The 72,089-nt window shown below is 34.0% G+C and overlaps 3 protein-coding genes across 6 annotated transcripts; 1 reads left to right on the forward strand and 2 right to left on the reverse strand.

The window, feature by feature from the left end:
• Positions 1–15,516: 15,516 nt before the first annotated feature.
• On the reverse strand, positions 15,517–25,852 carry LOC132303985 (F-box/LRR-repeat protein 25-like). 2 transcript variants are annotated; one of them, XM_059801450.1, is made up of 6 exons: positions 25,496–25,852; positions 25,252–25,364; positions 24,216–25,088; positions 23,323–23,466; positions 15,979–16,337; positions 15,517–15,858 (listed from the first exon to the last, which is right to left on the reverse strand). In XM_059801450.1, exons 2-4 carry the CDS (start codon positions 25,342–25,344, stop codon positions 23,392–23,394), a joined length of 1,041 nt encoding a protein of 346 aa, XP_059657433.1. In that variant the 5' UTR covers positions 25,345–25,364; positions 25,496–25,852; the 3' UTR covers positions 15,517–15,858; positions 15,979–16,337; positions 23,323–23,391. The 2 variants fall into 2 exon arrangements, 1 of the variants encoding a protein (XP_059657433.1); XR_009481462.1 differs by lacking the exons at positions 23,323–23,466; positions 24,216–25,088; positions 25,252–25,364; positions 25,496–25,852 and adding an exon at positions 21,220–22,725.
• A 1,673-nt stretch (positions 25,853–27,525) lies between these two features.
• On the forward strand, positions 27,526–30,586 carry LOC132303987 (uncharacterized). 3 transcript variants are annotated; one of them, XM_059801453.1, is made up of 3 exons: positions 27,526–27,828; positions 28,412–28,643; positions 30,084–30,586. In XM_059801453.1, the coding sequence occupies exons 1-3, from the start codon at positions 27,646–27,648 to the stop codon at positions 30,125–30,127; spliced, it is 459 nt and encodes a 152-aa protein (XP_059657436.1). In that variant the 5' UTR covers positions 27,526–27,645; the 3' UTR covers positions 30,128–30,586. The 3 variants fall into 3 exon arrangements, 2 of the variants coding, with proteins under 2 accessions (XP_059657436.1, XP_059657437.1); XM_059801454.1 differs by having other exon boundaries at positions 27,527–27,828; positions 28,412–28,517; XR_009481463.1 differs by having other exon boundaries at positions 27,529–27,828; positions 28,412–29,140.
• A 4,752-nt stretch (positions 30,587–35,338) lies between these two features.
• Positions 35,339–50,657, reverse strand: LOC132303986 (uncharacterized). The gene is made up of 8 exons (XM_059801452.1): positions 50,456–50,657; positions 49,264–49,389; positions 48,101–48,199; positions 45,422–45,564; positions 38,547–38,655; positions 37,474–37,581; positions 35,925–36,065; positions 35,339–35,840 (listed from the first exon to the last, which is right to left on the reverse strand). Exons 1-8 carry the CDS (start codon positions 50,525–50,527, stop codon positions 35,409–35,411), a joined length of 1,230 nt encoding a protein of 409 aa, XP_059657435.1. The 5' UTR covers positions 50,528–50,657; the 3' UTR covers positions 35,339–35,408.
• Positions 50,658–72,089: the final 21,432 nt, after the last annotated feature.

Genomic DNA, 72,089 nt, shown 5'->3' on the forward strand with positions numbered 1-72,089 from the left:
AAGGAGCGGTAGTTTGGTGAATAATACCATGTTCTGAGCAAATGTCAGCGAATGGTACTTCGTATTCACCACCTCTATCACTTCTAAACATCTTTATCTTTTTTCCAAGTTGATTCTCAACCTCATTTTTGTAATGTTTAAACATTTCTAAGGTTTCATCTTTACTTCTTAACAAGTATACATAACAATATCTTGTGCAGTCATCAATAAAAAGTAACGAAATACTTTTTCCCACCTCTAGTTGGCACAGATTTAAAGTCACAGATATCACTGTGAATTAATGCTAGAGGTGTACTTCGCTCTATGGAGTGAAATGAGGTTCTAGTCAATTTTGCTTCTATACATGTTTGGCATTTTTGATTTAAATCAATATTAAATTTAGGTATAGATTTCATGTTAATTAATCTACGAATAGTATCATAATTAACATGTCCTAACCTACCATGCCATACATCAGATGAGTCAATAATATAAGCAGAAGAAGCACTAGCTTTATTATTATCATTAATAGCTTTTGGTACAACAGTCATTACATTGAACTTAAATAGTCCATTATTTAGATACCCTTTGCCCACATACACCCCATTCTTAGTCAGCACAAACTTATCAGATACAAAGACCAGCTTGAACCCATTCTTGCTTAGTAGTGACCCAGAGACCAAGTTCCTCCTGATGTCTGGTACATGCAGCACATTATTAAGAGTGAGCTCTTTCCCTGAGGTCATTAGTAGCTTGATCTTTCCTTGTCCTTCAACCTTTGTAGTAGAAGAATTCCCCATGTAAAGTTATTCTTCATTATCTATAGTTTCATAGGTAGTGAACATCCTCTTTTCAGAGCAAACATGACGAGTAGCTCCTGTGTCCACCGACCATTCTCTGTTGTTGCTTACCAGGTTGATTTCAGAAACCACAGCTGAAAGATTTAACTCTGATACATCAGCTGTCAACTTATCTTCTTCAGCTATATGCACCTCAGTGGTCTTCTTCTTGGGGTTATGATGTGTTTTGCGGCTACGACAATCTTTAGCTCGGTGTCCTAGCTTGCCGCATATGAAACACTTCCCAGTGAACTTCTTGTAGTTTCCTTGGCTAGGACCTTCTCCAGAGTGCTTCCTCTTCTTATTTTTCAATCCAGCTTCCACTACATTTGCCTTTGACACCATTGAAGAATTTCCGGCTCTCTTTTCAGATGTACGGTTATCTTCTTCAATTTTCAACCTGACAATTAAGTCTTCGAGCCCCATTTCCTTGCGCTTATGCTTTAAGTAATTTTTGAAATCTTTCCAAGTAGGTGGCAGCTTTTCAATGATTGAAGCTACTTGAAAGGATTCACTCAATGTCATCTTCTCAGCATGTATCTCATGTAGGATCAGCTGGAGCTCCTGCACTTGGCTCACAACTATCTTGGAGTCTATCATTTTGAAGTCCAGAAATCGTCCAACCACGAATTTCTTCAAGCCAGCATCCTCTGTTTTATACTTTTTGTCTAACGACTCGCAAAGCTCTTTAGCAGTATTTATTGGACTGTACACATTATATAAGGTGTTCTCCAATCCATTGAGGATGTAGTTCTTGCATAGGAAGTCTCCATGCTTCCATGTATCAACAGCTCCAAGCTTGGTAATGTCTGTATCACCCTCATCTAACATTGGAGCAGTCTCAGTCAGATACTTGCTTAGATTCAGAGTTGTAAGGTAGAACATCATTTTCTGTTGCCACCTTTTAAACTCCGTCCCGTTGAATTTTTCGGGCTTCTCCCATGACTGACGAGAACATTAGGCACGGTAATACTCGTACTTGCCATTTGTCTGTTATATATTGATATACAGACCACGAGTCAAATTATAATAATTATAACAATAATAATAATTAAATAATTATTACTATAGTATAAAGTTATCTGTCTTAAGATTGTGGAGCAAAAATGTATCATATACTATAGTATAATTTATTTAAATATTATTTGTAAATATAATATTTATTATAATAATTTATATATATTTATATAGTTTAATATCAAGAAAATAAAACTATAAAATAAAAGAACCTGTTAAAGTCGAGGCTAGAATTTAATTCTATAGCCTTAAGACAGATACGGCCCGCTACGGTGCTAACGGACTCTTCGGCGTCTATCTCCTAGGATACAACGACTTTTCTTCCTTTGGTAGTAGCACTTCAAACCAATGGAATAGGCGAACCGGCTCGGTGTAGTACTCTCAGTTGAACTCAGACTCGGAGACCAAGATTGAACCCTAACTCGGAGACCAAGATTGAACCTAAACTTGGAAACGAAGGTTCGAACCCAATCCAAACCAGTTTAGGTTGAACCCAAACCAGTGGCTGAACCGAACAAAGATGAATTAGTAAAAGAGAAGAAGATTTCTGAATTGGTGTGTATTGAAATGAACCCAATGATGGGTATTTATAGGCTTATTGGTGCCTATTCTGAATGGGTGCACCCATAGTCTGAATGGGTGCAACCATTGTTGACCAATCAAAATTAAAAATCTGTTGGTGGTTTTTAATTTGTAAAGGGTGCAACCCTTGGTTCAAAAATAAAACTGATTTATGGTTTAAATAAACCCAAACCGTTTTAATTCTGATCCAGCCCAGCCCTTTAATTTCGTCCAATCCAGCAAGCAAACAATCTAACTCGGCGGCCATTAATTCAGCCCAGTAAACAGGCCCATTTTGATAAGTCCAGTAATAAAATAAAATTCAACCACACAGGCCCATCCCAACTTTGTGTAAAAAGTTAAACCCATTTCACAATCAAGCCCCGCCCCGCCCTAGCCCGGACCGGGCGGGCGGCGCGCGCGTGTGTGGTAGTTGGTTCGGATCCAGGCTAGCCTAGGTCCTCCCCCTCTTAAAAACTTGGGTGCCCTTGGGCCCAAACCCAAATCCCATACTAGACATATATATACTCAAGGTTGCTTTGCTACTTTTTCGATGTGGGACAAACATTTCCCATTTTATTCACACCCATTTAGGCTTTATAAATCACTTACTTTGGAGCCAATTTCTCATTCACCCGGAAAAGGATTTGAGAAAATAAATATACCACGTTCATCTCCTCGCAGAGAGGAACGCGCTCGTCAATAGATTCGCAAAAAATTCTTAGCGGAATCTTTTAAAAATCCTTCCAAAGTTTGCGTTTTCTAATGCCGTTTCCAACAGTATGTGCCAGCGCATGTGAGCAGTGTGTTCCTAGACTGGTGGCTTAAAAAGCATGGTTCTGCATGTCAACAGGAAGCGCATAGTGAAATTTATCCTTGATGATAGGAGATTTAGTTATTTCGTGCCAAATCTCAAGAACCTTTGATTGCTCGAAGGAGATCCTCTATATTGGCAATGACCGCAATCTCAAGCCTCTATTACAATTTATGGATATAGCTTACCCATTTGTGGTATCTAATATCCGTGGGTTTAGTAGAATTGTAGTGTCTTAGGTCTGCCGGAAACTTTATATGCGTTAAAGTTTTTCTATAGAAGATCTATGCTCCTTTTTTTGCAAAGTGACTTGTGTCGGCAAATGATATTGCAATTTTTTTGAGCTTTACTGCACATTTCTAAAAGGATTATTATACAACCCAACAGATGATCATTCTGTGACTGGGTATTAAAATGGGTCACATTAATAATTTCTAATTTTTACACAACATGAATAGATTTCATTCATTAACAAATCGACTGATGTGGTGCATGAGGTTATCCAATCACAAATAGATTTAACCATCAAATTTCACGCATATAAACAGAAGTTCCACCAGATTACCTATAGATTTGAAAATATACTCTGCCCATTGGTGGTCCTTACCCATGAATATCCTAAAATGCAACAAACAAAAAAAAAAATCAAATGAATTAAGAGGCAAGGCTACTCCCAAAATTTTTTATGATACTGCTCAAAGGACAACCTCTGCTTATACAAAGATATCACCACACAATTGTTAAAATGGAAAACATATATACGTATAGATTATATATGATAATATATATATATATATATATATATATATATATATATATATATAAAGTACTGAAATACACACACACACACACACACACACACATATATATATACCCATATGATCTTAACTTTTTAAACTTTAATGGAGTCTTTTTTTCTGCACTTGGAGAGGGGAGTAGTTGCAGTTGGAGGAAGAAGAAAGGAATTTTGGACTCAATTTATAGACAGGGCTACAATAGTCATATTGCAAGGGCAGTTATGGAATTATATCAGAAAATAACCTCACGCGCTCCATCTGTGCCGAAAATGAGCTAGAAAGGACTGTCAGGGGGTGAAACTGATCATTTCTAATAGTTGAGGGACTGAATTGCTCGATTTTGTAATTTAAGGGGGTAAAATGCTGATTTTTGATACTTGAGTGGGGTTTTATGCTTTTTTGCCTTTTATTTATTTGTCAGCTTTCATTTTCATATATGGTTTCGTTTCAAAGATTACTCCCAAGCTTTAGTCATTATTCTCTCTCTCCATAACAACTTGGTTACTCTTTGTCAAATTAACAAAGTAAAATTAATCGAGAAATTAAAATTCATCATTTATAGTTTCTTCTCACACTTTATCAATTCTATTAATAAATTATGCAATAAATTAAAAAAACATATACTTAAATGATTGTAAATAAATAGATAACATAATTTTTCATTAGAATACTGTAAAATAAGGACTTTGGGAAAACTTAGGATTGTTCAATGATATTATACACATTTTGGCATGATTAACACTTTGAACATTTAGATGGATAAATGATAATGTACTAAGGGTTGTTTTGTTGGACCCTTCTAAACATTTTATGAAGCCAATAGTCATCTCCTAATTCTAAATTAGTTGCTCAACAAATTCAAAGTCTTTAATTAAGCAGGGTATAAACACATGGATTAATCTTAAAACTTAAATTTTGATTATAATCAATACTTCTCGAGCAATCTTATTTAATGGCCATTTTATATACCTCTCTTAATTAATTTTATTTGGTTTTGGTTGCTGGTCGTAATTTTTTTTTTTGGCTTCTCATGGTTAAACAGATGGCTGGTAACGATGGGAAGAATTTTTCACAAGATAAAGAAGCCCAGGCAAAGAGTAGTAAAATTGTTTTATTCTTGTTTCCTTTAATAAACAGATGGCTGGTAACGATGGGAAGAGTTTCTTTATAACCATATTTAATGGTATGGAAAGAAAGAATAAGTTTCTTAAAATAAAGATAAAAAAAAAGTTAATTAACTAATTACCATTAGATCCTAAAGATATAATTAAAAGTGAGTATATAATTTCTTGCTTCCAGGGAGCAATTGAATACTGCTGTTTATATATATATATAAGTGTACAAAAAATCTAAAGTTTGAAAATTATTTTTCATAAAAATATGAGTTAAGTGCGGAAAATACTCCTAAAGTATGCTTACAGTGCATATCACATAGGGTTGCATACATAATTTGCAAAATGCATCCATGACTTGAACTTGAAACCTTAAGCATAAATCTCAAGCATACTACCAACTTAGCTACTACACTTTTGTGACTAAAGCATAAATCTCAAAAAATCTAAAGTTTGAAAATTATTTTTCATAAAAATATGAGTTAAGTGCGGAAAACACCCCTAAAATATGCTTACAGTGTATATCACATAGGGTTGCATACATAATTTGCAAAATGCATCCATAACTTGAACTTGAAACCTTAAGCATAAATCTCAAGCATACTACCAACTTAGCTACTACACTCTTGTGACTAAAGTATAATTATAAATATATATAATATTTTCGGGCTTGGGTTGGGCTTCAGGTTTCATCCATATCAACCCAGGCCCAGCCCGAATTGAATTCGGGCTCAAAACATATAGTCCAGGCCCAAACTAAAATTAGAAAAACATTGCCCAAGCCTACAAAATTTCGGGCTGGGCTCTGGTTATTTCGGGTTGGGCCCGCCCAAGTTGCAACCCTAATATCACACTCTTTACGTGCAAAAAACACCCATAAAGTTTTAATTTGGTGCAAATAGGTTTATCTGACAAATTTAAACCATAAGTTGACTAAATTACCCTTACCAAACCATTTTATAAAAAATATAAAATTAAATAATTTGTAAGATAACAAAAAATGACAATATTGGAGAATGCCCCTAAAATTTTGATTTGGTGCAAATAGGTCCCTACAAATTTAAACCCTAAGTTGACCAAATTATCCTTACTGAATCATTTTATAAAATAATAAAAACAAATAATTTGTAAAATGACAAAAAATAGCACTATTGGAGGATGTGAACAATGGACAAGTAAAGATAAAAATAGAAAATAAAAAACAAAAATAAAGTATAAACTAAAGAAAATAAATGTGCTCCAAACTCCGAAAACTAGTGCACATACTGATATTGGAATTTTTTTTTATTTTGTTTAACCGTGTTGGTACGAAAAAAATAAAATAAAGAGAAAAAAATTAGTAGAAAAATAGTAAACTGAAATCTCAAAAAATTCAAATCCTTATTCTACAAATTCTCAAAATAAAAAAAAAAAAGAAAAAAAAAGAAGAAGAGAAGTTTAGAGATATATGTAGAAAAAAAAGTTTCAAAAAAATATATATATATATATAAGGTGTGTGCACTACCAATTAGGTTACTATGGAAGGCCCATGGTAAGAAGTTAAATTGGTCAATGATGATTATTATTATTCTAACTTAACCCGTAAGGAAGGCCCATGGTAAGAAGTTAAATTGGGACAAATCACAAACTTAAATGTTTTGAATTTGATTTTCACATAGCACAAAAATATTTGAACTTAATTCATATGTGATCTGAAGAAATTGATATGTGATTTACGTGCATTGAGTCTGTTGACACATACTCAGATTTAGCACAGTGTCACTATTAGGTGGACATTATCTAGTGGCCTAATTGATAGAGTCTCTAACTTTCCAAGCAAGTGTGTCTGTATTTGAATCCCCCTCCCCTAGTTTGCCAAGAAATAAAACCAAGGAAAAAAGATTATCCATTATAAAAAATAAAAAAAAAATTAAATAAATCAATTTTGTAAATATAAGTGTAAAAAGGCTTTCCTCTTACATTAAGGTATTAAGATGGTCTAAATCCTCTTAAGTTGATAATTCTATGTATTATCATAAGTTGGAGTAAGGTAAAGTGAAATAACTCCCTAAACTCCAAATAGTCCTCCTAAATTACTGATTTATTCCAAATTGTAATTAAAAACAAATTTATCACAAAAGAATATTTTATTCTTTATCATTAAATTTGTCATTTCTTATTAAATTATTGTTTAAATCTTTTCTCTTATAAAAAAAAAAAATTTCCCCTTCTTTCTTATAAAAATATTACTTAAATCATTTACCTTAACTTTATTATTAGTATAAATTTATCATAAAAAAGCAAAAAAAATAAATAGAATTAAAACAATCAATTTTTTTAAAATGATTTAACTTATTGTTAAGACTTTACAATGTATAATTGTTGGGACAAAAAGCTCAAGCCAACCAAAACCGGACACGTATACGCACCATATGTAGCCAGTAAGAAGAAGTCAAATGTCAAAAAAATCAGGTCATTTAAGACACTAACATATGAACCATAACCAAATTCGGTTATGAAATAAAGGGTTAGCAAGATAAAGAGTCAAATTACAGCATGATCCCAGAGCATTCAGTATCACTGTTTCTACCTTTCCCCAGCTAGAAAAAAGAGAGACTATATGTATTAGTAACAGTTACAGACAGAGTCTTGAAACTGTCTTAGAAGTACGACGAACAAATAGCAAAGAAAAGAATAAAATTAACATTGACCAGCCAAAAACAGTTGAGGAGGATTAAATAATTTCCATTTTGACCCTTGCAGGTAGACTTTCTTGGAGCTGCATGGCACGCTGTTTTGCATAAAGTTTCTTCTTGGTTTCCTTGAACACCGGCAGTCCGCTCGAACAATATTCCCAGTGACGATTAATGGTAATCTTTTCCAATTTGATGGCATTCTTAATCAAGTATTTGGCAAGCTCAAGGTCAATAAACCGGCCAACAAACCCAGCCAATTCCACCTCCTTTAGGCATCGATGGGAGCGGTTGCCAAATTTACGCCTTTTTCTTTCATGCATTTTTTTTGTTTTCTTCTCCCAAAGACTCGGATATAGTAACTATGAAACAGAAAAGCGGTGAATCATGCTTGTTTAATGTATGAGTAACACCTATTTATCTAGCCAAGAGTGTAACTGAAGGGGGGTTTTATCCATGATATAGTGGATATGCTAAATGTAGATCCCATTCACTACATCAAAGGGATAATAACCTTTCGGTTATACAAATAGGTTTGAGAAGTCGCCTTAAGAATCATTTTCCTTAAAACATAGGAGTATATATATATATAAAATTGATTGTGTAAAGCTTTTAAACACTACCAAAAGACATAAAATAAAGACCTAGAGAAGCCATATATATATATATATTTTCCCGGTAAGTTCAGAACACAAACTTATAGCAATACATTTAAAGTCTGTTAAAGAAAGGGTATGAACAAAAAATAAGGGATTTCAAACTCAAGAAAATATACCAGCCAAATCAAAAGCAGTCCCAACGCATTTTGGTACTCAACAAATTTAACAGGGGCAGACCCACGATGTATTAATGGAACAGTTATGACATCCAAACAAGCAGTTCATTGCAAATAAGCAAGTTACTATTATATTGTCAAACACGAGAACTTCCGATTAATTACTTTTAATCATAGCAGAGTATTGCTTTACACTAAAGCGGTATGTTAAAAGCTTCCATGTACAAAAATTTTACCCTTTCAACTCACATAACCATCACCACACCCACTTTAATTGGTTGTAATGGTTCATATTGAATAGGTTATGCCTGTTCAATTATACCCTTTCAACTCACATAACCATCCATGCATGTATTTAATCCAATGTATCCTTTCGTTTTTAATCGAAGATTTTTCTCTAACTAATAATCGTCTTGTTCTGGAAATAAAAGTCTGTGGATAAGTCTGTGTATAAGTATGTGGATATTCATGTTGCTGTATAAAATGATGTGCAATGGACACCCAAAGTGACATTCACGTTGCTAGTCTAATGTATAGTTGTATTTCTCGTTTGTATGTAATCTCAGACCACCCATCACAACAGGCATATCAAATGTACATGTTATTATGTTGATGACTTATCTGACAAATTCATTCATAAATTCTAACACCTTTTTTATCAGATTATGTAGAACGATTTTACACGAATTAAACTTGTTTTCTAAGTTGTTTCAAGTCTTTATATAAACATGTTTTCTTAGCTAGAGTTTTATGTGATTTTTTATTATAATTTTTTGCAATTTTTATGATTCAAATTGTGAGATTTTTCTGAGTGTTTATTTTTCATATTTAGAACACACATACTAGCTACACGAAATTTAAGATAGTGTTCTGTGAAGAAGCCATCACACTCATCAATTCAAATTTAAAGAATAGAGGGAAGTGATCACACTTTGAAGGATCAAAGCATTACTATTATGTGGAGTGGTTGGATTTTGAAAATTAGATCAATAAGGTCGGTCCTGAAGCGGGAAGAATAAAAAGGGTGCTGAAAGTACTCATCCTAAAAAGTCGAGTTAATTTCACTGACACCCCCTCAGGTTTGACTAAATATCAATCTCAAATATCTTTCGAAAATAGCTGTCGACATTGAGGTCTGTTTTTTCTTTTTTATCACAGTCTTTGTTAAAAACATGAAAAAAGACAACTTTGCCCTTAATTTTTTAATCAAATTTATTCTAAAATATTAGATAACCTAAATAACTATTATACCCCTAATTAAACACCTACCCATCCACCACGTACACTCCCGCCAATACATACACATTATTTCTCATTCCTCTCTCTCTATCTGAAGGGATGCTTCTATGTCTCTCTCTTTTCTCTACAGATTCTTCTGTCTCTCTCTCTTCTATATAGATACGAGCCACAGATTAACAAAACCATGAAACCCTAGTTCCAGAGTCATAGTTCTAGAGTCCAAACTTCGTACCATCAAGCCCTAGTTCCAAAGTCCATCCACATACATAACCGATCAAACCCATATACCTTCCATCTAACTGCGTACCACCGATATCAAGTCCATTTCAGGCCTTTTTCATGTACAATTGACCCATTTCGGAGTCGTTTGCACACTAATTTCAGCGTTCCAATATTTGATTTTTATTATTGTTTTATACCAATATTTGATTTTTATTATTGTTTGCTTCACCGCGCAAAACTGTTCAATTGTAACCAATTCACAGGAGAGAAGAATTCACAATCTCTGACACGTCCTCGATTCCTGTAAAATCCAACTGCTGAGGAAGGGCCATCATGGCAGTGGTTTGGTCCAGAAGCTTCCGGCTCTCCTCCAAGCTTCGGCCTAGCTAAAGCTAACCACCTTGAGCGGCAGTGAAGCCCATGGTGGTGGAAGTGAAGGCGGAGATTTGTTTGCAAAAGGAGGGCCATTCCAGGATTTTCAAGGTCTCGTTGTGGAGAGTCTCTGAGAGACTGACTCGATGCGTCGACTCAGGAGTGGCGGACAGAGAAATGGGTGTTTTGATGGATCGGTGATTGAGTATAAGGTGGTGATTTGGAAATGTTTTGATGATTGTGAAGTTCTTCCCAAGCTCCATTGAAGTAGATGAAATATTAATTTATAACGTTTTTGGCTTTTATATGCAGTATATTGTTGTGTGAAAAAAGAAAAAAACATTACTATATTTTTATCTTATCCAATTAATTTCCTTGTTTTATATTGCCCCTGTTTACTTGAAAACATACAGGTTAAAAAAATTTTGGCAATTACATATTCAAAAACAAAATTTGTAATTACAAGTTAAAAATATTTTTCAAAATATCACTCTCAAATTTACATACATATTTTTCACATTTATGAGGTTCAAATCAGCAAACAATTACAAAGGAATTACTGGTAAAATTTTTTGTAATTACAGGTTACAAAAAAAATTACAATTTCCCAATAAATTTCTTACAAAATACACACCTTATTCCTTTCCTTGGAGCCTTCAAGCATGTATGAAGTGCAAGCAGAGTGTGTATTTATAGTGCAATGCCATACATTTTTACAACCAACGGCTACTTACTTTTGGAGTCAATACTGTAACGGCTGCTTTTGGAGCCAAGATATATATAGGCTAATGAGGGCGGCTACTTTTGGAGCCAAGATACAACAGCTAAACAGGGTTAGTTGATTTCACTGAAAAAGTAAGGGTAAACATGTCATTTGAATACTGAAAGAAATAATTTAGCTAATCAAAATAAAGTCAAATGAGGATAAACATGTTATTTGAGTCATTAAAGAAATAATTTAGTGGATCAAACCAAAATTAAAGGGTAAAAATGTCTTTTAATATGTAAAAAGTGGTTTGATACACCCGTTAACTAATTTTTGATGGTGTAAGTGAAAAATGGTGTAAATGTTTCTAACGTGAACGATAATTATTTTTCCAAGATGTTTGAGAGTAATATTCTACAAGGGGGTGTTAGTGAAATTATGCTGAAAAGTCCAAACAATATAAACTTTGGGTTCAACTGGTTCTCTTTAAACTTCTCGACTCCTGACGGTGGGTTGGTTTGGATTAGGGCTCATTCACTCAGTTTCAGTGGAAACCCTAGAATACAACCATAAATTTTTCTTTTTTGCCATTCATCGTCTTTATGGAAGTTGTGAAGGATCAATGGGTTCCTTCGACCGCGACTGTGACTGGTTCAAAGCTCAGGCATTGAAAGCCCATGGGTCGACAACGCAGCAGCACTACCGAAAGAGGAGATTCAGAGACTGATACTGTAAAGATTGATTACCGAAAGAGGAGATTCAAAGACTGATACTGAAAAGATTGAGCCACTAGACTCTTCATTTGCTCGTACTTTTCGTAGTGTAAGTCGAAATTCAATTGAATTCTCATTTATTAATTTTGTATCATTGAATTATTATGTATTTTCTGAATTTTGGTGTTCTCAATTATCAATCTCATGAATTTGTGACATGAGCTTTCACTGCTCTAGGATCCCTTCTTTATGGTTTAGTCATCATAATCCATATTTTGTGGGGATTCTTATTTATTAAGACAATTTTGTAACTTGTATTTATTGTTTTTTTAACCAATTATTATAATATTTTGGCCTATTTTTTTAAATTTTTTTTTTTTGTTTTTTAAATTTTTTTTTTTTAAACTTTACCCTAATTTGTTTAGATTAACAAAGACTACCTATTTCGAGGTTGGTCTGAAAACAGAGCATTAGTCGTAAAGTCGTGGTCTGATTATTCATATAAATTGTTGCCCCAATTTGTCTGAACAATTGAGAAATATCCAGTATTTTTAAACTGCTTTGATATATAGAACCAAACAAGTAATTTTATGATGTGGTAAACTTACATGGTTGTATCCACCTAACTCTCTCTTTAATTTGCTTGGGCCAGATTTCTCAGTTTCATTCGAACAAGACTTTTGAACGTAGTGAGCTCACAATTCCTCTTTGTGGAAGTAATCACTAGAGCAGCAATAGTAATGATGTTGAAGAAGACGGCAGCAGTTTGTGGCATTTTGAACATTCACTCCCATTACTAATGCTGAATGAGGTAATAGGCAAAGAAAACATAAATTTCTTCTGCCTCTTGGATGGTCGTGTTCATGGAGTAAAGATGCCTCCTGAGTTATGCGGGGGGGCCTTGTGTTGGATCTTCCCATGGTTGGCTGCTGATGTATGATGTTTTTCCTACTAAGAGCAACACTTTTTTTAAAAATATCCTCATGTTGCCAAAGAAAGTTCAGCTTGAGAATTTCCTCTTTAATCCATTCAATAAACACGCAATCCATCTTCCATCCCAGACAAGTATTCCATTTGATGGTTCTGACCATCAAAGCTTCATTCAAAAAGCCATAATTATCATGTGCGCCCACTTCAGATAACTTAGCAGCCGGGAAGTGCATCGTTGTGATAATATGTTCAAGTGGGATATTGGCTTTCTGTAAACCAGGAGACGCATCGTGGTCCATCTTGGATAGGCCTGATAAAGAATTTTCGTGGTATGTAGATGTTGTGTTCTATGAGGAAAAGTTATATGCCATCAGCAGTGACGAGGACCTTAGCATCTTTAACAACTTAGGAAGTGGTGAAATAACAAGAATCAACATGGTTTCTCCTACAAATCGTGAACCTGCTGTTCCTTTGATCTCTGTGGATCGCCAGAGTGTTTGGCATGATGGTCTTACTATATACTTGGTGCCATCTAATGGGGATTTGATTATGGTTTTGAGGTTTTGGAATTCTGAACCTGAGTATGATGGACAACAATTGTGCCCTGCCCGAACTGTCCTGTTCAAGGTGTTCAAGTTAGATTGTAGCAATCCACAATGGGTTGAGATCAAGAGTTTAGGGGGATGAAATGCTGTTCTTGGGTACAAGCTGCTCAAAATCTTATTCAGCTGCTAAGCTTGGGTTCACACGGAACTCCGTTTATTTCACAGATGACAATTTTGATTCATATGTTCAGGATCTAATTAGACCGAGTGAGTTACGGTGACTTGGGACTTTTTCGATTAGATAAGGGAAGCATTGATACATGCTTTCTGAGCAGGTTCAATTCATTTTCCTCTAGGTTCATATGGATTGAACTTCCCTGTGTTGACTGAATGTTCATGTATTATTCAGACTTAATGCAATGCTTTTGATGTCCATCTTCCTTTCGCATTAACATTCTTTATATGAACCAGCTCATTCCTTGGTCATAAGGTCTTTACAAGCTCCGTGTTGTGTTTTTTTAAGTTTTCATACATATACTTGTTGCTGGTCGTTCTATCCACTGAACAATTGTTTGGGATATAGAATGTGGAAAGCATGTTATGTGCGTGTAGAAGAATTTAGCGTCCATGTTGTATTATGAACTGTTAGAAAACTTGAGTTTCCAATGGGGCTGCAAGTTGGGCTGGTCCAACCCAGCCCAGTCCCAACTAAACCTCAACCCGAATCGGGTTGGATTGGGCCAATCCGAATTGTACCCAACATGGATTATGATCAAAACTCAGCCCGAATTTTTTTTGAATCGGTCGGGTCGGGTTGAGTGTTTTTTTTTTTTTTTTTTTTTTAATTTTTTTTTATTTTTTTCGGAAATATATTTGATTATATTATTATTAAAAAACAAAAAAAATCTAGCGCAAATCGTTTCAGCCTCCCAAATTGCCTCCAGGATTCTAATATTAACATTTTAGGATGTTACTATGTGATTTTGTTACAGGTTCCTCTCATCTTTGGTATTTGGGGAGGCAAAGGTCAGGGGAAATCTTTCCAGTGTGAGCTTGTCTTTGCCCAGATGGGAATCAAGTGAGTTCATGATTTCATAAATCTTGTTCTGTTTTTAAATAAAAGTGTTCCTTACAGAGAGAAACTAAAAACTTGGGATATTCAATGACATTGTCAAATTCTTCTATGGAGATCGTGTTATGAAGTTCAATTTGTCAAATATATTTCAGATCTAGTCACTTGCCACTGGGAAGTTTGTGAAGACCAAATGACAAAAGCTCGATGGAAGAGACGTGTGCCTGAAAAAATACTCGAGCCTAGAAGCAACTTTGGATGTTGTTTCTTGTGTGCCTTAACATACCCACCATGTCTAGCCAGAGCTAGGTCTTTTTTCTTGGGTTTGATTCACAAGAGAAGGAGGTAATGTGGAGTGGACACGTGGAGCCAATGGAGGTGTGAGGTTTAGAGGGAGGTGGTGCGTTCCAAATTTGCCCCTACTTAAAGAGAGATTCTAGATGAGGCATACCACTCGAGGAACACCGTGGATGTACAATGATCTTAAAAGAGAGTTCCTGACAAAGGGTCGGTTTGGGTGAGGGTCTTTAAGAAGGTTGTGAAGGATCCCTTTTTAGGTTTGCTACTTTAATAGATTTAAATCTGAACAAGGTACAAGAAGAAATGACCAAGAAAATTTACATTGTGGGGGTCATGTCAAGTTTTGTCTAATAATTTAATTGAAGGATGGGCATTACTTGGTGGTATTATCCAACTTTCATGTGCTCATGTTTGAGTCCATCACAAAAAAATAAAAATAAAAATAAAAAATTAATAAACTTTGTGACGGAAGTATAAAAAGACTTCTCTTGTATTGGACAATATCTTCCACCTAATTTAAGATGGTCTAAATCCTCTAAGTTAAGAAAAATAAATAAATAAATAAAATTATTGTCCTTGTGCAAATAACCCCTAAACTCCAAACAGCCCTCCTGAATTAAGACAAGAGCCAAGAATGAAACCGAAATAGAGAGGATGGAGGGGTAAAGCTCCAAAAGAGCCATTTCGAATGCAGAAGTTCCTCATTCCATTTATGTGTATTTGTTTAAATTTCCATTTATGCTTTTTGCACATAAAATAATAAAAGTTATTATACTTGGGTCTAAACTTTTTTACCAAAAAAAAAAAAAAACCATATTTTTCATACAATATATTCATGAAATATTAATAAATTATTTTAATAAGAAATACATTATTTTCCTGCAATATAATTCATAAACACTATTTACACTAAAATCCAAATATTAAAATTCAAACCAGTATTAAAAGCTAAACTCAATAACAGCTTATAAAATCTGAGGAGATTATGTTTATTTATTTATTACAATGGCTTCCACACTCACTCTCGGTTCCTTGAATTTTATTTCAAACTTTATCAAACAGCATCTACTTCTCAGGGGACAAGAACCAAGCTCCAATGCCATGCGCCTAGTGCTAATCCGATGAGATGATCAACAACAAATTTGCAGCATGATCCCAGAGCATTCAGTATCACCGCTTCTACCATTCCCCAGCTAGAAAAAACGAGAGATTAGATGTATTAGTAACAGTTACAGACACATTCATGAAACTCTCTTAGAAGTACGACGAATAAATAGCAAAGAAAAGAATTGAATTATCTTAGAAGTACGAACAAACTAAACATTGAGCAGCCAAATGCAGTTGCGGAGGATTAAATAATTTCCATTTTGACACTTGCAGGTAGACTTTCTTGGAGCTGCATGGCACGCTCTTTTGCATAAAGTTTCTTCTTGGTTTCCTTGAACACCGGCGGTCCGCTTGTAAAACATACCCAGTGACGATCAATGGTAATCTTCTCCAAATTGATGGCATTCTTCATCAAGTATTTGGCAAGATCAAGGTCAATAAGACGGCCAACAAACCCAGCCAATTCCACCTCCTTTAGGCATTGATGGGGGCGGTTGCCAACTTTACGCCTTTTTATTTCATGCAATAGTATTATTTCCTTCCCCCAATGCTCCGAATATCGTAACTGTGAAACAGGAAAGTGGTGAATCATGCTTGTTTAATATAATGAGTAATGCCTATTTAGACCTATTTGTCTAGCCAAGAGTGTATCTGAAGGGGTTTTTATCCATAATGTAGTGGATATGCTAATAAATGTGGATCCCATTCACTACATCAAAGGGATAGTAACCCTTTGGTTATACAAATAGGTTTGAGAAGTCGCCTTAAGAATTATTTTCCTTAAAACATATAACTATATATATATATATATATATTCCCGGTAAGTTCAGAACAAAGACTTGTAGCAATACTCTTAAAGTCTGTTAAAGAAATGGTACTGCACAAAAAAAAGGCATTTCAAACTCAAGGAAATATACCAGCCAAACCAAAAGCAGTCCCAACGCATTTTGATAATCAACAACTAAAACAGGGGCAGACCCACGGAGTATTAATGGAACAGTTACGATATCCAAACAAGCACTTCATTACAAATAAGCAACTTACTATTATGTTGTTAAACATGAGAACTTCCGATTAAGTTGCTTTATATTAAAGCGGTATATTAAAAGTTTCCATGTACAAAAATTTTGTGCGCTTCACACTACAAAGAATAGTGGACAAATATTTATAGCATAGCATTCCTTACTAACTCTATACATTTTAACTTTGATCTTCTCCTATGTCACCTTCAATGTGAATCATGTCACTCTTCCGAACTAGCTCACTTAATGATCTTCTTCTTTGCACATGTCGAAACCATCTTAGTACATAACCTCTCATTTTGCCTTCAATTAGTGTTACTTTAACCGTCCCATGGATGTGCTCATTCCTAGTTGTCCTTTCTTGTCTTACTACGCATAGACCATGACATTCGGATTACAGCCGCACTCATATTATATATATGTTGTTTCTTAAATGCCTAACATTCTGTCCTGTAAAGAACAAAGGGTGTATTAGTTGTTCCTTTTTTGATAAGTGAGTGTATTAGTTGTTTTATAAAAGTTCTCTTTCAATCTTTTAGCGAGATATACAGATCAAACAACATGCTAAATGAACTCCCTTACTTAACCCATCTTGCCCTGATTTTATGATCAACATTATCTCCAATTTAAATGATTGAGCTAATATAAAGTAACTATTCACCTTTTTGTATCTCAGGACCCTTAATCTTCACCACATACTTCTTTAAAAACCCTCTTAATTCTACGGTTGTAAATGAGCCAAGTTGTTCACAAAGAGACTAGGCTCGATAAAACTCTGATCGTGTTGGTTCATTAAGTAAATGAACCGAGCTGAAACTGTTTTCTGAAGCTCGTCTAATAAATGAGCCAATCTCAAACTCCCATGAGCTCGGCTATTTTGTTGGTGAACTGAGCTTGTATTTATGTTTGTGAACTAACACCAAATAAATATATATAAACATATATACATGTAATATAGAGAGTATAATATATAAATATATATATATAGGCAGATTACGTTACATGGACACTTCAAAATTAGTGAAGTACTCATGTCGGACACATATTGCTTGGACATGGGTATGGGATATGTGTCCAACACTTGGGGTTGGACATGTATTTAAAAAGCATATCCAATCATTCAATTATATTATATTATTACTTTACAATGAGTTAACTGTATATATTGAACACTATATTGGATAAAAACATTACTTTATTGTAAAAAATTAAATAAAATGAATAATTAGTAGTGTCCATGTGTCGGAGATGAATGGATACATACTCGTGTTCGACACACATATCCAAGTCCGGATAACATAGTATGGAGAGTCAAATAAAAATGAAAAATATCTAACACCAAATGAATTATTAAATCATTTTTAAGTGGCTTCCCATACATGGTCTTCGAGATCTTCCACTTTAGCTAGACTAGAGTCTAGATATTTCTCAATATTTCTCTTCTCCGTTCTCGCATACACTCACCAAATGAACAATTTTGACCTTGTTTTCACATACACTTGTTGATTTCTCAAGATTTCCGCTTGAAGCTCAATGCTTATGGTCTAAGGAATCCACAATGATACTGACGATTCAATAGGCTACACGTTATTGTCCATATTACTCTGAAAGACGGTGAGTTTCTCTTCTCTCTCTATAAATCTCTCATTTTCAATTTATATTCATCTCTCAATAGTTTCTCTGCTCTTTAGGATTTTAATTTTTACTCAAATCAACTTAAGGGGTTTTATTTCGAATGTTGCTGGTCATAGGATTTCAAACTACGGCTTCTCATTTTATGAGAGAGAGTTTTCAAACAAGCTTGACAATGATCTCAAGCTTGATAATAAGCTTAAGCACGGCTTGTTATATAAAATGAGCTAGGTGAGCCAAGCTCGAGATTGCTCACTTATGTTAGACCTGAGCTCGAACAATAATGTAGAAGCTCGATCAAGCTTAAGGCGAGCTCAAACACTCTTGTAAAACGATCGAGCCAAGCTCAAACACCCACTACTCAGCTCGGCTCACTTACATCCCTACTTAATTCTAATTAATTCTAAAGTTTCCTCTAAACCTCCAATCAGGTTCTCTAGAATCTCATTAAGTGAGAGAAGAAGGGGTCGAACCTGCGACCAGGTGAACCATGAATGGAAGATTAACCACTACGTCTCTTACTTCCCCTGTTATTATATGCACAATTATAATATTTATTGCATCTTATGTACATTGCATATCTATCGAACGTATAGCCTTGTAAAGTTGTAATGCTTAATATCAGAATGTAAACCCTTGTAATGCTTCTTCAAACCTTATAATACATTAGATATATAATTATATATAATCAATTTATATTCTCCCACATTCAAAAAAAAAATTATTTTCTATTTTCTATTTTTTTTATTTTCACTTATAAATGATGACTTTTTTGCGATATAAATGTTATATATGTTATGATTCATAATTTTCTCAACACTTTAACTTGTATTTTATTTTTCATTTTTTAAAATTGTCAGAGACTCAGATCTACTTTTTACTTTTTGTTTTTTAATTCCCACGTATTATATATGCCTTGAAATTTCATTTATTTCACACTAAAATTTATTTTTATTCATTCATTTTGTAAAACACTTTATGTGGGCCTAATCTGACCCTTGATGCATGCCTACAGTAATTGAAACGTCAATTGTTTCCCACATGCCATCTATACTATAGTCACACATCTATCATACATATCCTTTCTGGCATCAACATATTACTTCGAGACTTTTTTTCGTTTTTCTTTTTTCTAAAACACTTCATTTTAGATGCCTAGGTACATTATCATAGGCTTTCTCTAAATCGATAAAAACGATATGAAGATCCTTTTTCTGTCTCATTAATAAGTAAATAACCTCCATCAAAGACCTCCCAAGCATGTATCTAATTTGATCCTAAAATGCTAAAATTTCCTCGCCTTAGTTAATGTTTAATCACTCTCTCTTAAAGTTTCATAGTAAGACTCGTCAATTTAATACTATGGTTATCTTATATAATAGATAATCTGAAAAAAGTTTTATATTTACATATTATTGGATCCATGCATAGTTGTTAAAGGTTCAAGGCGCACAAAAGCGCAAATGCCTCCCAGAGTCTGAGGCGCAAGGCGCAAGGCGAGGCGCGCGCCCGACTGAACCAAGGCGCACGTTGAAAAAAAAAAAAAACAAAACCCACCCAATAAAGTATTATAGATGCAATAGTATATATAAAGATGCAAAAGTCAACTAAATAAATTACTTATGTTAAATATTCAAGATGCCAAAACCTTGATATCCATGTTTGCTAGATGTAATTCTACGAACCAATATTAAAATAATATGTATATATATTAGTTAATTTCATTACCCCTGTCCATATATATTCTTGTAAGTTTGTAACTCTGCTTTTCCTGTGGTTTTGTATTTGCACAGACCAGAAAAAACCAAATTTGGTAAGTGTAGACTGATGCACCTTCAACCTTGATCTTATATTGGTGACAAGGTTAATTTAATGATGCAATGAAGACCTGCAGTTGTGTGTGTGAGAGACTGTGCAATTGGGATTTCAAGGAATGGGTGATGTGATGATCCAAGTCTGTTCAACTAAAGAAATTTCATGCACAAAGCAGAAACGCATTGATTGTTCTATATAAAGTATGAAGTAAAGAGATTCGGATTATTTTTTTTTGACAAATTTAGGTGAGTAAGCCAACTGCCAACAAATCATTATCTCACTAATTATCATTATTCACTAATTATCGGCATATTAGAAAGATGAGGCAAAATAAATTGTGACACAATTAAGTTGAATCAACGAACTAGATTACTAGAATCCATTAAATCAACAAATTAAAAATATCAGTTACACTCATATATCATTGGGAATATATCCTATTAAATCCACAAAATTAGAAATAGGAAAGTTAAATTAGAGAGAGCCAAGAGAAGAAGAATAGAGGAAAAATAAAAAATAAAAAAATAAAAAAAATAAAAGAAGAGGAGACTAGAAAGAGCCAAGAGAGAAGAATAGAGAAAATAAATAAATAAATAAATAAATAAAAACGAAGAGCCTAGACTCGGCTCAAAGAAAAAAAAGAAAAAGAAAAATGAGCCTAGACTCAGCGCAAAGAAGAAAAAAATAAAAAAAAATAAAAAAAGAGCCTAGACTCAGCTCAAGGAAGAATAGAGAAAAAAAAATAAAAAAAGAAGAGCCTAGACTCGGCTCAAAGCAGAATAAAATAAAAAAATAAAAAGAAGAGCAAGAGAGTGACTAGAGTCACTAGAGCCGAGAGAAGAAGAAAAACTGAAGAGAAGAAGAAGAAGAAGAGAGAAAAAAAAAAAATTGCCGAGAACTGAGAAGAGAAGAAGAAGCAAGAAGGAGAGAAGAAGAAGAAGAAGAAGGAGAAGAAGAAGAGAGGGAAGGAGAACTTACCAGGCTTCGGCGCAGATGCAGATCTGGCAGATCCAGTCTTCGGCGCTTCGCAGATCACTCGTACTTCTCTCTTCTCTGTCTCTTCAGTCTTGACTCTCTTCTTTCCACTTTCCTTTTGCTCTTTTATTCCTTTCTTTTCTTTTCTTTTTCTTTTTTTTTATTTATGCTTTTTAACTTGCAAGTTGTGTAGATTTGTAATAAACAAATAAAAACAACAAATAAACAAATAAAAAACAGATACAAGTAACACAACCAAGATAATTAAAAAAAAAAACCCATTTTTCACGCAGGCGCGCCTGCATCTCGCCTGTAGCCTTGCCTATCCCAAACCACTCGCCTTAAGTCAATCAAGGCGCCAAGGTGGCGCCTGGAGGCGCCTTGCGCCTCAGGCGCGCGCCTTCGGCGCCTTTAACAACTATGGATCCATGTTGTGTTTGTATGCTACTTTTTACAGAATTCACATGGTGGTGTATTCATATTGTACCGTTTACAAGTCTCATGCCCGTGTTTGTTTTATTTAAAGAATAACTAACCTTGTATTAAAGCAATCATCATGATTGACTCTATAAAAACAATACTGAAAGTATAAGCAGAATAATAAAATAAGAACCAGTCTCCCTTTGGCTTGGTGGCACTGGTTCTCAACTTCCAAGCCACCAATCAAGGCTCACAGACTGATAGACAGAAAAAGGAATAATAAAATAAGAAGCAAAAAAATTCTTTTCCCTGATGATAATATAAAAACAATAGCTATATGTACGTTGCAATACAAGATATATATAACAAATAAACCTGTTCTAATACATACTCAAATATTTACATGTTATTGATGCGACAAAACACGTGTTATAACACAATCAAGTGACACAATAGGGCCATAACTTCACATATCAAGGGTAACTTACAAGTTATAATGCATTGCAATATACTCCCTCCATCCCAAAATTCTTGTCTATTTTCAATTTTGTGATGCCCCAAAATACATGTCCCATTCCAAAAATAGATGAACTATTTTTATAACATTCCCAAACTATCCTTTGACATTGACTTGATGCACTAATTACGGAGTACTCTTTTGTCTTTTAGTAAGGATAAATTTGAAATTTAACCCTTACCCAATTAAGTTGTATTCCCCAAACACCCCAAGAATTTTAGGATGGAGGGAGTACATTATTCTCTACAACAATTGCTTTGGGTGATGTTATATTGGCCCTCCTTTCAAGAATACACTTTAGAAAATTTTCTTACACAGAGAAAAAAATTTATTAGAAAATTATTTCAAAACAACTTCACGGTTCGCAGCGAAAGAAAACATTAAAAGTTGATTCCTTTCTTTTAGAAATCTTTGGACTTGTTGCTGCCTTTACTAAAACATAAACTCAACTACAAGGATACTCAATAATGCACTTAATTATGCCCTCTTCCGTATCTGAGAAAGACTGTACGTAAAGAGTTTATTTGAGATTTAATGCAATTATAGAATTCAAATATTATGAAGTCTAAACACAGTTTCTTGAAACTCTAAAAGAATCTCACAACCGTTATTCTCAACGTGTATGAATCTTCAGCTATACATCAAGTTTTTGGTTGTAGAACATTATCAAAGTGTAAATGGTTTCAATTCATAATTTTGTCTCAACATTAAAGATCCATAAAACTAAATGACATATTTATATAGCTTTGTGTACTTCGAGTAAGCATTGATATTGTGACCCTCTCATGCCTTTCTTTATGGAACTACTATAACAGATTACAAAAATCTAAAATAACATACTCCGTTAGTACAAAACTGAGATTTACGTATTAAGCAATGACCAATATGGAAGTATTTCCATTGTGAAATGATTTTACTTTTCTGTTGTCTTTCAACTACAAGTAGATATGATACAATGTAATTCACAAGATGGGACCCACAGAGATTTTTTTTTAATGATCTACAATTTTATGATATTTGTCTAAAGATTAGAAAACTTTATAAAAAGAAGACAATTATCCAATGCAAGTAACTTCTGTCCATGGCCGTTGCTGTCAGAGGAACACACGAGATATAATTATCATGTGTCATTATACAAAACACCCATATACAAAAATATATATATTTACCTGCAATTTAAATTTGTGCAGCAAAGGTGATGCATTTATCAAGGTCGTCCAACCGAGAAGGCTTGAACATTAGTCTGCCACAACTTGCAATGTCAAGTGTTTGAGCTTGGTAAATTCAGGAAGTTGTTTGAATCCTGGATTACCCTGAAAAGCGAAACTTATCATAAAATAACAAAATTAAAAATGTTACTACCCAGTGTTGGGGTTACGTGGGATGTTGGGAGGATTTACTCAACCCAAACCTAACCTTTGGCATAATTTTGTAAAAAAAAGTATTTGCAGTAATACGTGGGATGTTGGGAGGATTTACTCAATCCAAACCTAACCTTTGGTATAATTTTGTACAAAAAGTATTTGCAGTCATACTCAACCCAGTTTTCTAGAACTTGACAGTTCCAAGTTTTTAACATAGCACCAAGCAATGATCACTATTCTATGGTAATCCTCACCGACAAAAACAAAAAACAAAATAATAATAATGATAAAATAAAAAATGATCACTATGGTAATAACTTTAGAAGATATTAAATCGCGCTCCTGTTAAAAATTGATGCACTATTTTCGAACTTTACAGAGAAATTTATAGAAGGAAGAAATATTGTCATATAATAAGTACTAGTAAAATTGTCTTTCTAGAAAAAATATCGTGTCAAAAATATATGTAGGAGAAAATACTAGATACATGTACTCTAGAATTTTGCCCATGGAAGCTATGCTAGTAAGCCAAGTCTTCCAATATCCAAAGCCTTGTACTTGGAGAGCAAGTGCTCCAATCAGTAAAAAATATTCTCATGTGTTGTACCTCTCATCCTACTGGCTTCGTGTTCACTATTCCCACCTAAATTCATTCCAACAGCCCATGACACAGAATTGCAATAGAAATATCAACTAACCTTTCCCCAACGAGTCATTTGCATGCCCAACGAAAGATTCTCGAGCTGCGAAAAGTAGCTTGAAAACGGGAAAAAAGCATTGTCTATTTGCACAACAAAATCTGAAGTACACACCTCAGCAAGCTGGAATGCATCCTTAATTTGCATATTTATTTTATCGCCCTGACCAAAATATTTAAATGACACAAGACTCGCAGCACAAACCTCAAGTTCCATCAGATGGGGGCAATAGGATATCTCCATAACCTTCAGCCGAAGTGAGGAGCCAACAACTTTTAAATTCACTAAATCTTTCGAGCTTTCTACATGTAAAGATTCGAGAAGAGGACAATTGGAAACGAAGTATTCAAGAATTTCTCCACTTATGTTCACAAGCTTAAAACAGAGGGATCTTAGGGACCTAATGCTGGACAAACCCGCAGGAGTTTTGATGTGAATATAACTCCGGTTTGTAAAGGTATATGCTACAGCATTTCCAAAAAAGAAACATGGTTTCAAGTCCACCTCAAGCCTTTGAACTCTCTTTGCTATTGCAAACTCAATCCATCTATCAATGTCACAACTAGAAAAGTTATTCAAACAAAAGGAAACTCTAAACTCATCTATAGTTGAACCAAGATGTGACTCCATGACTTTGTTCACCCAATTTATGTACCTAGATCTTTCTACTTCCAGTTCCTCTCGATTGGATTCAAGATGCAAAATTGTTTGTAAAGCATCAAAATTTAGAACCCTGCTGTATGACCACACATGTTCCCATCTTTTTGAGAGTACACGAGTGCGTGCGGCTTCTCTAATTCCCAGAAGAGACAGAACAGAAACAAGAATTTCATCAGGCAGCCGACTGATCCAATCTTCCATGTAGTTGTTACTCTGATGAACCAAAATAAATTGCAAAATAAAAAAAAATAAAAATAAAAAGTAAATACGAACGCTTCAGCCAAAAACAATAGCATAATCCAATTACCCAGAAAAAATAATAATAAAAAATAAAAAATAATATGTACTTTAACCAAACAAAACCAGATCGAATTACCTTGTGTTTTTTTGTGCATTTAGAGTTGGGCGTTATCATCCTTTCCCTCATTGAACTTGATGTTACAGTTGTTTTTGCCCTCCTACTACTCATAATTTATAGCTAAATAATCTCTGCACAGAGTACCCAAAAAAAAAAAAACAAATACAGATTAAAGAAGGAGCTTATCAGCTTATGACTACTCTAAATCTAATAGAAATTTATGAAAACGAAGAAAACACAGAAATCAGAAAAAGAGACTCACCTCAAATCGAAGATTCAAAATAGGAGCCCTAGTGTCTTGAAGCCCTATCTCTCCTTTTTTGATTGTCCGGAAACACTTTAGCTCTCCGGAAATACTCTGCATGCACATTCCATAGAGACATGGTCGGTACTGGGTATACAAGAGAGAACACCAGTGACGAGAAGGAAGTCCAATAATAAATTCAACCTAATACGGAGTAAATTCAAACATAATTTTCTAGCATCTGATACTCAAATTAGTGCAATAATACTCCAGTTAAACTCAAATTAAGTTGGGAGTTGGGCTCGGATTACTATTTCAATGAGTTGAGTATTATTACTAGTATTGATATAGATAGGGTTCGAGTAAATGAGGTTTGGTTTAAATCAATGGTTACTATTTCAACGTGGATATTACTAATATTGAAGGTTGATTTACATATACGATTTACTAAAATTGGACTGGTATAGTCCGTAGCAAATTCTCTAAATCACTTTATCCTACTGACAGGTGTATATTATTTGGGATAATTTACGCAGACCTCCTTTATGGTTTGTCATAATTACAAACGGCACTCTTCTTGTTCTGAAAATTACGCAGACTTTTCCTACTTTTTAAAATATCCTACACGGACCTTCATAGTTTCTATAGATTTATAATCTTCTCTCTCTTTCGCCGGTGGCTATTGTTTGACGCCGACAAGTATTTCCAACGCGGGTGAGCTTCTCTATTTTCAGTGGTAGTCTCTTCAAATTGGTATTCAGTATTCCTTTTCAACCAATTTTAATGTTTTTTTTGGTTCAAGTAAACTATTATTTGAGGTGATTAGGGTTTTGAATCATGATATTGATAGTTCAAAGTGAAAATTTGCTTTTGGAGAAGATGACAAGCTGATGTCATGCCTACCCAATAACTGAGAGGGGTAGTTTCGTAATTTTAGATGCCAAGGAGAGGGTATTTCAGTAATTTTGACAGCTCCGTGAGTGTATTTGATGGTCCGTCATAGATAAGGGAGGTCTGTGTAAGATATTTTAAAAATTAGGAGAACTCCGTGTATTTTTCGGAACAGGAAAGGTGCCGCGTAATTATGGCAAATCATAAAGGAGATCTGTGTAAATTATCCATATTATTTGGCTTATATTTAAGGGAAAATTACATATAAATGGAGTCAAAGTTCCATATTTACTTAGAAACGGAGTCAAAGTTCCATATTTCTCTAAAATGGATTGCTGAGGTGGCACATGGTTTTTTACTGTTTAGAAAATTGTGGTGCCTATAATGCCCTTCCCTAACAAAAAAGTAGTACCTTCAGTGCAAAAAAGTAGTACCTTCAGTTCAAAAAAGTAGTACATTCGGAGAAAAAGTAGTACCTTCGCGGGTGTTTAAAAAACATGGTACTTGGACGCCAAAAAGTAGTACCTTCAGTTCAAAAAAGTAGTACCTTCGAAGAAAAAGTAGTACCTTCGCAGAAGGGTATTTTAGGCACCACAATTTCTAAACAGTAAAAAACCATGTGCCACCTCAGCAATCCATTTTAGAGAAATATGGAACTTTGACTCAGCCTCTAAGTAAATATGGAACTTTGACTCCATTTATATGTAATTTTCCCTGTATTTAATCACGTCTTTATTTATTTAAATGTCATTGAGATCGTATTTGAATGCAACAATTACACAAAATAGCTTATTTTATAATCATTATTTTTATTTTCAACATAAATAAGTTATTCACATAATGCCGATTAAATAATGTCACCTAGAAATGTAACTTAATTCAACATATTATTTATATTATTATTTAAAATTAAATTTTAGCACAAAATAAAAAAAATAAAAACATAATAAAAATTATTGTCATAAATTAATTTAAAGAGTTTTCCAAAGTTCGAGTCGTTTGGCTACCTTTAGAGTTTAGACAATGGTTAGTAAAAGAATGAAAAGAGTGATCGGTCTTTTGTTTTTTACAGCTTAAAAACGACGTGGTTTTGAAGGTAAAAAAAATTTGTGGGCCCGCTGTAGCCGGACTTGCACTTTTTGCTCGCCAATTTGGGCTACAGAGAGTCCTCATTCTCCAAAGTCCAAAACGTATAAACTTTGGGTTCAATTGGTTGTCTGTTTAAATACCTGGACTCCTGAGTCCGTCATTTTTTTTGGTTGCAATTCATCGACTTCATGGAAGTTGTGAAGGATCAATGGTTTCCTTCGACCGGGACTGTGAATGGTTCAAAGATCAGGCATCGAAATCCCATGGGTCGACAACGCAGCAGCAGCAGAACTACCGAAAGAGGAGATTCAGAGACTGATACTGAAAATATTGGTCCAATAGACTCTTCATCTGCTCGTGTTTTTCGTAGTGTAAGTCAAAATTCAATTGCATTCTCATTTATTAGTTCTGTATCATTGAATTATTAAGTATCTTCTGAAATTTGGTGTTCCCAATTATCAATCTCATGAAATTGTGACATGTACTTTCAAGCCTGTCATTGTTCTAGGGTTTCTTTTTTGTAGTTTAGTCATCATTGATTCATCATGATCCATATTTTGTGGAGATTTTTATTTATTAAGGCATTTTTTAACTTGAATTTATTGATATTTTAACTAATTATTATAATATTTTAGTTTATTTTTTATTTTTTAAAAATTTCAAATGGTTAAATGTTGTGCTATTTAGGACCAAATATTATGAAAATTTCAATCATTAAGTTCCCAACTATGCCCTAATTTGTTTAGATAAACAACGACTCGACCTATTTCGAGGTTGGTCTGAAAACAGAGCATTAGGTATAAAGTTGTGGTCTGATTATTCATATAAATTGTCGCCCCAATTTGTCTGAACATTTGAGAATTATCCAGTATTTTAACTGCCTTTGATACATAGAACCAAACATGGTTCTATCCAACAAATTTATTAACTTTCTCTTTAATTTGCTTGTGCCAGATTTCTCAGTTTCATTCGAACAAGACTTTTGATCGTAGTGAGCTCACAATTCCTCTTTGTGGAAGTAATTGCCACATCAGCAATAGTAATGATGTTGAAGAAGATGGTAGAAGTTTGTGGCATTTTGAACATTCACTCCCATTACTAATGCTGAATGAGGTCATAGGCAAAGAAAATATAAATTTCTTCTGCCTAGTTCTAGGATTCATGAATAATCAGACTGCATTCGGTGGTAGTGGCTCCCTTTTCTTTTCAGGAAAAACACTCTCATGTTTTGCATCACTTTGGAGATAAGTTGAAGATCCTTATGTAATGTCTGTGTATTTATGTGCATAGGTTTATATATAATGTGTATTATGTTGTGTTATGGCTCAAATTTAAGCAAAAAGTTAAAGGAAAAAGAAAATAAAAGGTGGTGGGACCTACCATTAAACCAACTAAGGGCCAAGAGACCACAAATGGTCTCATTTCTCTCCTTCTCTCCCGTGCGCCTCTCTCTTCCCCTCTTCCTCTCTGTTTTTCTTTTTATTTTGATTTCCAAAATTTTGAAGCAAGATCTTGATCTCATTTCTTATCGAAATTGAGTGCCGTTTGAGGCAAAACGAAGCTCGTGTCAAGCTCTACACATCCATACAAGCGATTTCAGATTTAGTGCACTCCTTGGAGTTTGAATCTTAGGACCCATTTCTAGGGTTTGTGAAGAAAATTGGGGTTTTTGCTCAATTAGAGGTAAAGGTGTCTAATTCACACTTTTCTTGTACCTTAGTGAGTTATTCCTCTAGAATTTTGGCCAAACATGCTTGATTTAAGGTTGATTGCTTTAAAAATGATTTAATGGTGCATATAAAGATTTTATATATGTGTGTTTGTTGACTTATGTGATAAGCATGCTTAGTTTAGATGGATTACTCCTTAAATGATTTAATTGTGTATGTGAAACATGTATCTATGTGTATTTGTTGGATTGTATGGAAACTGTGATAAATGGTTGATTTATCATGCTTATTATAATGTTAAATATTTAGTTGATTGTTGTGAGCATGTGTGGTAAATTGTGGTATTAAATTTCCCATTTTATGATATTGTCACGGCATGACAAATGTTAGAAATCCCTTATATTACAACATTGAAAGTATGTGGCATTCATGAATTCATCATTGGGGATTGCACGTATGGAAATGACTTTTAAAAAATGAAAGAATGGGGATTTTCGGGAAAGCGTTGTTGAAAAAGTTTTTTTTTGTGAAACCCGGTCGCCGCGGGGGTACCAAAGGGCTGGAGGTTAATATAGCTTAGAGGGGACTAGGGAGTCGCCCTAGCGTGGTTGAGCTAGCTGGGCCCCATAATGACGCCGCGGGGTTACTAAGGGTCAGGGACACTAGCCAATCCTCCTCTCGTGTCGCTGCGGGGTCACCAAAGGGCGGGTTATATTAACAGTTTGAAAAGTATGGTTGTTTTCTGAGAAATGGGGAGTGACACGCATATCATAGCATTCATGGCATTTTACATATGATTGTTTGGAATTGGAATTTAATATGTGTTTCCGTCATTTTGCATGACCCCTCTTCCTATTGGCCTATGCTTTGTTTGGATTCACGGGGCTACAAGAGGTGCGTCTTAGGCACTCTCTACTGAGCTTTATGCTCACCCCATTTTATTTAACATTTTCCAGGAACCGGTGAGGAGGTAGTGGATGCCGATCTTCCACAAGCTTAAGGATGACTTAGAGCTCATTTTGCATCTTTTGTATATCTCCCATTTTTGTAAGGCCCCAAAAGTGTAGTAATGTGTATTTATTTTTTTTCAAAACCATGGTTAGGTAATATAATTATATTACTAGATGATATTTTGGATGTGAGTTTGATATCATGTAAACCTTATTGATGCATGGGGAGAGTAATACTAGTTTGAGGTATTATCGAGGTCATTTGATTGTGTATCATGCCGATCTTCCACAAGCTTAAGGATGACTTGGAGCTCATTTTGCATCTTTTGTATATCTCCCATTTTTGTAAGGCCCCAAAAGTGTAGTAATGTGTATTTATTTTTTTTCAAAACCATGGTTAGGTAATATAATTATATTACTAGATGATATTTTGGATGTGAGTTTGATATCATGTAAACCTTATTGATGCATGGGGAGAGTAATACTAGTTTGAGGTATTATCGAGGTCATTTGATTGTGTATCATCATCTGCTATTGCCGTGAATTCGGAATTTGAGCCATGACAGGTTAAAAATGCAATTAAACAGGTTGCGGTAGGTCCATTTTTAGGGGAGGTTATGCCAAATTTTTTAAAAAAAAATTTCTTGGCATTAGTTTTGGGATCGTTACACCTTAGAAAGTACTAAAATTGGTGGTGTCCTTACCTGGGACCATTAGTTCCATCTTCTTCATCTACAAGTTTGATGTTGGAACTCCTTCCAAGCAAAAGGAAGCTCACCAGGCTCTTTCTGCCACCCTAAGCAGACTACCTCATCCCCAAGTCAGATTCTGTATGCGGTTTCACCAGCTCTGCTATGATGGCTCTGTCACAGTTCTTGATGCCACTTCCAGAGGAGTCACTTGCAACGGTGAAGTTCATCAAGACCAAATAACAAAAGCTCAAAGGAGGAGATGCGTGCCTAAAAAATACTTAGGGCCTTAAGGCAAAGCGACTGAAGGCAATTTTGGAGGCTGTTTCCTGTATGATGTCAAGGACTAAGCTTTTCATATTAATGCACTACTCTTGTTGCACCTCTGCTACTTGGAAGGCTCTACCTAAGCAGCCGGGGAGAGTCCAATTTGGTCAAAGAAGTCCATGAGCTCGGGTTTTTTGGAATATGTCTATTCGTAGTTCAGGATTGTCTAATTCTAAAGCTTGCAGCTTCAGAAGGCTGATATTTGTAAGCTGCTTCAAATTTGTGAGCAAGAGATCACTGTTGCTGTTGTTCCTTATGTTGAGAAAACGATTATCCAAGCATCTGATTTCCTCAGAACCCAGCATCACATGTGCTCGAACGGCTTTGGAGATTTTCTCTCTGCTTTGGAGGATTCTCATTTTAGCTTCCGATAACTTTATGGCCCTTTCTGTTATCTGTTCTTGGAAGATCGACTCCACTTCATGGCACAAGGTAAAAGTCAAGGCACTCAAAATGTTAAGACAAAACCAGAGTTCCATTATTCTTGAGAGAACTCTTGCTTCATGTCTGGTAACTTTTTGGCCCCATTTACTACACATTTTCAAATATTGCATCGGTTTCCTCTATAGTACAAGGGAAAGTTGGTGGCTTTCTATCTCTTGGCTTCTTTTTTCTTTTCTTTTTTTTGCCACCAACTGTGGTTTCTAGTGAGAGAGACATATATATATATATATATATATATTTGGTATGATTCCTGGCAAATAAGGAGAAAAAGAGACATGTTTGACAAATTTTGAGCAGCAGTTTCATATTTCTGACCAAGTTACTTATTTTCTCCATTAGGAAAACAGTGCAAATTCCTGAATAGATTTCAAAATGTTGTGTTATATTTAATTATCGTTATTATTATTTTTTTTTTGCCTGTCACAATCTCTATGCCTCGGTCTAAACTCTCCGTTTTTCTCTCTATTTGAGATGGTGAATTATTTTTATTATTATTATTTCATAATGTTGTGGTATTGTTCTAATATATGAATCTAATTTGTACAATGAATTAGAAATATTTGTAATTTTTATTGATAATAAGGATGTCGCAATAACGTTGGCACAATGAAAAAGATTTACCAAAACATAAATTTACCAAAACACACACGTAGATCCACGCCCAGTATCGCACATTAGCGGTTATAAAAAAAACTAACTAATGAGTGGTAATTGACTATATTGAGTTTGACTATATTGAGTTTGAGTTTCAAATGAGAAGTAGAAATTATTCTCTTTGTAGTTCCTAATCAAATATCAGCGCCAAGAATTGTTGGCATTTTTTTTATAATAGAAAAGATTTAAATAATCCATGCTAAAAGACATTCTTGGTAATAAGCAAATCCCTTGTGAGTATTTAGAACCTTCTGCCTCTTCAGTTTCTGTAGATTCTTATTCTCTTACAAAAATCTATTTTATTATTTTTTTAATTTTTCTGTAAATCTTCTCAATTTTTAAGTCACTTGGCTATGTTTAGAAAAATCTACGGAGTTCTTTTAAAATAATGAGCCCAAGTGTCTAGATGCCTCTAGATGCACATTTCATAGAAATTGGTCGGTTAAAATGCCTATATAAAGAGAGGAGATGTGTTATTTGTTACTAATTTTAGGAATAAGACCGCTTTGTTAGTAATTGATTTTCAAATTCATGGGCATGAAGTATGGGGTGTTGCTACGGAGCTTTTAGGTGAGAGTATTTAGAATGGATCACAAAAATTTATTACTGTCGAACTTTATTTTTTTAGTATCCAAAATTACAAGAACGAGATCAAGAAATCGCTAAATCAAAAAAATATTAATTAATCAATCTAAAGCAAAAATATATTAATTAATCAATCACTGGATTTTATGTATGATTTTTGATATAAACATAAACTACTCGAAAAGGGCCAATTTATGAACACATTTACTAGGAGTTCCTTAGTGGACAAAATATTTCTGCTTTCAGCCTTTCCTGTAATTGTTGATAGAAATTTTCTTTACTCGTACATGCATTTACATCTTGCAATAAAACAGACAAATTCAAGTAACAAAATAAACCTATAGCATTTGAAATTAGAATAAGAGGACATGAAGCTGAACCATCATAAACTTAATTTTTGACTATTTAAATATTCAAAAATGATATTAATGTTATAGTGGTTGTTTTGATATATATATATATATATATATATATATATATATATATATATCGTAGCACAACGGCATAAATGAGAAGAAATTTGAATCATAAAAGCTTATATTCTCGACCATCAATTTGAGAAGTGGATATATATTTTGAGCTAAAAGTTTGAAGAGATTTTTAAATGAAGTGACGGAAAGGCAAGGCATGGCATGGCATGTCATGTTCTATTAAGTAATAGGTTCCTTTCCTGCATAGTGTGTGTGTTGGGTTCAATGCCTAGTGTAACAACTACATTACTTTGTTTATAACCTTTTTCATCCGTCTGTTACACTACAATATATTTCATTGCACTATTGATATACTCCAAGTAATTTATAATAATCAAGATAAAATCTTAATATTTGGTTGGCTTGGGAGCTTGGCTACATCATAGCCCATAACTTTTGGCTACAAATTATTGGGTAAATTTTTACGTTCATTCGTGTCATATTGTCTAAGTAGTTGAGTTCTTCTTCGCGTTCGAGAGCTTGTATTTGAGCCTTGCACCCTCCTCTTTCTCCTCTCTAACGATTATTAACCCTTAATATTTTTGCTATGAAAAAACAAAAAAAAAATGAATAAGAAGGGTTCTAATGTTCAAAATTTTTTTTTTTTTTTTCCTTTCCAAAATCAAATTCAATCTCAAAATTTGAGTCGAATTCTTTGAATTTAAATTTGTAATACAATTCTAATAAAGTAAAGAGAAGTCATCACCAACATGCCATTGGCCTAGCGATACCAGACCTCTACTTTCCAAAGTATGATCAGGAATTCGAGCCTCCATAGAGGCACGTGTGTGTGCGTGTGTGTGTAAGTACTAACTAGAAAACAAGAAGTAAAGAGAAGTCGCATTTTGTCCTTCTAAAGACCAATAAGTTGTGTAAGTAATTCAAGACCATCTAATAACTTCATATAAAGATGACTATGGTGGTCTTCTTATTTATTTTTTGTGAAACATTTGAATGTGTTTTATTATCTTTGTTCAATTAAAAATTTAATGAATATTACTTCTCAAAGTTCTTTCTAATTTAACCCCAGCGAGTTGGCTTTAGTGGTGAAGCCGTGGGACTTAGTGCCTTGTGAAGCATTAAGTCTTATGTTGAGTGCGATCAATTCCTTAGAACCACGATTATAGATGTAGTTTTAGTTTTACCTGATTCGAGTCTGGAAATCGAAAAGAAAAAAAGTTCCTTCTAATTTTTAGCTTAAAAATTATAATTGTTGAATTTGATTGAAATGGTTGGAAACTCAAAATTTTGATTTGACATGCAACTTAGTTTACAATTGTACTTCTAAGAATTTCTAACATGTGAAAAGTGGCTATATTTGCTATTATTCATAATTTCTCTCCTTAATTCTGATATCCAGAACTCATGAGAAAAAAGATTTTTTTTCATAAAAGAAAATAAAGTTGCAAGCCTACAACTACAATGGTTTTTCTTTTTTTTTTTTTTTGTAGTAAATGTCCAACTAGTGTGAGTTTCGTAGTATTGGTGATAATTGTGTAGGTAGTTCTAAAAGTAGATCTGATGCCTGTAGAAGGACACGGGTGTGTCATTTGTAACTAACAACCCCTAGGACTCAGAGAGCATTCTTCTTAGATTTATGGCCACACATTCATGGAAAAGTAAATCCATGTTTGTTTGTAATATCAAACACCAGTAATACTGCAATACCTCAAACACGATGGAAAACCAGACCGAACAATAAATAGCATGCAAACTCGATGAAACTAAAATACAAGACAACGCAGTGAGAGGTAGGGTTGCAAAAATATCCTTCCCATACAAAAAAATATCTTGTGACACCCATCTCCCTCCAAATGATGAAGCAGCTCATTATAGCTGACTTTCATTATTGGATTGTTTCAGACTTCGTAGACAAAGTACATGTCGTCAACACAAACAACCATTAATGCGGACATTGCTACAACATAGTAATACGGGTCAAAAGAGACCCCTCTTGAACTCTTCACTGTAGAAAATCTATGGTGTCTTACGGTTTCAGAAGTGAGAGTTAAAAAATAAATCAATCAGAAATACCAGGCGTCCGAAGGAGACAATACATTGCCAGTGTCTTACTCAAAAAGAGCAGAATCGATTCAAACTCAACTTCCAACAACTGGTTGTATAAGAAAATATCAACAAACAACAATGTCCAAATATTCCATTTACACAACTTGTCTAAGTTCCCAACAGTATTTCCAATTAAAGTACAAGGTTCCCACGTAGAGAGGGAGCAGACGGATAGCAAAGAACTCCCATGTGAAGTAAAGAAAGGTTTTACTGGTTATTAAGTGTTGCTGTTTCTCTAGAATTGCATGCAGTAGAAGGGGTGTCATATATTCAGCATTGATGGCCCAAACTTTTGCATTGCTGAGGAGCTGGTCATCTAAATTGTGAGCATCGGTATTTTCTGGAGGTGGAGATGGCTGACTTTCAGGGGAAGGGTTTCCGGAGCTTCCCACATCATCCTCCTTTCGTGCATCATCAGCATCTTCTTTTCCATCATCTTGTTTGCTGGAACTCCCGTCATTACCATCCTTCGGAATGCCAGGGACTAAGTCTGGCCGAGCTTCAACGCCTGCTCGTCTCAGGTGTAGCTGTCACATTTCAAATACCAATTGAGAAATACCAGCCCTGCAATTAAGAGATGGATGGAAGTGAGATAAACTTTATACATCTACCTGGAGATGAAGATTAACTTCATCTGGACGTGAAAGAAACGGAAAATCGCCCCCCGTCTTCAAGTATGCTCGCCTTGCCCCAGGGTACCTTTCACCCACTTGATCTCTGAGCTGTTGAGGGATTGCACAATAATCGTTTGTCTTCAAGGAGAACGTACCCATGCCATAAAAAATAACAAAACTGTCAGCAAAGTTTCTTATATTATTCTTGAACTCGGACTAGAAAAAGACCTGCAAATAATTATGAGATTGCAGACAAGAAGAAAACACTATTAGAATTTTTAGCATTTAAATGGGGGGGTGGGGAGAAGAACATCATGATTTTAGTGCACAAAGAAGTAACACGAACTTGAGACTATTACACTCGGATTGTTATCTTGGTAAACTGAAAATTTAGGTAATTATTATACTAATAAGTTCATAATGGATCATATGCACCCATTGTGCCCCCTAATAAATATCTGATCTGATTGAGACCTTTAGGAACTTAAAATGCCAACACACAACAGTTAAGTGTTAAATTTTAAAGTTTTTAAAGGTATTTTATTTTTCGCTTTCCTTTCCTTTTTCAAATTTATTATTATTATTATTATTTTCTAGGTAAGCAATAGGGCTCCAACCCATCATCTCCTAGTAATTTTAAGTGCTTTAAGTACTAGAATTGCGATTTTTGATTTCATTTAAGGGTAAATTTTGCTCAGTTCAATTGAGACTTTAAACATATTATTACTCAGCATATTAAATGATAAGTGAACTTTCACTCACTTAAAATGATATGATAAGTGGACTTATTCTATTAAGTGATACTCAAATTGTATTATCAAATCCATTTAATTATAAACTCCCTTGACATGTTCTGTTTTAAGGGTAAATTGGTTTATCAACAACACCACCTTAGTGAAGTGGATATATTGTCGTTTAATTTTAAGGCAACTTCAAAAATTAGAAAGTAAGTTGTACTAAAAGTGAACCACTCAACTATACATCTTGAAATGATTTGATGCAGCAAGTACAGACCACATTTACGAAAATTGAAAGAACATATTTTTTTCAATTAAACAAAAGAACCATAAACTAGTCTATAGAAGACAATTTGCAATCGATACTTGTTCATAACAATAAATTGATTCATGTAGGAGTTATTGCTTGCAGCTTCTGAATAAGATCTATTTCTCATCCTTTCTACAATGACTTTTATGCTAAACCACTTTCAAGGTTTTCCAAACATTGTAGCAAAACTTCAGAGATCGGCTTGCAAGTCATACAGCAGCAGCCTTGCATTTCCTAACAAAGGTTTAACATTCAATGAAAATTTTCCAACCAATTTCCTAGTGACCCGCACTAAGATTTTGGAAGTTTCAATCAGTATCAGAAATTTAATTAAAAAATGAAATAAATAAGAAGCCGATGTTTTATATTATAATATCTCCAATCAATATAGATGTTTTGGTACTTTAATTCTCATTTTGTATACAAAAAGAAAAAGGACTATGTTGTGTGCTTGCATAAGTGTGTAAATGTACACTAGCACAAATTTCATATAACTTACATCTATTAGTGTGATAAAAGAATCAGAAAGCAGAAGAGGTCCAACTGAAGCAGCATCAACTGTCAAAGTCAACCTGGAGGCCAAGTCCTCCCTTGAGAGTGTTTCAACCTGTATGGTATATGGACACTTAACTAAATAGAATATAAAGAAACATATCTTAATAGGCAAATAGGCTCTGCAGTTGCCAAGATAAGAAGTAGAGAATGCAAATGAGAAATAGCAATAGCGGGGTATTCAAAAAATTTGACTCTCTCGCCTTCCCGGTTGGGAGAAGGGGCAGCAAGATGGCCCAATTTTGTAGTTTTCTATAAAAAGAAAATTCTGGCATGGAAGGGAAAAGAAATTGAGAAGCAGCCAAAAAAACCAAGAATTACACTGCTTATAGATAAAGTAGCCATTCATACATAAAAGAGGCTATCAGCCACCATCATACGGAATAAAAGATCAATTTCTGATAAAGGATGCCGAAGATGATTTTCAGTGTGTATTTCTGTGCCTCTAATCCATATAACAATGTATAAGTTTCCAGTAAATAATTCCACTTTTTCAGTGACTGGAGTTTAACTTCAGGTCGAAGTTAAAAATGTTGTGTAGTTACAATTAATATACTAATTTAAAACAAAGTTGATTGAAATTAGAGACCCAGGTGCACAAACAAGTAAAATTAGTACAATTGTGTCAATGACACAGTTAACATATTTATCCAAACTATACTGTTGAAAAAGAAGAAAAATAACAAGATGTAAAAAATCTTAAAGAGTGTTGTACCACATTTGGAATCCCAAATGGAATACCTATAATTTAGCCATCACTTTCGCTTTGCTTTCAGCTATTAAAGAAGAAAAAGGCAAAGGAATTTTTCGTTTCAAAAGTAGCAAACAATTCTACTTTGGTAAATACATTCCTTAGAATTCTGAAGTAGAAGTAGCTGCAATTTTTTTAGATTACAAGCTAGCGTATGAGTCTCACTCCATGGTATTAATTAATAGAAATAGACGACCAGAGGGAAGACTGCTTAGGCACATGTTACAGATAACTAGTAAAGTGTCCACTCTAATCCAAGCAGACTGTACCTGGGAAACAACAAAGTCCACGGAATCTGCAATAAATGGTTCATGGGGACCATCGCGAATCCCTGTTAAGACATATCGTTTCAGCAAAAAAGAAGGTGTCCAACCAACACTGCAAAAGAAAAAGCCCACAAGTTAATTTGTCAGAATATGTACGTCATACACTGAGATACAGAGACAGCCCCCAAGGAATGTGGTCTAAGCATTAACATAAACCTGGCTGAAGGATCCAAGAATATATATGAGGCAGATCTTAAAAATAGCATGTGCATATACAGACTTTTGAGAGACTTTGATTATAATTAGTAATAATTTTCAAAAAACTAAATTCAAAAGCAGAAAACATAACCAAGAGTCATTAGTATAAAACTAACAGGAATTTTAAGAATGAAATGCTTAATTGAAAAATGTCCACTATAATTTTCCATGAAATAATGGATAAAGAATCTCAATCAAATTGATCATGTTAGCTAATCCTAAATTTAGATTTAACACAAATTAGTTCAGAACAGCAAGAGGAAGCGAAAAAGAGATATAGAAGTGAGTAAGTTGGGATCTAAAACTGTGATGCCCACAAATTACCTCTGGTGTCATAAATATTTTGTTATTTAAAGGATGCTATAGATACTGATTTTTGCCCAATCCCTTAACCTGGTCAAAAACTCCTTACTCAGATTTCATAAACTAAAAAATCAATGCGATCGAGGAGTCCCAAAGGTTCTGAATCTAGCCCCATGGTGGAATGCTATCATCATTCATCATTTTAAGTCAGGATCACCGTCTGATCCTAGATTTAATCTTAAATCAAATCCCAATTCAAATACTGTACACCATGTTTCAATCCCCATCAAGTCAAAATCATGCATTAAAATTACTTGAAGGATTCAAAACATCTTTTTACATAACAATTCATCAAGTTGCAGCATTTGTCCAGATCCACCCAGTTTTGACCAATTTAACAAATTAGGGTATCAGGCCTACACCGTTCTCGATATTTGCTCTCAATCATAGATTTTCATTAAATTCTTTACAATCAACTTTTCCATACTTCAATTTCAACTCATTTGACCCTTAACAGCCACAATCTGTCAAAAAACCACTTGAGTCAACAGATTGCGTTAGAAAGTTCCAGAATGGTCAAAACGCAAGCCTAAGTTTCGTTCTATCCCCTGAAATTCTGGATAGACACCAAAACAGTACATTCTTATCACAAAACGTTGTACAAATCCAAAACACCAAAAAAGACCAAAAGTTGTACCACTTTCACCATAAAGTTGTACCACTTTCACAATACAATCTGTCAAAAAATCACTTGAGTCGACAGATTGCATTAGAAAGTTCCAGAATGGGCAAAATGCAAGCCTAAGTTTCATTTTATCCCCTAAAAGTCTGGATAGACACCAAAACAGTAGATTTTTATCACAAAACATTGTACAAATCCAAAGAATAGGAAAACACCAAAAAAGACCTATTTTACACATTACTGCATTGGAAACCAACCCCCCAAACCCCCTCCTCCCAGGGCAAAAAAAAATGAAAATTGTCTTTGTTTGGTTTAAACAGCTCTGAATCCCTCTGAAGTCTTCTGGGATCCCTCTCAAGTCCAAAGCCTCCAAGCACTCAGACCAGCCATCTTCAACCCTAAACAAGTTTCCAATTCACCATTGAATAGCTAAAAAGAAGATCCAATTCCCTGAATGAGTCCAAAAGCCTTGAAAATTGAGCAGATTTGAAGTAGTGTTGGTGTTTAACTTGCAAATCAGACATGAGGAGACAATGCAGTATCCTTTAATCTCTTCTCTCATTTTCTACTTCCCCTTTCATTTTCTTTTTGGAATTATGATTATGGTTTTTATCTTTTGATGCATATCTCTCCATCTACTACTTTTTTATTGCATCTTTTTTGACCTATACATGTGTGTATCAAAATATCTTCACTTGGAGGACTCTCCATGATGATGGTATCCTTGGGGGATTTAAGCACATACAGGAAAGGTAAGCAGTTTTTTGGTCTAATTGTTTTCAACCATAGGACCCATTTAAGTTTTTTATGCTAAAAACTATTTTAAAGCCTGTGTGCATTCATATGGATAAATTTTGCTTTTTTAGACTACATAGTAAATAAGCCTTTCTTAAACAAATTAAACTGACAAGAAGTCCACTTCCTAAGGCAAAACTTTGCCAGATTTTAGTAGACTTAATATTGACATGACCAAAGGCGTAAGTTTACCGTTTTGACCAATTTAGATAGATGTCCAGCATATTTGCTATATGTTTTACCACTGGCTTTAGAAGCTTTTAGGTCTCTTACCATGACCATAGCCTTAATTCACAGCTAGAACTCTTGCAAAATAGAGTTAATAAAGCCATTAACATTAACCATATTGCGTACCATAGGAAGGACCACTTTTTTCATAGGTTTTTCTAGGATTTTTAGGTAGGTTTTCACCTCTCATTTTAGTTTTTAAGTCCCCATAAAACCCCTAGAAGTAAACCATAGAACAAACTCTGTCAGAATTTTGGTATAGCTTGTCAAAATTGTCAAATATGGTGTTTCTAATTTCTTTAAAAATTTGTAATAATTTTGCCATTTTTCCAACACTTCTAAAGCCAATTTTTTTATGAAAATTTAATTTCGATTGCCCACATCAAATTTCTAGGTTCTCTTGCAAAGCAAACTAGTTGTACTTTTTTAGGCGTTTTAGGTCTTCTAGCTTAGACATGTTTTTTGTGTCATTTTTTTTAGTTATTTTTAGGCATATTTAGGCTTGATAGTTTGACTTCAACATCACCTTTGAGCCCTAAGCATAGCCTTAAATTGGTATTCTGCCAGTATTTCGGTAAAAGATGTCAAAATGATCAATTTGCATGTTTTAGGGTCTTTAGGACAACCATTATTTTTAAGACTTTTTCCAACATCTTTGGAACCGTTTTTACCATCCAAAACTCATTTTCGTGTCATTTTCTTTTAGTTATTTTTAGGCATATTTAGGCTTGATAGTTTGAATTCAACATCACCTTTGAGCCCCTAAACCATAGCCTTAAATTGGTAGTCTGCCAGTATTTCGGTAAAAGATGTAAAAATTATCAATTTGCATGTTTTAGGGTCTTTAGGACAACCATTGTTTTAAAGACTTTTTCCAACATCTTTGGAACCATTTTTACCATCCAAAATTCATTTTCAGAATCAACAGAAATCCTTTTGGTCAACCTCTAAAAAATCTGCCAAAATTACAATAAAGTACACTGAGTTCACTGTTTTATGTGGTTTGGATTCTAGACTTTGGCACATTTTTGTTATCATCTTTGTTATAGGATGTTGTGCAAATTTTCACCTTTAAATTTTATTTTCATATGCTCCATAAAGTCCTTGGGTCATGTCCTAGGAAATGGATTATCTCCAATAGTTTTTTCTCCAAGTATCTCCAAGTCATAATCCAACGGCTATGAACATGCCACGTCATCACTTGTGCAACTACCTACTATGTTATGGTTACATAAACAACTAAATCATAACAAAAGTGATGACGTGACATGTTCACAGTCATTGGATGATGGCTTAGAGATACTTGGAGAGAAAACTAAGAGAGGATCCAAATCCATGTCCTTAGCTATTGTTTTCGCTAAATCTTTGAACGTATTCACTAACATATTCAACTTGGTCACTTTTGGCACATTTAGGATTCAGTTTATTTTACCTTTTAGGGTCATAGGATTCTAGTCAATTTCATTATGTTGGGTCATTTTTGCATTCCTAAGAACCAATCATGTAGCCTACATAGTCAAAACTCTGCCGGAATTCTAAAATGTCTAGAACCAATCATTTTGCATTCTACATAGTTTAATTAGGCTTCTAATCCACATAGGGTTCAAGCTCAATTGAGAATTCTAGTTCATTCAAAGATCTAGTTCAATTAGGAGTTCATAGACTATTATAGAATTTCGCTTTATTCAAAACTTCATTCCATCATAAATTCCATTCTCCTAAGAAATCTAATGCATTAAGGAGTACCATTTATTACAAGTTAAGAGTCATTTGAGTTCTAGTCTTACTAGGACATTGTCACACACATTATTTTGGTTTATGGGATTTAGACATTCTTGACCATGGTCGCATCACATGTTTCACATGGATAGCATTTAGAAACCTTCTCTCTTTCCATGTTGTTACGCTATGAAAATCTACATTTTGTTCTACCCTACCAAATGATTAGGTCAATACACGATCTCTAATATGCATGAGGTTAGATCTGCTACATGGGTCTAGTCTTATTTCTAAAATGCAAAAACAATAAAGAATCTCATATGATTCTATATACAAAGGGTGCCATTGGTGCAATGGTAAGGTTGCTCCATTGTGACCTTCTGGGCACGGATTTGGCCCAAGAAACAACATCTTTGTATGCGGAGGAAATACTACCAACATCTGATCCTCCCCCGACCCCACAATGGCAGGAGCCTCACTGATTGGGCTAGCCCTTTATATGGTTCTATGTATACAGTAAAGAGATCACGTGAAATAATTTGGTAACTATACATAAGTATGTTCACCATAAAGAAGGGGGGACAATGCACAAGTATGAATATGTGAGGTGTCTGACACCTTCTCCATATATAATCATTACTTTGAATTCACTAATTTAGCTTGTTATAGCACATAGATTCTATTACGTACATTGGTAACCTAACACACCGAAAACCGATGTTACATGAAGACTCTCTCAAGTTACTTAATCTCATTCCGTGTCATCAAATTAGAATTTTGTTCCCCCCTAGCATCTTCACCATTGAGCCTCGTGCATTGAGCTAGCCCTGAAATGGTATAAAAACAAAAAAGTGCCAAAAGGGAGCATAACATACAAAAGTACCAAAAAAAAAAAAAAAAAACAGCTAGACTCCTAAAATAATATACATTTCTACAAAAATTAACAAAATCAATAACACTATCTTAAATTTATGTGAATGAGTCTCCTTCTCTGTAAATATAAACAATCCCTCTCCTAGAAAGTGCACCAAAGGAAAACACAACTAACAAGCATTCTTCTCCTACCAACCAAATTATCAAACATCAATATCTTCCCAAGTACACCCTCCCCCCCACCACAACACACACACACCCCAAAACCCAAACATAAAAAATAAAAAATAAAAAAAGGAAGAAAAAAGCAAACTTGGATGGATCTTCGAACACCATATTACATGCCATTGCAATGTAAGGATCTCACCCCAAACTGAGCTTTCTACCTCAAGCATCTTCATTCCTCATAATCATGCTAATAGTGCAAGTGCTGAAATTAACTTCCAACCATGTACTCGTTGGTAAGGCAAGGGTCCATGCAACCCCTCCATCAGCCAGGAAGGCCTTATTATTTACTGAAACCCCAAAATGATCTTCAGGAACCATCTCCACAGCAATATCCCCACACCTAATACCATGACAGAACTACACCCTTAAGCCACCATGCATGATGACATCAACATTCTTATCAAACACCTGCCACCTTTCCTATTCCACCTCACATTTAAGATTTCAATGCTGCAGGCATATAGAGGCTTGAGATGTTGCAGAGGGATTTTAATTTGGGGTGAAGGGGAGGTTGTTAAGGCATGAATTCAAGTATTATTTGTTTGACTGGGAGGTTTTCTCATCAAGGTACCACTCCGTAATCAAACCCACCCTTCTATAGAAGTTACCTTTCTCATGGCATATCTCCACAAGCATTCTACCAACAAAGCTTGGTCACATAACCTTAGATTTTAGCCCCACCCCTCCAACCTTGACGAGAAAACCTCATTATCAAACAAAGGCTACTTAAACTCCCTTAACAAAGCCCTCCCTCCATCCCAAGATAAAATCTGTCTATAACATCTCAAGCCTCTATGCCTCCCGCATCGAAATTGTACATCCAGACATGAATTATGCAATAAGGCCATATTAGGTGCTTTTAATCAAAGTCATCTTACCACTCAAAACAAATATTGTTTCTTCACCTCGCCACTTTTCTTTGAACTTCTTCACTGCTGAACGTCAAATTACTTCGATTTAAATGACAAGCCGAGAGGAAAACCTAAATCCACACCATCATCTCTCTGATTGGGATAAGCATAATCTTTTGTAGTTTCAAATTCAACAACAATACAGAGCTTCAAAACACAAAAGATTACATCTAAAACTTCCGAGTGCTCCTCTTCAGCATTGGAAAAAATTAGTGCAATCAACATAAGAAAAGGCAAGAGATTGAGATTTTCACTCCTCTAGAGTCCACAGTCATCAAGCAGAAAACCTCTAATTACAGCCTGTCTACTACCATAGTGTGCATCCTAAAGGCGTACACCAAGATGAAGAGTGAAAAATTGGACCCTTTGCTGGAAGCCCCTTGAGCTACTAAAGAAACCAGTTGAACAAACGTTTAGGATAGAGAACCTAGCTGAAGAGATACATACAAATTTGAATTTTCTCTAAATAGTAAAACCATCTTAGAATTATATTACTTCTCCAGAGGAGAATAAGAATCTACATGAGTTGCTAGATCAGACAAAGGTATTTCTTCAGATTATTTAGTTTAATTAAATCAGGGAGCCGTTTCTCCAAAATGAATCACTTCTTAGAATCATGACTGCATGTAAAATCTTATATTTGAATGGTTTCTCACTCACATGTGACTTGAACTTGAATTTAGTCTAATGCATTTCATGATAACATATACGAACAATACTAGTACTAAGCAGCAAAAACTAATAATAACAATAGCCAATATATAAATCATCAATGAATACAATAATGCATCATACAAAAGCAATTTGATTTTCTCTAACTAAAAGGGCAATTTTTAGTCATTTCCAGCTCGTACACAGTATTAAGTAATATGAAAACATACATGGGAGCCCATGGCATCGCAGCTGAGAAACTACTTGTCTCCAAAAATGAATTTGAGAGTACCAACGACCTAACCCGCCGAGGACGATGTTGGGCAAAAACTTGTGCTAAGAAGCCTCCAAGAGATGTACCATAAAGATGTATCTGTTAGGCATTGATTCATCAGCCTACTCAAGCTATCAGGAACAACTTCCATTACAATTTATGCAAAAATATAACAAGGAATCTGCCTTTCCAACTAACTGTAAAGAAAACACATCTTCCCAGAAACCTGAAATCAAGCGCTTCCATGTCCTGTGTTACAAACTGCAGTGTCGTGGTAACTAGCTAGATCTTGTCGTGCACCAATTCAATATTGTATAACCATACAGTGGTCCAATCAGCTATTACATTAGTGTGGAAGTCATTATTCTCTCAGGTGAATTATGATATTAAATGGGATTAAGGTCCTAGAATCGTAATGTGTTTACATTGTTTAATGTGAAAAAAATTGACACCTCAGCCAATTGTAAAATTTTTGAACACCAAAATTGCAATTTTAATGTCCAACTGTTTACAAGACAACAAATGGGGCACTTTTCTCTGGGAGCAATAATTAACAAAATAAAATCCTGCGGTAATATATTGTAAAATCCTGCGGTAATATATTGTTGGAGATTTCTTTTATGAAGTTAAATTATACACACTTATTTTTTTGTTTTTGTTTTTTTTTATTTTGGTACTACAGTATGCCTCTTCCGGATATTTGATACCCACCCCTTCACATGTATCAAATGGAAATCTATTAGACACTCTCAACCCTGCCATGCACCACCATAATATGCAGTATGTCACATGGTCAACTCACCACACAACACCCTATAGTGATGATTCTCTATTCTCCATGAATTTGTGGATACATCTCCACAAGATGTGTTGTCCTACAAAGAAGGTAAAATCACCATTATGCTCTTTACTTGCGTTAGTCACTCAGTCGATGCACGCAAAAAGCCCCAAAATTTGACAAACTGGCCAGAGCAAGGTTTCACTCATATAAACCACTGGCAACAGCAATCTCTGCCACTGCGCACTCTACAACTGCACAAATGGCTATCTCTACTATTGCAGGAGCCGCACAAGCTCCAGCCCTGTAGTTTAATATCTTCATCCCTCATGGTTTAACAGCACCAATCTTCGGCTACAGGATCGGTTCTCTTCTATAAAGGATCTACATTGCCTCGCTCTATCATATCAACAAGCCACCTCAGCATACATGCATCTTGACAATTCTAATACCCTACTGACATGGGAGCAGTCCAGGGAGCTCCTAAAGCTCGGTACAAAGCCATGGAGTGAGCTCAACGTAGCACCATGGTGCATCTAAGATCCTAATGGTTTGTAGCTTGGTAAATGGAACTGAGGGTTCGCAAGGTGTTACCTCAAGAATTTCAGAGAGAGACACCAGGTTACCTTCAAAAACCACATATTTTCTCCTATGGCATGGCAGAATATCCATTTAACCATAAAATTACAGCACGTGATGCACTAGTTTACTATTCATTTCCGTATTCTCAAATAGATAGCGGGTGACCCATACTGCAATTCTAGAAGCAACCACGACAAGAGCACAGTGGATGAATTCTGGTGAACATATATTGAAATAACATTATGAGGCCCGCAATGAACTCAGAGTTTCCTTGGTTTTCTCCATGAATACCACTCTCTCTCTCCAAAGGCCACCACAGTTTTCACCCTAAGCTAAACTGGGATTTCCATCATTCTACATGTAATGCCTTCAACACAGTGACAGAAGTCAAAGAACCCAACTCCTCACAATCACACAAATATTCATATTATCCAAGTTTTAAATTTGAAAAAGAAATGACAGGTAAAAATTACCAACCACGAAAAACCAACCGTGAAATTATTGGTGGCTACTGAAGCAAATGTTTCAGCAAATTTCATATTATTACTGATTGCCATATACAGGACAATAATCATGAATCAACTAGTCAAGGCAAAAAGATAAAAGAGAAGGGCCACTCAAAGCTAGGGGCACTAAAATCACAAGAGCAAATTTTTTACCATAACCATCAACATCTTTCTTTGATAGGTGACAGAAAACTTAAACATTTATGCCACCAGGAGTCATAGTAGCAAATAAGAAATATTAAATAATATATCAGTTGTCAGTAAATATGATATTAGTAGTCTCCAACATGCACCATGTTGGCATGTTTAAGAAAGTCTAGAGTTGTAATTTCCCCATACATAGCCCGCCAAGTAAATCATAAAACCAGCGAATAGCTAACAACATCAAAAAAATAAATTTTCCTAACTGATACCTTTCCTTTTTCTTCCCTTGAGTTCTCCAAAATGTCAAGTATCCTAAAAATGGCTATATTCATATCTTTCCTACATTTCTCATCTAACTGTTGGAGCTTTGACATGAAACTTAGTTACACTTCACTGGCCCTCTGCCATGATCCCTATTCAAGAAGATAAACACCTTAGTAGAACATATGGTCCTAAACAACTACTTTCTGGTGACTGTCATAGTTTTAACTATCTTCAGTTTTCCAATCAACCTGCTTTTGAATAGAACATAAAATTTCTCCCTGTGCTCTCAGAAATTGATGCTTTGGAAATGGAATAAAAGATGCATATGAGAAGTTCGTGCAGAAACCAAATAGAAACTTACATGGTGAACATCAATAGCATCCAGAAACTTCTCAAATGCTTGAATCCACTCAAGATGGTTCCATACACGAGGAATGTCAACAGAAATTACTCGATAACCCTTCAAAAGGAGAAAAAAGAACAAACAAATTACTCCAAGAACCAACATATGGAATCATTAGTATCAATCACAATAAAGGCACATAATTCTTGCGTTCAAATTTTTTTTATTATTATTATTTTTTTATTTATTTTGGAACACATATCCCACCCAAAAAATAGTAAAGTTTATAAATTTCTACGATGGTTACTATCCTCTCTATCTAACTATCTCCTTTTATCAAACAAACCAAAAACAATGATTGGATGACTTCCAAAGTAAAAAATGTGGAAAAGGGCAACAAGTTTTCCTTTTCTTCATACTAGAATTTCTATTCAACGAAATGTGATGGCTTCCTCTTATAATTTTTATTAGAAAAAATAAATTCCATCCAGAATGATGTAGCATTGGCATTTTTGAAACTATAAGACACACTCGTGGTCCTTTGTCTTAAAGTGATAGAAAACTAAGTCGTGGCTTATGCTAATGTCTAGGTATAAATTCTGTTTGAATGGCACTACTCAATAGAAAAAACCTCCAACCAACGTATGTTGTCTGGCATTAATCCAAAAATAGAAATATAATTAAAATTAAATTTTAAATTGCCAAAGGGTGTGGCCTAGTGGCATCTACACTACCTCCCAAAGTGGAAGGTGAGGGTTCATATCCCTATAGGGGCCAATGGGTGTGTGAGTTCTTCCCAAGGAAAAAAATAAATATCTGTAAGATGTTAGTCAAAAGACTCAAAACGCAACTGTATCTTATGATTCATTACTGTGACTTTCTATACATGTTACAAATATTTTTAAAAGCCAATTTAAAATTTTTTTTCTACAGCAAGTAATCTACCAAACCTCAAACCATGTCCAAAGAATTGAAGTACAAGTAGACTCCAAACCCAAACATGCTTGCAAGGATTGGTTTTAAAAATAAAAATAAAAGCCAATTGAGTTACTCTAGCATACTTTTGAAACTGACAGGGAAGGGGGTATTGTGAAAGGTGAAAGGAAAAGAGAACCTACTAAGGTATAAACATAATTTGTAGAACAAATATAACATAGACACCATGTTATTAGGCTTCCTACCTTCATGGACAATGCCATAATCTGTTTGTAGTATATATCTGCTGTTCCTGCTGTGGCGGGGAGACAAATAAGTGGTGGCACCACTTTTGGACCAAAGTCATAATAACGCCACTGCTTTGAACCAATCTGGAAAATAAAAGAAATTTCTAGTTGAGATAAATCAGGAATATTGCCAACTCAAGGGCAGCACCCTCGTAGGGTTACAATAGTGGAAAGCAAAATCTACAAGCAAAAATCCAAAATAGCTGTGGTTCCTTAGAATCTGATAATCTCATAAAGCTAAGCAACCAAGGAGAGTGGGATAGTAACCGGTTTTGTGAAACCTCATTTTGGAACCACAAAACATCAAGATGATCCCCAAATTACTCAAGTCCAGAGATACTACAAAGATAGCCATCTCAATTGTCAAAAGTTCCACAAGACAAATAAAATGCAATTGAAAATATGATCGATTAACAGAAAAAAATAATAATAATAAAATAAAAAAATAAAATAAAAAAAATGTATATTTCCAATAAACAATTTGGAAAGAAATAAGTTTCTGGAAGAGGTAAATCATTAGGCATTGAAATATTACTAGCAAGAGCACTTCTTGTTACAATCATAAATAAGAGCAACTGGATCTCCACCTCGGTAATCCAATTACCAAAGAATTCTCATTTTCAGCCATGTTCAAGAAATCCATCAATTCTTAATAACTAGTAAATCCATAATCCCATATATTGAACTGGTCAATCCCAACAATAAGATTCTGTCACAACATCAGCCATGTATGCTCCTCAAGGCTACTTCAACAAATACCCATCTCAAATTTATTTATGTCAATAAATAAAAGAAAGTCAATTGAACTTATAAATCACATGCATAATAATAATGACTGCCCAACAACTAAATGTTTGATAGAATAAGAGATACCCAATTACAAATAGAGCCGCAAATATAAAATACACAGTCTTTGAATGTAAAAATCAAACATACCCATCTCAAAATTCGACTAAGTAAGATTGAAAAATTAAACCCCAATACATAAAGTGATCACAGAACTTAAAATCTTTGCTCACTGAGAATTAAGAGATTAAAACTGAAATCACAGAATACCCAGTTGAAAGACGAAGCTAAAGAGTGAAACCCGTTATCCAGAATTGCAGGTAATAGGAGAAAATCAGGAGCGATACAATTGAGAGGGACTTACAGGGATCTTGTGAAGGGGGACCTGAGACTTGAAGTAGATATAATCACCGGGCGCCGAAAAGACGCCTTTCATTGCTGATCCTAACAGTGCCTATATTCGCTCATCACAATACATATGATACGATATGAGCAATTGATTGATTGATTGCTCTCTCTCTATTTTGGGTTGGTCGCGGTGGTTGTTTTACAAATTCTTGAAGCTATCAATGGGATTGACGAGGAGAGATGAATCACGTGGATGGGACCCATCACACGATTAACAGTCAAATGACCAAAACCCCACCTTCAACAACAGGTCAGCGTTATATAGTATGTGTATGCCTTTGATTATGATTATTACTCTAGCCAAATAATAATTTTCCTTCTCTCATTTTGAAAATTTTCTCAAATTAGTAATGCATTTTATATATTTTAATGAAAAACACGAATCAAATGCTCTTAACAAATTTGATACCCAAAATATATTTATTAGTGAAAGTGTGTGTAAAAAGGATTGAAAGAAACAATGAAAAAAATCTGATTAATTTCTTCCCCTAAAAGCTCTCAATCAATCTAATTAATAAACCGCTGTCACAAAAAACAACAAAAAACAACAGCTGAATTTTTTATATCAAAAGGTATTATTTTTTCTTTTTTCTTTTTTTTTCCTTGATAAAAAAAGTAATATACCCACTTGTTTCTTAATCATTACTATCCACTTTATTTTTAAGTTGATAAAAGTCTTCTTACATTACATTTCTAATCGATTGAAAGGTTTGGTTGCTTTATATTCTAGTAGTTATAGAAAACCAGAAATTATTGGGTTGTTGAGAATAAAATATATATATATATTAGAGGTCAAAAGTGGACGTTGTGAATTTAGTTTCATACCAGTATTTTCTCTGCTGTTTTTTTTTTTTATTTTTATGCATCTTGGCTAAGGCCTATCAAAGCTCCATTTTGCAATATAAATACAACACCCGTATGATACTAAATAAAATAAAATAATTTATTTTCTTTTCGCTCCTTTAATAAAATAATTTATTTTGCTTTCTTTCCTTTATAATTTATCTAAATGTTTTTTATTTTATTTTTATGTAAGTTCTCTCATACACACTTAATAAATTGCTCACTATGAGGCTGGAAATCCTCACACCTCCCAATTTTTTCATAATATTTTTTTTCATTCTGTTTATCCAAATGAAGCCTTTAGTATCGAGGAATGCCATAAAAAAGGGTCCAGTTTGAACGTGTGTAAAGTAGTGCTTAATCCTCAATTTTCTCACTGTAGCTATATTGGTGTTAGATGTCCATTTTTGGTTGCAACTATTTATTTATTTATTTATTTGTATTTTCATGAATTTTATTATTCATTGTATTTGTTTAGACTATTAATAATTGCTAATGATTCTTGAAGCCTCAATTGACACCAAGAAACATCTCTTACAACCTTTTTTTGTTTTTGGAATCTAACATTTTAGGCTATATTTGGATACATAGGATAGAAAGGGAAAAAAATAAAATAAAATGATAGCATTAGTTATTTGAAGGAAAAAAAAATGATAGCAATAATATGTATTTCATGTTTGGATAGATTGGAGAGAAAAAAGGAAATGATTGTATTCTTGTGTTAAATAAGATATGGAGAGAAAAGAAAACAAATTAAATGAAATGATAACAATTAAATTATTATCGTACCTTTTTAATTAGATGGGAAATAAGTGGAATAACAATTTCTACCTTCTAGTTGTTAAGGAGGATTTCATAATTATGAAATACTACTTAATCCTTTCCTTCATCTTATTGTGAACGACTCACACACTCTTATCCTTTCATTTCTTCCCTCGTTGTCCCTTCAAATAACTCAATCCAAGCAGAACCTAGAAAGAATGATTTTTAGTAGTATTTAGTAAATAAATTATCAAATCTACAAATGTAATAAATTACTTTTTATAAGTTTAACGTAAGAATTTTAAATTGATAATATTAGAAAAAAAAAATTCAAATGGAAAACTTGTTTTAGTCCTTTTAAAATTTGAAGTACCACTCAAATCCTTTCTTTATCATTTTAGTATATATTTATATTTTTTCTTTTTAAAATCTTGTATAATCTTGTATATATATTTCATTGCATACGGGAGTAGTAGCTAGTTTTCGGAACCCATTGATTAATAGAGAGTGATAAACATTTTTTGAGGTGAAATTTTGAGTTTGTTTTAGTCCATTTTATTTTTTAATTTTGAAAGATTAATCAATTAAATATAATAATACAGATAATTATGTGGGCTTTAGCCTAGGCTGAAAATACATGCCCATTACAATAGTCAATAGGCCAAAAGAAATGATTCAAAAAGTATGGCCATAGTAGGCCCAGAGAGATGGCCCATAGGGCAAACTAAGTTTTTAACTCTTGAAGCATCTAAGACCTTCTAGGTCATTCTACAAAAGTTGTACAATTTCTGCCGCATCGAAGAGAGAGAGAGAGGGAGTTGTGTTCTGCCGCATCGAAGAGGGAGAGAGAGAGTTGTGTCTTCGCCTTCTTCTACCTCTTCACCTTCTTTTTCAATTGCATGCCTTTATCTTCCTTTTCCTCTATGTCTCAAGATCTGCTCCATCTAATCCTCTCTGCCCTTTACAGTCTCAAGTCCTCCATCGATGTGCAGGTGATATGAGCCAAGATTGTTATAGAGAATGGATACACACACATATATATACATACATATATATCATCTTCTTCTTTCTCTTTCAATTTTTTTGTTTTTTTTTTTTTTTTTTTGAAGCTTATCGACGTGTCCTCCGGCGTGTCCCTGAGGTGTCCTGCCCGTGTCTGATCCAAAAAATAATATAAAATAATAGGGATACGTTTTTCACGTGTCGGACACGTGTCCAGAGCTTGGACACGCATGTCCGTGTCGGCCACGTGTCCGACATTGGTACGGTGCTGTATATTGACGTGTCGGTGCTTCATAGGTGTGTGTGTATATATATATTTATTTATTTATTTAACACACACATAATAAAAATCAAAAGGCTAATTCGTCACTCAATTCACAAAAGTGAGTGGAGCAACAATTTATCCGAAAGGCGACCCTTGGGACTAAGGGTGCACAAAAGAATTGTGAAACCGAAACCGTAAGAATCGGAACTGAAATCCTGGTTCTCACGATTCCGGTTCCTAAAATCAGGAACCGTCCATTTACGGTTTGGTTCCGGTTCCAATTCCACGGTTCCGATTCCGGAACCGAACCGTATATATATATTATATTTGTTAAGTATGACTAATTTAGTTATTATTATAATATTTTTCAGTGGTCACTGTGTGCCCACGTAGTCCATGTTAGTCTAGGTCATTGACTTGAGAGTCATTGTAATTTATAAACCACAAACACATCTCATCTTCTCAGACCAAACACTTTCATTTTGAAGCCGCGGCGCTGCCTCTTCTTCTCATCTTCTGTATCCGATTCGTGGTTCCGGCAGCATTGATACTTGATAGCCCACAAAGTCTCAGCCGATAGCCCAAAGCAAACCCCTAAAATTATAGAGAGAAATGGTTGGCCTTTTGCCTTTTTCACGGCAGTGCAAGACCTCGAATCAACCATATAAAAGGATCTCAGTATTAAATTTCCAGATGCCTCTTCCCACTCTTCTTCCTCTATCTCTTGATTGAGGTGAGCTGAGGTTTGGTTATGAAGTTTGGTGTTTTGGAATGTGTTGGTGGGCATTTGTCAGTTTGGGCAGCTTTGTGGGGACTTCTAAACTAGGTTCAAGTGTTTTAGATTTTATTATATGTGCTAGCTATTAAGAGATTGTGAGGAGTTTATATTTCATTTAATCTTCAGCTTGCGCGTTTAAAGTCAGTGATTGTTAATTTGTTATTATGATTGCTTTGGTTCTTGATTCAAACTGCCTCACCTCCTATAGTATTTCAGTATCAAATATTTAGTTTATTACTTGATTCAGTACATGGGATGTTATATAGATGGGGAACCGGAACCGAACCGGTTCCATTTTTCAGGAATCGTTGGGACCGATTCCGGTTCCGGTTCCACCAGGAACCGTACCAAATCTAACCGTGTGCACCCCTATTTGGGACCCCTAGCTCACACATGCTCCAGGATTAGTAACAATTGTTGCGGACACATCGAGAGGGGGCTAAAAATGTAAATATCTCTCAATTTTTACTCTTTTCTTTATTACATAAAACAAATTTCCCCGAGAAAGTGAAAGGACATTCATGGTAGTTTCTCTGTATTCTACTATTTTCTCTTTGAAAATTCTTGTAATTTCATTATATTGCCATCATACTTTTTCAGATTTGTCATTTCTAAACAAAATTTATATATTTTCTTTTGTTTTCAGGAGCTGGACCTATAAAATTTCGTGAGGGGCAACCTTTTAATTTGTTGGGACAAATTTATGTAGTGGGTCCATTTCTATAATTTCAATAGGGTTTTTTTTCATAAATTTTCAAAAATTTAAAGTATAAAATGCAAACAGAAAATTTTAGTGGGAGCAAATTATAATTTTAGCAGAGGTATCTTCATAAATTCTCAAAATTTTAAAGTATAAAATGCAAAAAGAAAAATTCAGTGGGAGCAAATTATAATTTTAGTGGGGCATCTTCATAAATTCTCTTGAAGTATTAAATAAAAAATAAAAAAAATAAAAATATAATAAAATAAATTCAGTGGGGTGAATTGTAAAAACCCGTCCGTCAAGCGTACCCATTCAACAGTTTAAACATTGTAGCCCACCCAAAAAATATATATATATATTTTTTACTATACCTAATTTTAGCCCACCTAAAAAAAATACATATTTTACTATACCTAATTTTAGCCCACCCAAAAACTTACTACTCTTAGTTTACCCAAAGAAATATTAACCCACTTTATTGAAAATTCCTGAATTTGCCCTTTGAGTGCACTGCCACACCATGCAAATCTGAACCTCTAAGGTTATGTTTGATACGGTGGGTTTGAAGGGAGATGATAACATTAGTTATGAGGGAAAGGGAAGGGAAGAATAATTTTAATCCCCTATTGTGTTTAGTTGATTAGTGAAGGAAAAGAAAGTAAAGGATAATGAACATGTTTGGGAAAAGAAAGGAAAGGAAAGTATTTTAGTAAATTTACTATTATACCCTTTTATATTTTAAAAGATAAATTTATAAATTTAATTATGTAAAATAAAAAAATATTGTTAGGGCAAATCATTTTAGCCTCCCCAATCTCAAAAAATTAAAACCAATATCTTTTAGTTTATCTATCTCTCTGCAAGAATCAAAAGTTCAAAGCCCATGTCGCATATCATTTCAGATTGTTCAAAAAATCAAGACCCATATCTTTCAGTTTCCATCGCCGTTCGCCGTTCCAGTTCGGGTTCGCCGTTCGCAAGCTTCAAGCGCTGTCTTCTTCAAGCTTGCCCCCCTCTCTCTCTCTTTACAACTACTAACTTATGTGAATGGTTTTTTTTTTTTCTTTTTTTTCTTTTTTTGGTCTAAACCAACCAATCAATTTGGGCAATGTTGGTAGTTACAAAATTTTGTTGCCCTTTCCTTCAATTTCCCTATGTTTCCTCCCAATTTTGGGAGGATAACAAAAATTGATGTGCAACCTTTGTTGAATTCCTCTGTTCCCCTCTGTTTCCTTTCTTTTCTTTCTCATATTTCACCCCAAACACAAAACCCCATCACCCTCCGTTTCCTTTCTTTTCTTTTCCTTCCATTACTTTTCTACCAAACTGGCCCTAAGAGAGTAGCAAACATAAAAAACAACCAGCCCTAGCTGATTAAGCCAATACCATCTCAATGTTTGTTCATTAAAACCAAACAAACTGTACTAGCATTAGATTCTTACAGTCTCCTTCTCAAAGTCTAGAAACATAATCAATATGCTTACCTAGGTTTGGGGATTTCTTGTGCATAACTTGTACCCAAAAGACCGACTCCATCCCCGAAAATTTTTGAAATAAAAATTTAAGCCAACACATTTTACGTAAAACTTAAAAACCTACAAAAAAAAAAAAAAAAAAAAAATTACTATAGTCTTCCGCTCCAACCCAACCGAAAACCTGCTAAATCCACAGAATCTACAACCCTGCATGTAATGCACACTAAAATTGGGAGTGGTGCACTCCAGTGGTGGAGCCTGGATTGTCTTTTAGGGGGTTGTAGTGTAATTGATAAGAGGAAAAAAAAAAATCGACTTAACACAATAAATATACATTGTTCACATAAAAATAAAAAATAAAATAAAAATAAGACAAAAAGTATAAAATCATAGCAAACACAGATCAATCTTCTCGCTAAACAAAAATATCAAACACATCAATAATTTTTTGATTGCAGTGAGTGTACCAAAGAGGATGAGGAGTGAGGAGTTTCAGATAAAATATATTTTATATTATATGACACTGCAAGAAAATAGTGAATCCTTGGGCTTTGGTAGGTGAATGACAAAATCACCCCATCCTTTCACTAATTTGTGGGAATTTTTTTTTTTTTTTTGAGGGGGGCATACTTGAACTTTCAAAAGTATATGCATATAATAGTATAAAAAATCATAATTTCAGGGGGGCATGTGTCCCCCTCCACCCTTGGTGCACTCTACAATTGCTCCCAACCACGTCTTATGAAGTGTGAACCTTATGCAACAAATGGGACATTCAATACACTGTAAGAAAAGGACTGCATTCGACACTGATGCATGCAGATACGACATCTACTACATCTAGTCTACAGCTACGCCACCAACTTCAACTTCGGTTGAATCTTTACTAAACATTGGTGAAAATGATTCATCCGATGTTGAGGAATGTCAACCGCTTGAACGACCACTCGAAAGAAAAGCGTCGAAGCAGTGTCGAGATAAAGGTTCGAGTTTGAATTCAGTGCGGAGTTCATTCCTAAACAATTTAATGATCTGAAATTCTGTATTGATACGTAATCAGATAATCTTTTGAATGCGAAAATGATATGAGAGGCAAGAAAAATAGAGAAAGAAAAGACTAACCAGATGGAGATAACAGAGAAAGAAAGGACCAAAGAGTTGGACATAACGAAGAAAGAAAGGACCAAATAGATGGAGATTTAGGAGAAAATATTGGAAAAAGAGAAGGAGATGATACTAATAGATCCAAAATTAATGCCAACACCAGAAGGGTAAGAGTGGGTTCGTATGCGACAAAGGGATATACTGGAATCTATGCGACAAAAGTTGTCATAGCCAAAAAAAAAAATTAATCCTGGCTTGTATATTGTATTATTTTAGTTATTTGTAATTGTTTTTAATCCATGATAATGGATTTTGCATTATTATTATTATTTTTTTCATAATGTAATGTATTGTTTTTAGATTGATGTAGTGACCGATGACTATCAGATGATAAACAAATAAGTTATTATATAAGATGAAAAATATAGCTGTATAAATATAACCAATGGTAAAAAATAAAAAAAATATAAAAAATAATAAATTTAGAGAGCAAAAATTCATAGAGACGGTTGTAATGCCAAAATTTAGAGAACAAAAACTGCCTACGTGGCTCTTGGAAAAATTGATGTGGTTAATTTAGAGAGCAAAATTTTAAAGAGACGGTTGCGAATGGCCTAATGAATCAATCTTGTTTTGAATCTAATTTAATAATTTCAATATAACTCGAAATGCTTAATATGAAATTAATATATAATTCAATCATTAACTTTTTCTTTTTTTCTTTTTTAGTTTCTGGGTTAAGAAGTCGATTGAAAATATGATTGAAAAAAAAAAAAAATCTATATTTCCAATAGAATATTGGAAAAGAAATAAGTTTCTGGAAGAGGTATATCATTAGGCATTGGAATATTACTAGCACGAGCACTTCCTGTTACAATCATAAATAAGAGCAACCGGATCTCCTCCTTGGTAATCCAATTTCCAAAGAATTCTCATTTTCAGCCATGTTCAAGAAATCCATCGTTTTTTAATAACTAGTAAATCAATAATCCCATTTATTGAACTGGTCGATCCCAACAGTAAGATTCTGTCACAACATCGGCCATGTATGCTCCTCAAGGCTACTTCAACAAATACCCATCTCAAATTTATTTATGCCCATAAATAAAAGAAAGTCAATTGAACTTATAAATCACATGCATAATAATAATAATGACTGCCCAACAACTAAATGTTTGATAGAATAAGAGATACCCAATTACAAATAGAGCCGCAAATATAAAATACACAGTCTTTGAATGTAAAAATCAAACATACCCATCTCAAAATTCGACTAAGTAAAATGAAAAATTAAACGAAATGTTTGGTGGTTTTACAAATTCCTGAAGCTGTCAATGGGATTGACGAGGAGAGATGAATCACGTGGATGGGACCCATCACACGATTAACACTTACCAGTCAAATGACCAAAACCCCACCTTCAACAACAGGTCATCGCTATATAATCCAGTATGTGTATTGTTGCGTTTGATTATGATTATTACTCCGGCCAAATAATAATTTTCCTTCTCTCATTTTGAAATGTTTCTCAAATTAGGAATGTATTTTATATATTTTAATGAAAAACACGAATCAAATGCACATCCTCAACAAATTTGATACCCAAAAGATATTCTATTAGTGAAAGTGTGTATAAAAGGATTGAAAGAAACAAAGAAAGAAAGAATTCTCATTAATTTCTCTCCCTAAAAGCTCTCAATCAATCTAATTAATAATCTGTGTCACAAAAATCAACAGCAGAATTTTTATATCAAAAGGTCTTATTTTTTCGTTTTTCTTATTTACTTTATTTTTTTTTGACAAAAAAACCTTATAAACCCGTCTTCTTCAATCATTATCATCCACTTTATTTGTAAGTTGATAAAAGTCTACTTAGATTACATTTCTAATAGATTGAAAGGTTTCCCTTTATATTCTGATAGTTATAGAAAACAAGAAATAATTGGGTTGTTGAGAATAAAATAAAAAATAAAAAATTAGAGATCAAAAGCGGACATTGTGAATTTAGTTTCATCCCAATATTTTCTCCGCTGTTTTCTTTTTTTTATTTTTTTATTTTTATGCATCCTTGGCTACGGCCTTGTCAAAGCTCCATTTTGCAATATAAATACAACACCGTATGATACTAAAAAAAAAATTAATAATTTTTTTTTTCTCTCCTTTAATAAAATAATTTATTTTGCTTTCTTTCCTTTATAATTTATCTAAATGTTTTTTTTTAGTAAGTTCTCTCATATACATTTAATAAATTGCTCATTATGAGGTCAGAACTCCTCACACCTCCCAATTTTTTTTGAAATTTTTTTCATTCTATTTATCCAAACGAAGCCTTAACTATCAAGAAAGGCCATAAAAAAGGGTGCAGTTTGAATGTGTGTGAAAGCAGTGCTTAATCCTCACTACTGTAGCTATATTGGTGTTATATGTCCATTTTTGGTTGCAATTATTTATTTATTTATTTGTATTTTCATGAATTTTATTATTCATTGTATTTGTTTAGACTATTAATAATTGCTACTGATTCTTGAAGCCTCAATTGACACTAAGAAACATCTCTTACAACTTTTTTTCGTTTTTGGAATCTAACATTTTAGGCTATATTTGGATACATATGAGAGAAAATAAAAAAAATAAATAAAAAAAATGATAGCATTAGTTATTTGAAGGGAAAAAAATGATAGTAATGATATGTATTTCATGTTTGGGTAGATAGGATAGAAAAGAAGGAAATAATTGTATTCTTGTGTTAAATAAGATAAGAAGAGAAAATATATGAAATGAAATGACAATAATAATAACTAAATTGTTATCGTATCTTTTTAATTAGATGGGACATAAGTGGAATAATAATTTATACCTTCTAATTGTTAAAGACCATTTTAGAATTATAAAATATTATTTAACCCACCATTATTTCTCTCCCAATCTTCTCATTTTTTGGAGGATAGAATATAACCTATTTATCCCTCCAATCTTTTCCTTTCCTTTACTTTCCTTTCCTTTCCTTTCTCTCATTGTAAACAATCCACACACACTTTATATTATCCTTTCATTTATTTTCCCTCACTATTCCTCCAAGTCACTCAATCCAAGCAGAACTTAGGAAGAATGATTTTTATTAATATTTATTAAATAAATTATCAAATCTATCCATATGTGTCTACGAATGTCATAAATTATTTTTTATAAGTTTAATGTAAGAATTTTAAATTGATAATATTAAAAAAAAAAAAAAAATTCAAATGGAAAACTTGTTTTAGTCTATTCGAAGTTTGAAGTACCCCTCAAGTCCCCAGTTGGACATGTTCTGAAAGTGGCAGTATCCCTCTATAGCTTTTTCATATATTACAGACTACTTTTGTTTATAATAATAATAACCCAAACGGTGTCGTATTTTCACTACTTCTTCTCTAAGTTTTCTCCAAGTAAAAAGTTTTATATAAGTATTAATTAAATTTAAAAAAGCCCTAAATCAACTTACAATTAGACCTGTCAAGGATCGGATTTGGACCGGATCATGGTCAATCTGATCCAAATCCGATAAGCATAATGAGTGATTCGATCCGGTCCAATAATCCGACGGATTTTTACTGAGTCAATCCGTATCCGATTTGTTTGATTATCGGATGTCCGATCCGATACACACTTGCACAAATCAACAAACAAACCACACAAATTAGTGCATCTTGTAAACATAGAAACCAAAAAACTGAATGATGTTTATCAAGTTCTATTCGTAAACAATAGAGGTACTACAGTACGAAATTTCAACATCACAAATACGAATTGATGTAATTCAACATATAATATATATATATATATATATATATATATATATATATATATATCATGATTCAGATGGAGTTAGCTTGAAAGAGCTTGGTTTGGATATCAATTTAAGTGTTAAATCTCACACCATGTGTACGCACTGATCTACTGGTTCACCTTGTAGCCTTTTGGTTTGGAGTTTTACTCTTAAACCACAGGAAAGGCTTGAAACTGGTTACACATAGAAGGGAAAATTTCATTACCCCCCAGATTACTTTGAGGTATTTCAAAATACCTCTTCTTTTTTTAACTTTCAAAAAAATATATATATATGAAGGGGGGAGAAGTGAGATCGGACGAGAGAGAAAAGAAGAACACTAACCTTAGAGGAGTAATATTTTGCAGCTGGTCGCCGATCGATGGGTTCATTTTTCTGATTTGAGCTGCGACTCTGCTACGTGGGAGTGTTTGGGGAAATCGTGGTTTTGCGGCAAGGGTACTGTGAGTGAGAGAAGAGATAATGTTGTTATGTGATATGGGTTAGGGTTTTGATAAATTAAAGGAAGAATGGGCTTAGGAATAAGAAGTGGGCTTGCAAATAAATAGTGGGCTTGGAGATGGGTTTTGGGCTGGACTCTTATATATATATATAATTTAAATTCGGATCGGATTATTATTGGATTGGATCAGTAAAATTCATATCCAATTTGTTAAGATAACGGGGTTATCGGATTTGGATCATAAACGGGTCATCGAATTTTTTTGTTCAATCCATATCTGACTAATCGGATCGGATTCAGATCAGATTCGGATCAGAATTCAATCCATTGACAGGTCTACGTACAATATTCTTAGATTGCAGAATTTCCCCGAGAAAGAAAATTTTCAGAAACAGAGAAAATGGTAAAAACATTCTATCTCTTCATTTCTGTATCATTTTCTCTACATCATATATATATATATATACACACACTAAATATAAATATGACCAAATGTGTTTTTTGCTGATCCAGGAACCAAGTTTAATTGGAATTAGTTCTTAGTGGCTATATGTACGTTTCAAATTGAATATATATAAGGCCACAAAACATTCATCACGTGCATTCAACGTATCTTTTCTTTGTTATTTGAAATATACAATACTTTCTAATCCACAAATAGAATAAACCAAATCCGCGACTTTCTAATCCTGTGAATGTATTCATTTTCTTGACAACTAAACAGTAAGCCAACTGATATTAAAAATTCAGTGGGAGCATCCGCCCCCACTGGTCCTATGTGAGGTTCGTGCCTGGTTAGAACTCGGCCTCTCTAGCCAACTTTTTCAAAAAAAAAATGGTATGATTGTAACTATGTTGTTGTGCATTTAATGATCTACGATGCTTCATTAAAATTTTTGAGTTTGTTCTTAGTGGCTATATGTATGTTTCAAATTGAATATATATAAGGCCACAAAACATTCACCACGTGCATTCCACGTGTTTTTTCTTAGTTATTTGAAATATGCAATACTTTCTAATCCACAAATGGAATAAACCAAATCCGCAACTTTCTAATCCTATGAATGTATTCATTTTCTTGACAACTAAACAGTAAACCAACTAATATTAAAAATTCAGTGGGAGCATCTGCCCCCACTGGTCCTATGTGAGGTTCGTGCCTAGTTAGACTCGGCCTCTCTAGCCAACTTTTTCAGGAAAAAAATGGTATGACTGTAACTATGTTGTTGTACATTTAATGATCTACGATGCTTCATAAAAATTTTTGAGTTTGTTCGTAGTGGCTATATGTATGTTTCAAATTGAATATATATAAGGCCATATTTGGGAGAAATTTCAATAAAATTTCGATTTGATTGTATTCTTAATGTTGTGTATGAATTTGATTGGTTGTTAAGATCAACATCTCTTTTACATACATGCATATACTTTTTAGCTTCCTCTTTATTACATTCAAAAGGTGATTGAAGAGTTGTGATGTCATGTTGGTACTTAAGTTTTATCTATTCATTCACTTCTCTCTCACTCACTTAGAACAAGCTTTACATGTCAATAAATAAATAAATATATATATATATATATGTGTGTGTGTGTGTGTGTGTGTGTTTGTTATACTAAATATAAATATGACATTTAATTTCCAATCATTATTTTTATAATAGAATCATATGTTTTGTATATCTTTATTCAAATGGAAAACTTGTTTTAGTCAATTCGAAGTTTGACGTACCCCTCAAGTCCCTAGTTGGACATGTTCTGAAGCAGTACCCTCTATAGCTTTTCCACAATATTACAAGCTACTTTTGTTTATAATAATAATAACCCAAACGGTGTTGTATTTTCAAGACTTTTCTCCGAGTTTTCTGCAAGTAAAAAGTTTTATATAAGTATTAATAGAATTTTAAAAAGCCCCAAATCAACTGTAATGACCCGATCATTTTCCTTCCTTTCCTTTTTTCGGTGATTTCTTTTTTCGTCCTTTTTCCTATTTTGTCTTTTACCCGTTTATCGTTTTTCCTTGCATAACCTCATTTTTCGTACTCGAATTTGATTCTGGCTTTGTATACATCCATAATATTTGAATTCTATGATAATTGTATTTTTACTATTGTAGAAAATATATTCTAGTTGCTTACTTTTTCGTAAAGGGCATGGATGCATACTTTCTTGGAGATATTTTTGATTTTTGGGATTTTAATATAATTATGTAAAATAATTATTTTTTGTCTTAGGGACTATCTTGCAATTTAATTTGGAAGATATTTTGAAAAAATGACCTTTTCGCAATTTTTGGAAAAGCGTGACAAGTGTCACACTCTCATGGAGCCACTTATTGGCATTTGGGTGGGGAGACTTGGAAGTATAATCTTGTGACATTTAGAGGGTAGAGATTCACCCACTTATTGGCCTAGGATTGGTGTACTTGTTGGCTTGAATGATTGACAAGTGTAGGCTTAGGATTAAGCTTAGGAAGGAGCCTTGGATTTGTGACAAGTGTTAGCTCACAATTAAATCTTGCATTGTGTGTGTGTGTGAGGTAGTGTAAGAACACATAGTGAGTGGAAGAATACTAGATCATCCACGCACTATTTTCACTTTCATCTTTTTCATTCTCACTTATTCTTCAAAACCCTAACTTAGCCGCCATTGGAGAAAAGCTTCGTTTATAGCTTATTTCTTCATTTTGGCCTCCTTCCACTCACCTAAGACTATTAACCTTGGGAAGGCAAAGTTTCTTCTCACTCTCATCTACAAAACCCTAGATTTGTTTTCCATTTTGAGCTTGGTTGCTTTAGACTATAGAGATTCAATTCTCTATTGAGGTAGGGGTGGTAGTATGTTTATACTTCAAGTGTTTTAAGTTCTTTGGGGTTTAATATATATGGTGTACATGCTTTTAATATGACAGTCTTGCATATTATAGGAAACACTCACTTTTGACTTAGGATTTATTGATTTAAGTATGTACAATATGTATATACTTTGTGTAGAAGAATTATATGATTTAGTAGTGTAATACCCCTAGTTTTCAAAAAGATAGGATTGGAAATTTAATTTTATTTTTCATTGATTAATTGATTTAGTTATATGACTTAGTTGTTTTGTTTTTCTTAATTGATTAATTGTGATTGCTTAATTGATTTAATTAATATTTGTGTGTATTTAATTTTCATGTTAATTGCGATTGTTTTAATTATGTTATTTGAATTTATTTAAATTAATTGCCTTAGTATTATGTAACTTGAATTTATTACCTGATTGATTTTTTTTAGTACTTATTTAATTGCTTTATTTAATTAATGTACTGTTTTTCTTTATGGTAACTTGGGGTTTTATTTTACACAGATGTCGCCGACATAGTTAGGGAATGAATGTTAGGGTTTTTGTTTTCCTGTTTGTAAACAAATTAAAGTTAGGTTAAGTTTTTGGTTCTATAAATATATAGTTATGTGGGTTTAGGGTTTTAGAGAATACACAAGGTTCTTCTCACGTACCTAAGAAACAGAGAGTAAACCTTGAGAGTTTAATAGAGAGGTCCAAGGAGAAAGGAACGAGGTTGCTTCTGGGTTTAACCAAGAGTAGCACAGGCATGGAACGACAGTTTAGAAGGTGGTCGGAAAACCTCAGAGACGGTGGTTTACAGTTTCAAACTCTGAAATTTCAGGCAAGTCTCTGTTCTTCTCTTTCCCGTTAATTCGTGTTCTGTGCATGCCTAGTTAGACCCCAGGGACTTAATAAAGGCTAAAACAGTTGTAAAAAAAAAACATAACAACCAGTTTTATGTATATACGAATCTGGTTTAGTACTCGTGAATTAATTGTTTTGCTTAATTATGATACTCTGTTCTTTCTGTGGTAAAGGTTAAGTTTGGTTTAAACTAAGGTTTGTAAATTCTATGTTGGATGCCTTGTAACCAATCTAGGAGTGAGTTTAAACCCTAGAACGAGATCTTAAGGTAGTTTAGATTTTTACTAAATAAATCTGTTGTAAGTTGCTTAAAGTTGCTATCAGAAATTCTATAATCGTTGCTTCAAGACTTGTGTGTCTAATTCAGATCGTGGTTGCATATCAGTGGGTTAGGATTAATCTAGGACAAAGATTGAACCCTAGAACAACTATTAAAAACATTACAGAGGTATGGGAAAACACCGGAGTTGGAGAAGAAGACACAGAAGCAGTCGACGGAGTCTAAGGGAGTGAGAGTAGGCTCAAAAAGGAGAAAGAACTGACTCTGTAACCCTTAGAGCCGGCTCCCTAATGTTGGATCCGGCTCTTGGCAGCCTTAGAGCCGGCTCTTAGGGCCATAGAGCCGGCTCAATCAACCAAAGAGCAGGCTCTATTTTTCTAGAGCCTGCTTTTGTCCAGTTTTTGCATTTCTGTGAGGTTTTGGGGCGTGTTTGGGCTATACAGTGTTTTCAGAAGCTGTTTAAAGGCTATTGTAAGGTGCAATTAAATGTTAGGGACTTATGTTAAAGTTGAAAACACTTAGTACAGTATTGGATTAAGGAAAGGAGTAAGGAACAGCTCAAAGAAATGTCTATACGTTGCACTGTTTGGTTAAGGAAATTAATTACCGGAACTTAGCAAATTGTTGGTATATGAATTAATTATGTTTAATCATATTTTCCACCATGTAATGAACGCACTGAATTAGCTGTAAATTCAACTATGATTGGTTTGGAATGAATTGGTACTTAAGGGCTGTTAAAAGGTAACAGCTTATGCACTGTATGTAGAATTTAAATACTGTGAAATATTTTAGCTATTTAAATTGTTGGAGTATGATAATTAGGTTCTGAAATGAATACCTAATGTTGATATGTATGTATGAATTCATATTGGTGTATAGTTTGGAGGATGGCAGTTAATTATATAGTATTGTTTTAGTAACTATGCTGTATTGGAGGATTTGCTAGTTTTAGATATTGGAGCTTAACAAGGTTGTTAAATATGATTTGAATATATATAATAAATCATATATCCATAGTATTGTAAGTATAGTGAATTAACTAAAATTATCTATGCTTAGCTTGGGTGAAATTGATACTTAAAATATTTATTCACTGTATCAATTCGTGGACTATGATGGAATATGTGAATGCTTGAATTTATTGTAGCACTTTACATTATTGGAATTAGATTTTAGGCCCCGTAATGAATGCCTAATATTTATGTATATGCATTAAATTATCTTGTGCATATTCTGGAGTGTGGTTGATGACTACTTAATATTGTATGGTCAACTGTGTTAATTGGAGGATTGTATGTACCGGTATGGGACGGTGACATACTAGGTATGGATCAGTTCAAATACTAAATCCTACCTAAATTGGAATGAGTTGGATTAACCATAAAAATGTTAAGTCCTACTTATATGGATGTATATATATAAACCGGAATGGGACGGTGTCATATTGGGGATGGCTTAGCTCAAAATACTAAGACCTATTTAAATTGGATTAAGGTATGGATTAACCATAGAGGTTAAGTCCATCACCTACATGTGTCATATCAATTGTGAATTGAAAGACTTACTATGGTTTCAGGATGGATTTATTATACAGATATCAGACCACTACACAGATGGATGATATTCTATATTAGGAGGAGTACGGACTTTATATATTTATTATATGTGCCATGGTATGAGCCTGAGTCTCAGGACCATGGTTAGGGCGCGTATATCGCCTAGGATGGATAACTGGACATAGGTGTTGTCCCCTGGTAGGTCTAGGTACTCATGCCCACCTTAGGGTGCGTATTTGCATGTTACCTTCTATTCAGGTTGAGACAGACCTACTGGACTAGCGAACGTCCTATAGTGTGTACTATATATACATATATGGACTACTCTAGATATTGTTGAGTCTTTCTAGGATGTATCTGCGTATCGAATTACTGTTTGGATCATAGTAGATCAGGACTTGCATGTGGGCCTGACCCACTCTATTATTTTTCAGGTGTTCGACAGTACCAGTCTTAGAGCTGGATCGTGCTGATGCAGATACAGACACTCACTCTTCCGGTTACATAGGATTTCCTTTCTATTTTAAATTTTGGATTTTAATTCTATAAATTTATTCAAGGATTTGGGATTAGGGGTTCACTGGGTGAATTCCCGAATTGTACGGTTTTAAATCATATTAATTTATTTATTTCAAGTTTGAGGATTCTTATGCTAGATTTCTTTCAGCGTATTATTAATTTGTTCTTAATTCAGTTTTATTTCTGTTTGTTTACATATTAATTGTTTGGTATCCCCCGGATCTGTGCTCGGACTTGATCACCCGTGGCTCTAGAATCGAGGGGTATCACAAGCAGTATGCTAAATTCTAGTATTTTCACATGTGGTAGTGATATAGAACTCTTATAGAATTGTTAATATTATATATAATTCCTTTTGACTTGAATTGTTATATTTATGGTGGTGATAATTCAATATTCTTGTTGATGACTAATTGTGATTATTTTAGAAGCTAATTAATATGATGTTAAGAATTAGCATATAAAGCTTATTGTTGAGGCATGATTTAAATTGATAAGTTAGTGATATTGTTTTGTACATTATATCATGAGGTGTCATTTATTATGTCATTCTAGACTTGGAACCCTAAAACATAGTTTGTGTGGTTTCAAAATACTTATGCATAGAAGGTGATATATGTGCCTTAATAATTGTGTATAAGTTTTGAACTTGATATATTTTGGATTCTCTTGGGACATTGTTACAAATGACATGGCTAGAGTTTGACTCTAGTGCGGGACGTATGTGTTCTCCCCATTTATAGTGCGCACTAGGGTGGTATTCCCAGCGGGTTAATGCCTAAAATAACCATTTAGGTCTTGGCTTTATCCGAGATTTGATGTCCAAGTTTTCCACTATTTGATTTCGCATTCAATTCCAAGTTGACAATCAATGCTTAATTGTGACTTGTGACTTGTGATTTTGGTTATTGGCGATTTAATGTTGTTAAGTACATTGAAATTAATGTTATGTTGTGATGGAATCACTGTATTAGCTTAAGATAATCCCTTAGAACACCTTGAACATAGACGTTAAGTGGAATGATCCCTTGTATTCGTCCATATTGATCTTGCATTGATATTGAACTTTAGGATATACGCATATGCTTCTTCTTACGAGTAACTTGATTACTTACCCTGATTGTTTGGGTTATTTTACAGGTAAGTGATGAGCGCTGAATATATGCATACTCGAGCCCCTAAGTATGTATATGTTATGTAATACTCCTAGTTTTCAAAAGGATAAAATGGAAATTTAATTTTAAATTTTGATTTTGATTTCATTTTTTTATATTTAATTATATGACTTAGTTGTTTAACTTATTTGTTTTATTTGGTGAATTTGTTTATGTGTTTGCTTAATTGATTTAATTAATATTTGGGTGTATTTAATTTACATGTTACTTGAATTTATTTAAGTTAAACTTTATTTGATTATTTAAGTGACGTATTTTTGATAACTTGTATTTGGTAGCTTATAGTATTTGTTTGTGTCGTAGGGTTTTATTGTTTGTATAATTTGGAACGCCGACTTATATTAGGTTTTTATTAAAAACTTGTAAAGATAAGTTTAAGCAGACTTAGGATTTGGGATGGATATATATATATATATATATATATATATATATATATAGACGTCTGCTAGGGTTGTGAAAAAACCCTATTCACGGGATATTTGTGAGAAGGAAAACAGAGGCTCTGGAATATGAAGAGAGATACACGGTGAGGGTCTTGAGAGACTAATTAAAGGGGTTGCTTCGGGATGGAATTAAGAAGCAACAGTGGAATGAAACTGTGATCAGAGGAGAAACAGTCTTGGTGAATTTTGAAACTTAAGATGGCGTTGAAGGTTTCAAACCGGAATCTTAAAGCAAGTTTCATTCTCTCCTTCCTGTAAACTTGTGTTCTGTGCATTCTTTATAATCTCTATGGATTAATTCAACTGTTAAAATTAATGGTTAATGCATAATGTATCAGATTAAAATCTGTTTATGATTTAAATCACTGAATTTGGTACTTGCATAAAACTGTGTTGATTATGGTTTTATAATTCTGTAAATTAATTTGTAAGGGAATCCAAGGAGTTTCTAGGATGGTTTGGACTATAATTTAACACTGGAAACTTAAAAACGGAAATTTGATGCAAGATTATCAGACTGTGAGTTTTGTTGTGTCTAAAGAACTAAAACCTGTTTCTTGCATAAACAATGTTGTGTTTGGGTTCGATTTTTGTCAATTGGTTTACACTGGAATATGAGGGGTTCCTAAGGCTGTTTAGACTTTGATTGAACCATGAAACTTGAAAAAAAAAAAAAAAAAAAAAAAAAATTCAGAACTGAAGCTTGGAGCTCACCGGACGAAACAGATATGAGTTGGAGCAAAGGAGAAGGCTCAAAGGAAGGAAGAGAAGGCTCTAGAATGTGGGAGCCTGCTCTAGGTGGTTTAGAGCCTTCTCCAAGCTCTAGGTGTTTAGAGCCTTCTCCAGTTTTTTTTAGAGAAGGCTCTGTGGTTTTGTGGGTTAGAGTAGCTTAAATTACGCCTTGTTTGGTTAACTGGGTTATTTTTCCACTATGGTTGGGTTATTGTGATGGTTTTAAATATTAATTCATGGAGTATTAAAGCCCTAGGATGCATTAATTTATTTATATGCTAATGTTTTAAACCGTAGGAAAATCTAAAGCGAGTCACAGGCTGTTTACGGACTTAACGACCGGAAGGATTTAATTGTGCAAACTGTGTCTAGAAATTAAAAAGGGTTGGAATGTGGATTCTATATAATATTACCATGCTATATTAGAGCCACACATAATAAATTAAGGTCTTAGTACCCATGGATTTAACCGTAGGAAAGTATACAACGGTACAAGCGGTTAACGGATGGAAGGAGTTTAATTGCCTAATTTAATTTTAGCAATTTAACGGAATATGTATATATTTATAAATCTTATTTTGGTTGCACGCTGGGATCATTTAAGTAACAAGGTTGGTCTATGCATAACTTGGAGGTTAATGGTTGGAATACTAAATTCTTTTCTGTAACGCATGGATTTAAGCTTGGAATTTTAGTTGCTGTAATATTAAGCATTACACTGCAATTATTTGGAATAGGGTTTGGACTTCAATTGCTGAACTAGTGCTTAGGTTCTGTCAATCTAATTGGATGTTGGCCTGGATTTAATTGAAGAATTAAATATATATTTTCTGTCAATTACCTGGATGGATGCTGGATTTTAACTTGATGAATTAGTAAACTTTTGTCTCGTTAATTACATGGATGGATTCTGAATTTTTAGTTGATGACTTGTTTAAATTCCGTGATTATCAACTATATGGATTATGTGGACTTTATTTGATGTACTGCTCATAATGTTGCATCATTTATGAATCATTTGCATGGTATGCACCGGTATGGGACGGTGCCATACGGAGGGACGGATTAGTTCAAAATGCTATTCCCTACCCATTCATACATACGGAATGGATTAACTAAAACAGTTAAATCCTACATGGATGCATGTCCTGTAAACTAAAACAGTTGAACGACATAATGGATATTTGTTTTATCTTTCTACACTAGGAAGGAATTTATATATATATACTTATGGTACCGTGATACGAGCTTGAGTCTCCTGATCATGGTTAGGGTGCGTATATCGCGTGGATGAATAACTGGACCTAATGACGTTCCCTGGTAGGTCTAGGTGTGCATGACTACGCTACGACATTTTGCATGTTACCTTCTACTCAGGTGTGATGACTATAGGTTAGTGAATACCCTATAGTTTGTATCTATTTCTATATGGACTATTTTAGATATTGCCGAGCTATCTAGGATGTATCTGCGTATCGGGTTTATGTACGGATTGTAGTAGGATGAAACTTGCATGTGGGCCTGACCCACTCTTATTTTTCAGGTGTTCGACAGTACCAGACTTAAAACTTGATCGTGTTGATGCAGATACAGACACTCACTCTTCCGATTACTTAGGATTTTCTTTCTTAGTTTAGCTTTGAATTTTAATTCTGTAAATTTATTTATCGTTTGGGATTATTAGGGGTCCACTAGTTGGATTCCCGAGTTGTATGGATTTGAAGGATTTAAATTATATTAATTTATTTATTTTAAGTTGAGGATTTTTATTTTAGAATTATTTCAGCTTTAATATTTATTTTTACATTCAGTTTTGTATTCTGTGTTCGTTTTAAATATTAATTGTTTGGTATCTCTCGGATCTGTGCTCGGACTTGATCACCCGTGGCTCTAGAATCGAGGGGTATCACAGTTGGTATCAGAGCACTCCAGGTTCTAGTGTCCTTAGGAGTGTCTTTCGTTAGAAGTCTTCCGCGTTGCGTCCCTTAAAAACTT

Source organism: Cornus florida, unplaced genomic scaffold, assembly GCF_030987335.1.
Source record: "Cornus florida cultivar Cherokee Brave unplaced genomic scaffold, ASM3098733v1 CherokeeBrave_3.0.0_Hap2_Chr04, whole genome shotgun sequence".
NCBI lineage: Eukaryota > Viridiplantae > Streptophyta > Magnoliopsida > Cornales > Cornaceae > Cornus > Cornus florida.

What these genes read in the sequence shown, in the direction of transcription:
- LOC132303985 (XM_059801450.1), bottom strand. Translation starts at nt 25,344, where the DNA reads ATGAGTAGTAGGAGGGCAAAAACAACTGTAACATCAAGTTCAATGAGG. An exon ending in AATGCACAAAAAAACACAAG is followed by an intron (nt 25,089 to 25,251) that starts GTAATTCGATCT and finishes TTGGTTCATCAG; the next exon opens with AGTAACAACTACATGGAAGA. An exon ending in AAATGACTCGTTGGGGAAAG is followed by an intron (nt 23,467 to 24,215) that starts GTTAGTTGATAT and finishes TTCGCTTTTCAG; the next exon opens with GGTAATCCAGGATTCAAACA.
- LOC132303987 (XM_059801453.1), top strand. Translation starts at nt 27,646, where the DNA reads ATGGAAGTTGTGAAGGATCAATGGTTTCCTTCGACCGGGACTGTGAAT. An exon ending in CTGCTCGTGTTTTTCGTAGT is followed by an intron (nt 27,829 to 28,411) that starts GTAAGTCAAAAT and finishes TGCTTGTGCCAG; the next exon opens with ATTTCTCAGTTTCATTCGAA. An exon ending in TAATCAGACTGCATTCGGTG is followed by an intron (nt 28,644 to 30,083) that starts GTAGTGGCTCCC and finishes AACATTTTCCAG; the next exon opens with GAACCGGTGAGGAGGTAGTG.
- LOC132303986 (XM_059801452.1), bottom strand. Translation starts at nt 50,527, where the DNA reads ATGAAAGGCGTCTTTTCGGCGCCCGGTGATTATATCTACTTCAAGTCT. An exon ending in TTATGGCATTGTCCATGAAG is followed by an intron (nt 48,200 to 49,263) that starts GTAGGAAGCCTA and finishes CTCCTTTTGAAG; the next exon opens with GGTTATCGAGTAATTTCTGT. An exon ending in AAGTTAATCTTCATCTCCAG is followed by an intron (nt 35,841 to 35,924) that starts GTAGATGTATAA and finishes GAAATGTGACAG; the next exon opens with CTACACCTGAGACGAGCAGG.